The sequence below is a fragment of the Amborella trichopoda genome, chromosome 7 (assembly GCF_054954075.1).
Source record: "Amborella trichopoda isolate Santa Cruz 75 chromosome 7, AtrichopodaSantaCruz75HAP2 v2.0, whole genome shotgun sequence".
In the NCBI taxonomy this organism is placed as follows: Eukaryota; Viridiplantae; Streptophyta; class Magnoliopsida; order Amborellales; family Amborellaceae; genus Amborella; species Amborella trichopoda.
In genome coordinates, this window is record NC_142342.1 from 11,145,065 (window position 1) to 11,217,153 (window position 72,089).

Below are 72,089 nucleotides of genomic sequence, written 5' to 3' on the forward strand. Positions count from 1 at the left end.
CTTTGGGGAATGTAGCAACACACTACATGGTCCTGTTGATTTGTTGTCCCTAAAATATCCATATATAATCCATCGGAAAAGGTAGTTTTAATGTTGGAAAACCCTCTGATTGATCATCTCGACATTGAGATGTATGACTATGAAAAGTAAAAAGATTTTAAGCCTCAGAAATAGTGCATTTTACAACATATTATCTACACCGTCCATTTTCAAGATATTCGTATGTTTATAGATCTACTTGATTTTAACCATTTTTGAAATTTAAAATTTTATAATTAGATATAAAAAAATATTTTGAGATACTTAAGAACATTTTACATCAAAATTATATACCATGATAAAATTTGAAAGTGCACCTTACCTCTACACCTACGGATGCATCCGTATGCAAACTGCACCCTTCTTCAATAGCCAATAAAATGTGATTCTGTTTTCCACTTTATGCAATCTGCTTCCATCACTACTCTGCCTCTCCTTCACCAACTCCCCAGTATGAATGAGAATTTTAATAGTGGGGGTAAGGGTCAAAAGGAATGAACTTTAAAAATGCAACGTGCAACTTAAGTGTGCAACAAGGATAATTATGAGAGGAACAAAGGACAGAAATAAGAAGTCAGCCTAAACAATGTTCAATTAGCTTGCGTTGTCAGTAATATAAGACATTTAAGTCGCACCTCATTCTTTCCACGTCCTCTGTGGAATACTCCAGTATGCTCCAGAGGCATTCTATAAGGTTTTGTCCTCAGGGGTGGCCACATTTTTCATACAAGAATCATGGAGCAATCGTGAGAGACCAAAATATGGATTTGAAATGCCAAAGCAATATGACCAACTTGTGGAGCAAGCGACAGGATGTTGCATCTCTATTTATATAGGGACTCAAATACCATTCTTTTATCGAAGGCAAACTTTCTACAAGAATGTAGAAATGATTGTTAAGTTCAAGTTGAGATGCGTTCATCGGTTCTCATGGAAGGAGAAATTTTCTCATTGCTATCCCAATCCTTCACATTCTTCCAAACCATGGAACCAATTCAACAAGCTTCATCCCTGCTTGAAGCAATTAGATGCCATTTATATACACACACTCAAACAAGATGACTTTGTACTGTCACCTTCGCAACCCTCATTGGACTAAGGTTAGAAACCAGAGTACCATGCACAAACAAAAGACACAGGAAGGAGTTTTACAACAGTAGAAGTAGTTGTTGGCACCAATCATATGAAAGCCACTAGGACTAAAATAACAGGCATGGGACGTACTTGGAGTATGCAGTGGGTAGAGACTATTAGCAACAAAATACAAGGAAGTCAGAATAGAAAAATCAATCATAGAGTTCTGCATTGTGATGAGTTCATTAACAAGTGACCTCAACAGGTCAATGTAATTCTCGCCAAAAGGAATTTCCGCCAGACTTATTATCCACTTTCCTGTAGCCTGTAGTGAATCTAGTTTGGATACTGTATGCAGCATGATTCCAAAAAGTTCCATAAGCAAATGCCACAAGTAACAAAACCACTTACTACTAAAGAAATTAAGTATAAGCTTAACTGTCACAATTTTCACAAAAACATGGAAAAAAGGTCTCTTAGTAATCACACTGCTCATGCATCAGCCCTGGTTGTCAAGGGTTTTAGGACCCGAAACACATCCTAAATCACTGCAAATCCATTTCCATCTCAGATCCATGAATTTGGAGCTCCAAAAATAGTGCACGTCTAATCATATTTGAAGAATGGTCCAAACAAAAGGAATACAAGATGGACCATTTTTTAGGTTCAAAAATTCATTTTTTCGAGCTTCACGATCCGGTGAAGCCTTTGAATCTTCAATACATCTCCAAAATGGATTCTGGAAAGTGGAGAGATTCAACTAAAACCTACACTTCCAGCAATCCATAGATATTCAAAAATCAAAATAGACTCAATACACATAAAAATACAAACTGCAGACTTATTGCAACCTTTTTGCATGTATATTTTAGCAAAATAGCTTTATGCAATATATTAGAGCATTTGTGCTAATAGCACCTTACCAAGCACAAACCTTTTTAGAACATTTATCCTTAAATATAGCATTAAAAAAAACACTGTTGTCCTTGAACATATAAGTTTCCCTTTGATACAATATGAAAAAATAAACAAAAATCAGATTGCATACAATGAAGAAGCATTCAATTTCTTTTTCTTCGTAAGGATAAATTAGGGTTTGCTTTATCAACACAAGATATTAACATGTGAAATTATCATTGAATGAAATTGAGACACATTTCTACAACTCAAACTGTAAGTTGGATCAGATGTCATCTAGTCCTTGGGTACTGGATATAAGGTTTAAAATAAAATAAAAGTAAATGAAGAGCAATATGTGGTACACTTTAGCTTCTGAGCTCATTACAAATCCAACTTGAACACCTTCAACAACAATCTGGTCACCACCAATATCTTTCTGTTCAACTTATCATTGGCCAATTTGCTATTTTAAGGCATCAATCACATCGCTCCAAAGAGCCCTATTTTCCATCATGCAAAGGACTACAAATATCCAGTGAAAAATTCTCAAATCATCATGTCAAATCACAGCTCCTTTTGTGAGCACCAAGAAGGACAGCCACTAATTATCCACAAAAGTTTGTGATTTCTTTGTATTCATGTTGGGTGCACAGATATGTCTAGACTCATAGTAATCCCTGAGTCAGTGAATGCATATGCATGATACCAAAAACAATGCAAAACTGAATAGGGCACAGATGTCTATAGTAAAATAGACAGGATAATTATCCAAGCACCAGTGATAAAAAAACCATGCATTACCCCAGGCTAGGAACCAGAACCAAGAAAGAAACATTGCTCCAACAGAGAGTCTCAAACTTATGCTCTCAACTTCAAAGGAGTTCCCAGAAAGTCCTACCAAATTCGAGTTTCAACATCCATTTCAAAAAGACTATCTACAATTCCAAAAAGCTCACCACCTTATTTTAAACATTATGCTACAATAGTGCCGTTCATCCACCTACCACCCCATAATCAATAGTCAATTCTCTCATAGGCGGGATGTTTTCTATTGCGAAAATCATTAGATGAGGGTAACAAGCATTCTGATGATCATATAACACACATTGCACCATTACATTGGGGCTACAACTTTGATTCAAATAGCAAGCAACATTTCTCACTCTAGAAACATCAATGGCGAAACTCAACTCTGGACGAAGTTGGTGAGTTGGGTCAAACAATTCAGGAAAAAACTGAGATATATTGCCCCACTCTACCCAGCTATCTTCAAATTGCTTTGCATAAATGAGACTTGCCCCATTCATGGAGGCAACAGTGGCCTGCTGCCTAGTAAGTATCTGACCACTAATCTCACAGATAAAAGCACCAGCAGGGATCAAGTCCAATGATCTAACCCCCCAACCATTTTCCCTATTCCTAAACACCTCCAAATGAAATTTCACGCCCTTTTGGGTAACCCTATTTCTACAAGAAGGAGGGCAACGGCAATTCATTCCACATTCATAGATCAAAGGCCTGCCTTTCATTAAAATCCCATTATGATCATAAGGAAACCGATTTCCATTTACCGATATACAAGAACAATCCACAACACAACCACCAAGACAGTTACACCCACCTCTCCTATCCCCCTGCTGAAACACAAACATAGGGTATATAGGACTAGGAAAATATTCGAAGCCCAATGGCCCACTATCCATATCAACATCATTAAATAGGATCACAGGAACCTTCTCTTTCCCCATCGAAAGTTGTGCATGAAAGTAACAGGGTCTAACAAAAGAATTTGATTTCAGACTATCCACAAACTTAATAACCGAGCTACCCATTTCCGGTTGATTGGGAATTCTTACTAACCTGTACTTATACACTGAAAAACCAGACTTTCCAATTTCTGACCAAGAATTCTGAATGCTATAAAGCCCATCATAAACATACACCCTACCAGTTGGAGCGTCATTGCGCTTAAAGCCTCTGATAACCCTGACATTAATCCCATAATGCCTGCTTTTTTCAAGTGCAAGGTTCCCCCTTTCAAGTTTTTGATGAAGTGAATGCTTTGAAACCCCATAGTCCCTACCTCCATGGCCTGTATATACCAAAACCTCACCATGATCATCATCATCTTCATACCCCCCTGATGCAATTATGCTTGTTGCAATGGGTTCTCCAGTATTAGTTCGACTTGCGGGAATGTAATCGATACCAGCCTGAATTTGCCTGTGTACTCCTAAGACAGCCATTTCCACCCTGTAAAAGAAGAGATCGCCCACTGAAATACCAGGAATGGAACCTACAACCCGGTCCCGATTTAGAAAGATCCCTCTGTTGTGCATGGTGGTGGCTGCTTTCAAATCAAACCTGGGTCTTAAACCAGCCCTCGGTCTCATGGCTTCAGCAAGAGTACAGTTGTCACTAGGTTCTTCTTCTTTTTGCATGAAAAAGAACCTTAGGGCTTCATAGGTCATCCTTGTAGTTCTTACTTGTGACCTGTAAACACTTTCAGGAAGGTCGATGGCATTAGAAACACCAACCTTGACGAGCTCGAATGACTGTGAACCATTACTGTAAAGATTTTGATCCTCTGAAACCCTAACAATCTCCCAAGAGCATGTTTTCTTGCGAGGAATCTTAGGTCGGCTTTCTGAAAATCTAACGAGCTCTAACGACTGTGAATTGGTCCTCAAAGTGTTGGCTTGATCATCAAAAACCCTAACTGACGATTGTGAATTTCTCCTTAGAATATTGGGTTGAGGGTGCAGGGTTAGGTCCTCAGAGAACCTAACAAGCTCTAGAGCTTGTGAATTATTCCTTGGAAGCTCATTCAAAATTCCATTTTCAGAAAAAGTAACCAAAGAGAGCTCAGGAAAATGTGGCTCATACCTTGCAGGCCGAGGATCCAAACCTCCATATTCAGGAACTCTACTGCTAGAAAAATGGGGATTATTCATCCATACCTTGTTTAGGTGATCAAAGTTCTGTTCTTTTTTGAGAACTGGCTTGAGATCAGGGCCAAGGACCTCCATATCAGAATACTGCCGCATCCTGTCTGCAAATGCAACCCTAACTATAGAACAAAGCCTCTCGTATTCCTGCTCCGAAACCAAAACCCTAGGAAAACAGGCTGATTGGTTTTCCGGCAAGCTTGAGTGGTTCTCTGGCATTATTGAGTGTCTCTCCGGCAAGCTTAAGGGGTTCTCTGGCAAGTTTGAGTCATTATCCGGTAACAAAGATTGGCTTTCCAGCAAGATGCGTTGGCTTCCAGGCAAGATTGAGTCATTTTCAGGCGAGACAATTTGGCTTTCCCGAAAGATAGGGTGGTTTTCAGGTAGCTCACATTTGATCGGCAATGGGAGAAATGGGTTGTTTAGGGTTAGGTTACAAAGGATGGAATGGTTTTCCGGCAAGGTGAAGAGGTTATCCGGTGAGTTGAAGAGATTTTCATGAGGTTCCTCTTTGATATGGACTGGGGTTGGGGTGGAGTTGAGGTCCGGTAAGGAGGAGGGTAGGGTTGAAGAAGGGAGATAGGGGTGGTACACGAGAGCATCCATGGAGACTGGCACACACACACTCTCTCTCTCTCTCTCTCTCTCTCTCTCTCTCTCTATTTTCTTTTTTTCTCTCAGGGGCTATGGTTTCTAGAGCGAGAGAGAGCCGTTTGCCTTAAACTCGCAGTCAGGTTTTGGGGGCGAGCTAGAGAGAGAAGTAAAGAGAGGGAAGAGAGAGAGGGAGTAAAGAGAGGGAAGAGAGAGAGGGAGGTGAGAGACAGGGGCTTTAAGCACAAGGAAATGGTTTAGTGAGAGAAAGCCGAATGGGTTGATTCCCTCTGAGTCTCAGTTGTGGTGTGTAGAGAGAGAAAGAGTAGAGAGTGAAACCCATAGATAAAGATAGAAGAAATATAATACTGTAAGAGAGAGATCAATGTCCACAGCTGAAAAGAGAGATTTAGGTTAGAGAGAGAAAGGCGGGAGGAAGAGATTAAGCACAGTGAACGCGCGCAACAAAAAAGGGCAATTGAGAGTTTGAGAGAGAAAGGGTAGATTGAGACTTAGAGAGAGAGAGTAGATTGAGACTTTTAGAGAGAGAGAGAGTAGATTGAGACTTTTAGAGAGAGAGAGAGCAGCAAGTGTGCATGTTGCATCACTCTTTCTCTGTCAAGTATATAGTCGGACACCTGGCTTACTCTTATATCTTATTATTAGTGCTCAGGGTCACGCATTTCATGCTCCCGCGGAGGCCCACTGTGTATTTACTCAGCCTTAAAGTTTGGGATTGGGCTCATAAATACGATACGTACACGCTCGTGCGAAGATACATTCCCGTGGTTGATTTCATGTTCCGGCATGAGCAAACTGTCCATTTACTCCCTCGGGTTAGGGTCCCAAATTTTGGGGATTTTTCCTCCATAACCTACTGACCGATCCCAAAAAAATAATTTAAATGTAAATTTTGTTAACCTAAAGAAAAATAACATTTGCTTCATGTGGGCTGAACCGCATTTCTATATTATGCTGTCTAGATGTATAAAGTCTAAATGTATGAATGCAAATAGGTGATCCATCTAAAAGTAATTATAAATAAAAACTTAAAAATTTTCTTAATATAATTATTATTTTTATTTTTATTTTTTTTTTCATATTCAAGAGCTTCATGTTAAAGATTATATATTCTCTAAAAAAAAATATCAAATTATATTGAAAAATATATTTATTTCTAAGCCCACATTCCTACAGGTTGGTCACATACTAACTGCGTCAAAGAAAAATGGTGTGGTTTGCATAATGATATACTCTTAAACAATCGAACTAATGTGTACCTCCAAACATTGTCATGATATACAAATTTGGTAACAAAAAAATTTTAGGATGGTATGAGAATCGATTTTTATCTCTTATTATAAAATTTCAGGCGTCATAAACAATTCTCATCAAGCACATCTATGAATGCATGAAAATCTTAAAAATGGACGGCCTAGATAATGTGTTATGAGATGTCCTATTTTTAAGACCTAGAATTTATTTTTTCCCTCCTTTCTATACATATCGAAGTTTAATTGATCAATTAGATGCTTTTCCAAAATAAAAACCATGCTTTAACGGCCCCAAATTTTGGAGATTTATCCTCTATCATCTAGAGATGGATTCCCAAAAAATAATTGAAACACAAACTCTATCAACCTAAAAACTTAATAACATGTATGTTGTCCAATTTTAAGAGAGCAAGCTCTGAGCTTAAAATTTTAATTTTTTTTATAAATAATTATTTAATTAAATTTGAAATGTTATGTTAAAATAATCATGCATATAAATATTTACTTAATGTACTCAACATTTTTTAACGCCCAATACTTTTACTCTATTATAATAACCTTCTTGCATAGGGGTAATTTATATAATTAAACAAGGGTAAAATTGATATTCTTGATATATCATCAGGGAGCAATAATGGATTCTTGAAGGTTAATAAATATCACTATATTTTTATAAAAATATCTATCATACCCTTTTTAATTACAAAAGCACCTTTATTAAAAAAACATTTTTAATAAAAAACAAAAATATACCGATATCCAAAAAAGTTGAGTATATCAAAAGAGGATTCACATATATAATCAAATTTTAAATAAATCTCATACTTCCATATCAAAAAAATAATTTCTTTGCATGTACATTTTCTATTTGAGGGAGCAAAGAGACAGCTTGCTCCCGCAAGAGCATAGCATACGTACTTACACAAATCTTAATGTTTGTGGTTGTCTTTGCACTTTATTTTAGAACGGCAGTACAAATTTGTCATTTAGTTGGAAAGGGAAGTTCCAATTTTAAGACCTTAGGTTTTGCACTTTAAAATTCAAACTTCATATGCATTCTTAATTTTTCTCAAAATGGAGTTTAAACTTTAAACATAGGACTATGGGCATTTATGACAAAAAAAAAATTGAGAATCAAAATTGCGCGTGACAATCAATTAATCAATAATCCACCCATCCAACAATTTTTAGTAGTACGACCCATGGCAAATAGACAATGGTTGCAAAAAGTTTGTATAAGGTTGCAACCTTATAGTATTGAGGAAACGTGCATCTCAAAAATGATATAGTGGAGAATGTTCCCACATAGCATAGAAGAAACCTCTAACCGATCATCTCGACCTTGAGATGAATAGACATAAAGAAAAATAATAATTTCAAGTTAAAAAAATAGTACATATTGTAAAAAGTTATCTAGACCGTCGGTTTTTAAGATTTTCAAGTGTTTATTGTTCCGCTTGTACCCATTTTTAAATTTTAAATTTTCTAAATAAAGATAAAAGAGATTTTGAAACCATTATAAGATTTTCGATACTGAAAGGATAACTCTAAATAAATTTTATAGGTACACCTGACTCCTACAGTATAAGGAGGCAAACTTGTACAAACCTCACCCTTAAGATATTGATAAAGAAAAAAATCTACTGCTTGAAATTAGATTAAAAAAATTGAGTGTGATCCTAACTTCAACTCTTAAAATGTGATATAGATAAATTTCTTTATTAATGGGGTGTTAGGCAGCTGGAGCGCTAAGGAAATCTCAATTTTATTGAGATTCAATTTCATTTTCCATTTCCCTAGGTTTGAAAGATTCTCTTTTATTTTAGAAAAGATAAAGATTATATGGTCTCAAGGAAGCGTGCCATCTAATCGCCTATCCCAAAATCCTAGGGATGTAAAATTTTCTCAACTTAAATAGGGTACGGGATTCTATGAGTTCATTTATTTTTGGTAAAACGATGTCACAATTGTTTATGGGATCGTATAGAACAAGACTATTTACCTTTACTACACAGATGTCACAATTACTTATAACCATCTGATGTGAAATCTGATAGTTTAGATGTGTTATAAAGGTTGAAAAAATTCTTTTGAGCTTTGAGCTTGATCAATGCAATAAATGTAGCCACCCAATTTCACATCCAATGGTCAAGATTAATTATTATCACCTTGTACTAAAGATAAATGGTCTCATTTTATACTTTTTCATTATAATGAGACTTTTACGTTTAGTACAAGCTGGTCACAATTAATAATGATCATTGGAAGTGAAATTAGGTGGCTGCATTCATTTCATCAACCAAGCTCAAAGTTCAAAAAAAAAAAAAAATATTTCCATATCCTCTATTTTTAGATTTTTATTTCTCAAGGTTTCTAAAAATATCTTCCAACCACCTTCTACTTTAAACCTATTTTTTAACCTAAATAATTGTGAGAAAGACATGCTCTTTCTTAACACAATCCCGTCTCTCTCTTCATTCATATACCTCAAACTTATCTCTTTCTCTCTCTTACTGCCTGTTTTACTTTCTCTCTCCTCTTGTATTTAATCAAACACCATTCTCTCTCTTCCCGTGCTTATCCAAACACATCTCTCCCTAACCTCTCACCACTAAGCATCTCACTCTTCCATATTTATCCAAACGCATCTCTCTTCTTGTGTTTATCCAAACATATCTTTCTCTCCTCGCGATAACCTGTCATCACCAAACACCTTTTTCTTTCCTTGTGCTTATCCAAACACCTCTCTTTCGCTCTATATACCTACTGTATATTTGAGAAGAGAGAGAGTGAGGGGAGAGAGAGTGAGGGGAGAGAGAGAGTAGGAGGAGAAAGAGTGACGGAATAATAGAGATGGGAAAGATGGGGAAAGAGAGAAAAGGGGTGTGAGGAGAGAGAAAGATAGAGAACTTTGGGATAATGTGCTTAAAAAGAAAAATATTCATTGAGCAAACATCGTCAATTTTTAAAAGCTTCAATCTAAATATTTAAGAACTCAAAATTTAATTTTTCTTTTTGGCAAATAGTTGTATGGTGATCCTAAAGCGGATCTCAAAATTTCAGAGTCAGAAATTTTCTCCCAAGTAGGAAATTTTCTCCCGTGTAACTTTTACTCGAGGAAGTAGATATACAATGTGCTTTCAAAGAAATTCATTATCCACTATAAAAAAAACCCTATACGCATGTCGGGTTGTGCTTCTTTTAATGGCCATTGGCATCGTGTAATGATAGAAATAAATTATAAAAAGTATAAAATGATACCATATCTTTTGTCAGAAGCGGTCACAATTAATCTTGACCATTGGATGTGAAATTTTATGGCTGTATTTATTTCATTGACCAAGCTTAAACTTTAAAAAAAACTTTATCAACCTTTGTGATTCACCCAAGCTATCTGATTTCACATTGGATGGTTATAAGTAAATGTGACCTCCATGTGTCAAAAGTAAATGATCTCATTGAGATAATCCCAAGAAATTATTAGTTTAATAATACTGCCAATGAGCAACACACTATCACTCTCCCTCAAGTTTTTCCCGTGGCAAAATTTCCTCTCTTGGAGTTATGTCGGCTACTTGTGAAATGTATTTTTGAAAAAAGATGTTATATCTTTATGGGTGTGGTTTCTATAAGGTTGAAACCTTAAACAATCCAATTAAGGCGCACCTCCAAATTCTATGATAATAATGTAATTTTGGCATAAAAAAATATTAGGATTATCTGAAAATCTATTTTCATATCTAACTATCAAATTTTAAACTCCAAAAATGCTTAAAATCAAGTAGATCTATGAACATATTAAAATCTTAAAAATAGTTGGTCTAAATAATGTGTTGTAAGATGCACTATTTTCTAGGACTCAAAATATATATATGTAGTTTCTCATATTCATACATCTGAATGTCGAGATGATCAATTAGAGGATTTTTCAACATTAAAACAACATTTTCCAATGGATTTTTTATGTGCATTTTTAATTGTACATTTTAAGGTTGCAACCTTATATAAATTTTTTCTATCTTTATATGTACGAAATAGATTTTTTGTAAAGAAAAAATTTACAAGGGCGAGCCCCTAAACAATCAAATTAAGGTGCACCTCAAAAATTCAATAGGAGATGTCCTTTTGATGCTCAAAATCCTCAAATCGATCATCTCAACTTCAAGACGTATAGACATGAGAAAAAATGAATTTCAAGTCTTGGAAATACTGCAGTTTGTAATGTATTTTTTGGATCGTCAATTTTCCAGATTTTCAATTGATAAAAAATATGCTCGATCTACATTATTTCTTCTGCTTTAAATTTTATAATTAGAGATGAAGACAAATTTTTTGGCCGTCACAAAAGACATTCAGTACTGAAACATCTTTCGATACTTTTTGAAGGTGAGCCTTACTTTGATTGTTTAGAACCTAGGCTCCATACAAACTGCACCCTTTCACAAAATGTTTATTTATATAGCCGCATTTTGATGGGTTCATTTCTCAAAAAATTGGGCAGAGCCACCTTCTTATTCAACAAACATGGGAAAGTGGGTAATTTCTAGAAAATTTCCTTCCTGAGAAGGGGAAAAGTTTATATAGAGCCGATGCTCTAAACAATCAAATTTGAACCTATCTAAAAAATTTCACCATAAGAGGTTGTTTTGATGTTCAAATATCTTCAAATTAATCATCTCAACATCAAGAAGCATGGACATGAGAAAAAACTAGATTTCAAGTTTTGGAAATAGTGTATTTTGTAATACATTTTTGGCCCATCAATTTTCAAAGTTTTCACGTTTTCATAGATCTGTCGATCTACAATATTTTTGAAGCTTTAAATTTTATAAATAAATATAAAAAAATATTTTAAAGCTATCACAAAGATTTCTAATATTGAAACCACATTCATTGATACCATTTGAAGGTAGGGTCTATACAAACTGCACCCCTTGAGGAGAAAGAGGTTTTTTTGCTAAACAAATTTGCCTTTAGAAAAATGGGGAGAACGAAGCCCCACTTTCTCTCCCACTATTCTTTTGATACGGATACCACCTAAAGCTCTTTAAAGAGAAATTTAGTAAATGTCTACCTAAATTACTCTTATTTAATAAAAAAAATTTTAAAATATTTATTTTATGTTCATATCTTTTTTTTTTTCTCAAATTTTAGACCTTCAAGGTCTTAACTTTTTTTTCTCCCCCCTTGTTTCAACCATGATAGTCTAAAGTTTTTCTAATAACAACTTCGAATCTTCAATATCTGAAGTTGATTTGAGAAGATTTGAGACCTTAAGTGAGATCTGGAATCTTTTGGATGCCCATTGTATACCTTACAGTGATGCACATGATTTAAGTGGGCCCATATGTACCCTGCAATGGTGGATATTATGTGAGTGGGACAGGCACATTATGTACTCTATCAACATCTTTTTTTTTGTTTTTTTACAAGATATACCCTAGCAACTTTAGATCTTGAAGATTCGAAATTGACAAAAAAAAACTAAGACAAAAACTCATTTCAAATGGAACAACTTTAGACCTAAGGCCTGAAGTAGAGACGATTTGGTAAAAATATTATAAAATAAATATAAATGTAAAAACAAAAACTGTAAATATTTTTTTAAATATAAAAGAACTCTAAAGGATATGCGTATAAATTACCCTTTTAAATTCCTCGTCACCTTATAACCCTAACCAATCCCTCCAAAAAAAACCGCATCTTAAAAACTAACGGGGTGTCAAGAGACCATTGACCGAATAGATAAATAAAGTTACTGAATTCATCCTAAAACAAAAGGAATTGTAAACTATGAGACCACTTACCATTGTTACAAGGACGTCACAATCATTCCTAACCATTAGATATCAAATTTGATGGTTTGAGACGTACCACAAAGTTAGAAAATTGTTTTTTTGAACTTTGAGTCTAATCAATGATATACTTACAACCACTCGATTTAAAATCTAATGGATAAGAGTGATTGTGATCTCTTTGTACTAAAGTAAATGGTCTCTTTATACACTTTTTCAAACAAAAAACCTTTTATTATTTTGGAAAATTGTCATAAATATACCTTAATTTTTGGCTTATTAAAAAAAAAACTCATATTTTCCTAAAACTCATCCATACTTTTTTCTTTTTTTTACTTTTCGTATTTTTTTATTTATCAAAATAACCTTCACTGTAAACGTATTACTGTGAAGCATCACAATACTTAGAATACCATAATGACCATAAGGTATCACATTACTTAACATATCATAATAAGGACATAGTGTATCACGGTATTTTAACTACAGTGATGCTCTCAAGCCATCATGGTATTTTAACTACCGTGATAGTCTCAAATCAGTGCATTTTATCATGGTATCTTAAAGTCTATCATCTCTCTAACCATGGCCTTGACCTTCTCAACCTTGTAAATTAAAGGCCTCTCTCTCCCCTCCAATCTTTCTATCTCTTCCCACTTCTCTCTCAATTCCAACCTCTCCCTCCCCTCCAAACCATAGTTAGCAAGTCGGGGAATAATAAAATATCTGCAGCTTGAGAGATCAGAAATAAATTGGTTTTTTTTTAAAAGGTCAGAGAAAAACGTCCGATAAAAAATACGGATCGTCATAAAATAAGGTAAGTTATCTAATCATGAATATTTTGGATTTGGTTCAAAAAAACATAGTGAAAAAATCCAATATGTAAATCTAACACAATATATGATTATGATTTACAACTATTGTGTAGATATATTAAAGCCATTAAACAATAATTTTATAGGCTTACTAGTGTCATTAGAGTAATACTTGACAATTTTTTGTTGAAACTTCAATAACTCCAAGAACATTACTTACTATATTGCCACAACATAAAACATATTGTAGATTTATTAGGAGCATAAAATGACACAACAACGATACGAAACACAAAATTGTGAACCAAGGTATATGATTATTTTTCAAAGAAAAAAACAAAAATGCCCCTAATATAGGATTGTAATTAATTAAAAGAAAATGCAAAGACCCAAATATGTAAAATAGTGGTCTATCCAAAATGCTATGTTGTATAACCAATGAAATAAAAGATAAAAAGTAGGATATGAAATTAATCAAACTTCTCTATGCATAAAAAAATAAAATGTTTAAGCAAATTTGAATGTAACTCCTAGCTACCTAAATCTCATTGAATCTCTCTCTTACCCGTCATAAAAAAGATGCAATGGGTTTAAAGAAAAAACTTTATTTTTCATTCTATCTATTATTTTGAGATATACGATGGTTTTGATTATTTTTTCGTGGGATAGATTGTTTGTTTTTTTGTACACCTTTTTTAAGGGAACTCATTAATGAAATTTTTTGTAGAATTTTTTTTTTAAAACAAAATTTTAAATTTATTCCCAGTATTAATGAACTTATCTTCAAACTAAAATTCAATAAGGGAAAAAGTTTTTTTGAAAAGTTTTTTTTTAGAAAAAAGGTAAAATACGGTTTTAAATTGGTTTTATTAAAAAAAGCGCTTTTGTTAAGATTTTTTAAAAACTCGGAGTCTAACGAACTCCAAAAAAATCAGATATTTTTTTTAAAAAATATTGTTTTCCACACTTTTTCAATCCTCATTTCTCTCGCCTGTCAATAAAAGAAAAGAAGATCGAGAACGATGTTAGGAAGCAGTGTCAATGGAAATACAAATTCAGCCTCTTTGCTCGGAGAGAGAAGAACCCAAAAGGAATGAGCAGAGACCACGACGCCATCTTCTTTTTTGTAATCATCTAGGGTCTTGGCCAAAACCTCTGGTTTCTCAGCAATGGAAAGGAGCTCACAGGCCTTCTTGGAAACGGAGGGTGGGTGCCTGTAACCCTTTTGCTGGCCTACCCATACAAAGAACCTCGACCCTAGAGCTCTTAGCTCTTCCATGGCTCTATGGTAACGAAGAAGGGTAACATTTTTTGAGGACACCTACAACACAAGAGGGAGCGAGTTTTGCCCTAATTTTGCAGAGGGATCTCTCGAAGTTGGGCTTGGAGCAATGGTTCTTCACCCTCTAACCAGTTCTCTGCATCTTCAACTGAGCCGCTCTCCACGGTGAAAATGGTGGTAAATGTCGGTGATGAGTGTGAAAAAGGAACCCATGGTTGCCTGTGCAGGGACCACCATCAACTGATGATCATGTTGCCATTCTTCTTTGGTTTGCAGAGACTCTATAGAGAAAAAAAGAGACAAATTGTGTGTCCGAGGAAATGATTTGCACGAGATAAGAGGGAGATTGATTCTCGATTTATGAAGGTTCAGAAGGGCAGCCTTTTCATTGAATTAAACTATTTGAAAAAACAGGTAGAGGCTATCTTCCCCCACTGAATTACCTAAAAAAAAAACCTTTTAATGGAATACAATGGACTGATTCTTTGAGATGATTTGGAAGTACAGCCTTTTAGATTTAGGAAAACACTCCTGCAATTTTTCAAGAAGTAATTATGTAGGAGGCTCCTCTATCTACTAAAAATGGATAAAATTTTCATCTTGAACCAATGGTGGGGCTCAAAAGTTTCCTTAACTCTAAAATAATCTCCTTCCCAGACAATCCCATATCAGATCATAACCACATACAACTCCAAAGTGAACAGCTAATGCTTGGGATCCAAAACCTTTCAAATTTTTCTATATGTGGTTTGAACACAAAGACTATAATGAAACCATCAAGACTAATGGGCTGAACATATAAAGGGTTGGGCCATATCTAGGATACAATAAAAAAATAAAGGGTGAAGTTTACCTTCAAATGGTGTCGAGAAATGTGGGTTTCAATATTCCAAATATTTGTGATAGCCTTAAAATATATTCTTATATTTATTTATGAAGTTTAAAGCTTAAAAAATAGTGTAGATCGACAAATCTATGAAAGCTTGAAAGTCTTGAAAATTGATAGTCTTAAAATGCGTTACAAAATACATTATTTCCAAAACTTGAATTTCATTTTTTTTCTCATGTCCATGCATCTTGATGTCGAGATGATCAATTTGAGGAAATTTGAGCATCAAAACAGCCTCTTTTAGTGAAACTTTTGAGGTAGGCTCTAATTTAATTGTTTAGAGCTTCGGCTCTATATAAACTTTTCCCAAAAATAAAATATCAAAATGTCCCAAAATAAATGAAACCTTATGACGTTCCACATGATTCACCTTGATTACTATGCAATTAGCGTACCGAAGATTTTGCACAATAACAACTTGCAACATACCCAATGAACCTCACAATTTAGGATGAAGAAAGGAAACTCAGAGGCAAAATTTCCGAATTCTCACGAATGAGGAGTCCTTTTGACATCAAAAGTCTAGGCAGAATCGGAATACTCAAGTAGATTCTTGTATCAAATTCTATTTTTCCAAGACCACGACAAGGAGGTGCCATTCCACTGTCTTTAAGCTTAAGAGACATGGGTCTGTCACCGATAACCAAGAGCACATCATCTAGGAAGCCACTAGTTTCTTCAACGACTGTCTTTAAGCTTAAGGGACATGGGTCTGTCACCAATAACCAAGAGGACATCATCTAGGAAGCCACTAGTTTCTTCAACGCCTTCCTGGGCGATGTGCAACCCGTTCCTATGATATCTAATATCCATTTTGAATTCCAAATCTCGGAAAAAGAAGACCATTTTATTAAAAGTGAAGTCATCTTTAACGAGATCAAAACCCTCATGAGTCACAACCTAATAAGTTCCCACATCCTGATGCCTTCCTCCCTTAACTCCCCCAAGCATGTTTGCTCATTATTGGCCTTGAATTCATTCAAATCACAAAAGGGACCTTTAGGAAACAATCCATCACGCAGTCTCTGAACTCCACTTTCATTGCACTTAACCCTAAAAAGAGAAAGGTCTCTCATCGGTCGATTTTAAAACCAATTAATGTCAATCACAAGGTCATCAGTCCCAATCAAGGTGCTTTCCTGCAAAACCATAATATCTTCAAGCAAAAGTATATAGCACTTTCTACCTTAAAATAGACCTACACAAGGCTTTTGATAAGGTTCATTGGCAATTCCTTTTGAATGAATCCCAAAGACATGGTTTTGGGGAACTTCTCATCAATTGGCTCAAAATATTCATAATCACCTCTAAATAATCCATAGTCCTCACTGACATTCCTTTTGGGTACATTAAGGGATAAAATGGGCTCACATAGGGAGAACTTTCCCTCCCCTTATGTATTCCTTCAATCGCTTCAAACTATCCTCTCCTTATCTTGGTTTGCCGATTTTCAAAGGAAAATTCGCCGATCAACTATGCCAACCCTTAGTACAGAAACTAAGCCTTCTAGCACACAAGTCCGAAAAGAAATTTACATACTACACTAGTTCGAAAAGAAATTTACATACAATTATCTTGAAGAGATGTAACTCCCTACTCACCATCACGGGATAGATGCATGAAAGAGATTGGAGGGCAAGAAAGTAGAGCAATGAATGCATTTTACTTGGAAGATCAGAAATAACATCACCATGTATACATTGATTCTTCCTCCAATTAATGAAGGTGGGAGCATGATTTATAGTTGGGTGTAACTTTCACATTCAGTTTATGCAGTGAGGATCTTACTTATGGGGCCTTGTCAGAACTTATTCTGGGTTTTCCATTCTAAGCATTCTCTTGGACTTTTTTCACACATTAATACAACAACGGGCAGGACACATGCTCAAATCCTAGGGCATTTGCTGGAAAAAGATGTCCCACCAAAAAATTAATCTCTCTCTCAATAATCAATAATGTACTGAACTTTATCAACAAGAACCCATGATCTTAGATTATTAGTAAAAGTAACAGAAAATTTTTTCATGGAGTAGAAGATGTTTTTGAGTCTTTTAAATTTCTTTAGGGCCCATTTGGTTTTTTGGATTCAGATTAGGGCCCATTTGCTTCTTTGGATTCAGATTTCTAAGAGTCACTTTGTGTGAAAAAGGCCACGGCAATTGTGTTTGGTTCGCTTAGAATTGACATTTCTATTGTAATTGAGATTTTCTATTGTAATTGAGATTTCTGTAGGAGAATGCTCTTTTTAAGTCTAAATTTTGGAAATCTCAATTCCACCAAAATAGTTGGAATTAGTATTTCATAAAAACCGCCCATTTTCTCACTTACCCATCGCAGTAAGTTAGATTGATAAATTTTTTGAGGTCCATAGGCCTTTCCAACCCTAGTGACTGAGGACACTTCATATGTTAATAAAAACGAAACCCTTGTGATTGAGGACATTACATATGTTAATGAAAACGAAACCCTAGTGGCATTGAGAACCTCTGCCATTTGCTGCTGAAGAACAAAAAAATATTAAAAAATTCGAGAGGAAAACCATATCAAATTTTAGAGAGAGAAAACATATTGAAATTTTAAAGGAAAATACTCTCTCTCTAAAACATAAAATTTGAGATAGTTTCTCTCTTAAAAAATTTCAAATAGTTTCTCTATCTAAAATTCGATAATGGAACTCTTAAGCACGGGACCGCTTGTAACGGATCTTTTGTGCTAAAGCCACTACCGTTGGAGCTGTATCCGGGTGCAATAGCATGCGTGGTATTTCGTTAATGAGAATCCTCAACTTGACGGGCCTTTGCTCGTGGAAGAACAGGGCCCTAATAGCGAAGCGAACTCTTGACATAACATACAGTGAGTCAACTTGCTCCATGATATGGTTTCTATCTCTAAAATTTTAATATATCCCTCTGAACTTAAAATTTGAGATAGTTTCTCTATCTAAAAGTTTTGAGATATTTCTCTCAAAAAATTCTTAAGTGGTTCATGTCTCTAAAATTTAATATAGTTTCTCTATTTAAAATTGTAAGATACTTTATCTCTCTAAAACTTAAGATTTGAGATAGTTTCTACCTCAATTTTTTTTTTTATGTATTTTCTCGCTGTAAAAAATCTCTTGTACTTCATTTTTCTAAAAAATTTCATGCACTTTCTCTCTCTTAAACTTGATACAGTTTAAAACTTTAAAAAGAGAGAGTCAAATTTTAGATATAAAAAGTACCTGAAATTTTTAGAAACAGAAACCATTTAATTAGATAGAGAAACTATCTCACATTTTAAGTTTTAGAGAGAGAAAGTATATTAAAATTTAAAAAAAATAAACTACTTGAAAATTTTAGAGAGAGAAACTATCTCAAAATTTAAACTCTAGAGAGAGAAAGCATCTTAAAATTTTAAAGAGATTAACTATATCAAATTCTAGAGTCAGAAAATACAAAAAAATTTAGGGAGAAAAACGATCTCAAAATTTTTAGAAAGAAACTATTTCAAATTTTAAGTTTTAGATAGAGAAAATACCTTAAAATTTTTTAGAGAGAAACTATATCATATTTTAGATAAAGAAACTACATGAAATTTTAGATAGAGACACTATCTCAAAAAATTTATAGAGAGAAACTACCTCAAATTTTAAGTTTTAGAGATAAATTATCTCAAAATTTTAGAGAGAGAAACTATATCTAATTTTAGAGAAAGAAAAATATCTACATTTTTAAAGAGAAACTATCTCAAAATTTTTAGAGAGAGAAACTATGTCAAATTTTAGGTTTTTTTAAAGAGAAAGTGTTAAAATTTTAGAGAAAAAACATATCAAATTTTAGAGAGATAAACTATCTTAAAATTTAGATAGAGAGAGGCTATCTCAAATTTTGAGTTTTAGAGAGAGAAAGTATATCAAATTTTGTTACCAAACAATGGACATGTAAATGATTGTAAATAATCAATGAATTTTTCATTGTATATCCAAACAAGAGATTTGAAGAATCCATGACATGAATCCTTGATATTTGGAAATCCATAGATTCTCTTGGATTTCAAATATCCAAAATCCCTGATTTCCTCCTATCCAAACTGGCCCTAACAATTTTCTCTCTCTCTTTGCTAAAGGGAAATATATTGTAACGACTTGAAATTGTGTTTTCTTGTTCCTGCACTATTTTCTCTCTCTAAAACTCTCCTTTCTAGTGGGAAACTTGTCTTGCATCACTTGTTTCCATTTTTTTCTTTGGATGGGTACTTGTTTCTCTCTTGCTTGAGTGGAGATTTCTCGCAGAAGGGATGTGTTTCAAGAGTTGATAGTCATTTGCAAATTTTTTTGGATGCTATGCTAGTTGGAGAGAGAGAGAGAAAAGTTTGGCGTTTGAAAAGGGAAGAAGACCCATTTTTTAATGTTACAAGGAGGAAACAATAGAGAGAGAAAGAGAAAAGAGAGAGAGAAAATAGAGAGAGAAGAACGAGATTGTATTTGTATTTCCAAAAAAAAGATATTTCAAGCAATCCAAACAGTAAATTTGCATTTTTCCGATTTTTACCCGATGAAATCTAAATAGCATACACCATATTCCAAGAAATACTAATTCCAATAAATACTAATTCTATGATACACTTTTCCACATACTGAAAAATTCAAAGAATCAAACGGGCCCTTAAATAAAAGTATACAAAGAGACCATTTATTTTAGCACAAAGAGAGCTTGTTCGTCAAATTTTAAATTAGATGGTTTTAAGCATGTCATTAACTAGAATCGAGGTTCAAAAAAAAAAAAAATTCTCGTACTTAATGAGACAACCCAGTACATCCAAATTTACATCCAAGTGGTAGAAGTGATTGTGACCTCCTTTTCCTAACTATTTCAACACACTCACAAAGGGTGAGCAAGAACCAGTAAGGAGCGCCTTGTTTTGTTCGTGTACATGTTAAAAAAGCAACCTACGTTAATAACCAATGTTTAATGACCCATAAAGAATTTTCCTAAAGGTTGCTAATTAAAAACAAGCTACGAGCAATTTCTTTACATTATCACAAAAGGTGCCCATTTAGCATTTCTTTTTTCTTTATGAAATTTTTTTTTTTTTGGTAGTCCAAAGGTAGGAATCAGATATAGTATTGCTTGACGCCGACTACTAACCACTCAAACCGAAGCCCGATTTCTACTGCATTGTTTTAGGGATCAGGCTTTGGCTTGACTGTTTGTTCACCAGTAAGTTCAATTCCTACCTTTCAATTTCCGAGAAAGAAAATGCAGTTTATAAGAGCGTCGACAGATCTGAACTGTCCATTCCAATGGATTGCCCAATCAAGTAATGTGGGGTTGGGAACTACATTTAATTAGTGGGTAGGAATCACATTACGCGATTGGATGTCTAACAACTTAGACGCTTCGAAAATGCCATAATTATTTTTGAGAACCCCATCGTATTCACTCTAAGGCACATTTGGGACTTTTTGTTTGATTCCAGTTCCAAAGAAAAGTTTCTTTTATTAAGGAAGAAGTTTATATAGAGCCTAGGCTCTAAACAATCAAATTAGAGCCCATCTCAAAAATTTCTCTAAAAGAGATTGTTTTGATGCTTAAATATCTTCAAAATTGATCATCTCGAACATCAACATGCATGGACATGAAAAAAAATAGATTTCAAGTTTTGGAATAGTGCATTTTGTAATGCACTCTTAGACCGTCAATTTTCAAGATTTTTATAGATGTGTTCGATTTACACTATTTTTAAGTTTTAAATTTTAAAATTAAAGTTGAAAATATATTTTAAGGCTATCACAAAGATTTTCAGTATTGAAACCATATTTCTAAATACTATTTGAAGGTATGCTTTACTTTGATTGTTTAGAGCCTCAGCTCTATACAAACTGCAACATTTTATTAAAAACTTAGGCGCCCTTTGGATGCTTCTTTGGATGCTTCGAAATTTATTACATGACAATTTATTGAGAGGAAATATGATATTTCGACCGTTTTGGTATATTTTATAATAAAGAAATAAAAAGAGGTTACCTGAGATTTCCCAATAATCATGAAACACATTACGGTGAAAAATCTATTATCCGGGTAATCTTTATAAATCTTTTACGTACGTCTCTCCTATCTTACCTTAATAAAATGCCAATCCGCTTATTTTTGCACCCTCCCTCCCTACGTTCCCTCTCTCTTGAACCTTAACAACTGGTTTTACAAGTCCTTATCTCTTTAAGCCTCTCTCAACCCGTTCCGTCACTTTTGAACCATAATAAACCCTCTCAACCCATCCCCTCACTCTTGGACCTAATAATGGGTTTGTATAAGGTGGTCCTCTTTCTTTAAGCTCATTCTTCTCATCTGTACTTTTTCTTTCTTTTTTTTAAATCTCATTTATCTTTAAGCCTCTTATTCTCATAAGTACTTTTTTTTTTTTTATTTTAAGCCTCTATCTCAGCCCCTTATTCTTATTTGTACTTTTTCTTTTTTTAAGCCACTTACTCTTTGATATGGACTTTTTCTATTCTCCCTCTCTCCTTAGCATATCCATTCTTTTAGCATATCTAATGAATGAGAAATTATTTTTGAACCCCTTGTGAGAAATTATTTTTAAGCCCCCTTACTCTCTCTCCTTAGTATATCCATTCTCCTTAGCATATCTAATCAATGAGAAATTACACGACATAATTATAAAAAAAACACCTTCTCTCTTTAGTATATCCATTCTATTTAACATATCTAATCAATGAGAAATTACACAATACAATTATAAAAAAAATACGCAGCACAATTATAATAAAAAATTTCACCCAACATAAGAAATTACAAAACATAATTATAATAAAAAATTTCACCCAGCATAATCTTCATAAGATATCAGTAAAAGCTCAATTGAAATAAGATACCTCTTTCATTTCCTCTAATACCTCAAAAGTTTCAACTGCAATTACCAAACCTTCTATTTATTAATCAAACTTCTTCCCATTTATTAACTTGTACCATACAGATTTTTTAATTTGGTATCATAAATTTATTACTTATTTAAAATTATATAGGTAGACATTTGAAAGACTTCTATAATAAATCAATAAAAATAAAGTTTATCACAATAAAATCATATTATTCCAATCATATTATTCCAATGAATATCATGTTAAAATACATGTGATTTCATGTAAGTGTCAAAGCATGCAAAATAAGTGAAAAATTGTGTGTTGATGACCTTAGAATGATACATGTTATTATTAGAAAATCTTTTTGAAATGGTGATGATATTACTATTAGAAAATCTTTATGGAATGATGTGATGATGAATTTAATTTCGCATGTCAGTAGAATTTTGTGACAATAAAAAGAAAGAAATGATAATTTATAAACAAGTGCTGGTAAAATATTGAAAATACATTTCTCATATTTCTTGGGATATAGGCAAACAGTAGCCATGTATTTCCCAAATTACATCTAAATACAACCCAAACAGTAACAATCCATTTGCAAGTAATATATTACACCATTAATATATTTAACATACTATATTTCCAGGTATCCTGGCCCCTTAGACCTAACCATCCAAAAGACTATATTTCCCGATATCCTGGCCCTATAGACCTAACCATCCAAAACAAAGACCGTGCGTTTATCTTGATGATATGATCCTTTTAGGCAGTTTTCGAGTGTGTATTAAACTTTTTGGGGTTCGAGACCAAGATGAGTAGATCCCCACACTTCGAATTCCTAAAAATACTCCTAGGTAGGTTTTTGACTAGTAAATACCTTCTGTTCTCACAAGCAAATATTTTATCATTATCAAAGCATACCATTTCAAATTTATGGACTTTGAGCATATGAATGACAATCCTCAACAGTCCACTGCTGACATCAAACGATGGAGCTGATACATCATGTTTGAAACTAAACAAGTAGTTTACCATGCTGACCGATTGTTATTAACCTATTAACCATCACTTTGAGGTGCGAATTAAAAGTTAAAACAAAGCAAAAAACATAAGCCCAAAAGAACATGATTGAAAATAGTACGAAAAGAAACTTATGGCCTCACAGAGGATGACCATTAATAGAGCAAAATAACAAACCAGGTAATAATAGCTTGGGGCATTGGCGGTAATATTACCAAACCCCATAATAACACTCCATTCTCACTAAAGAGTAGGGGCTCAAATCCCCACTGACTTACCACTTTGATAATGCCTTGAAGCTTTTACAATAGTATTGCCAAGCCCCATGGTGAGATCTTCGACTCCATTCTCACTAAAGGGCCTTCCATTCTCACTAAAGAATAGGGACTCAAATCCCCACTGACTTACCACTTTGAGAATGCCTTGAAGCTTTTACGATAGTATTGCCAAGCCCCATGGTGAGATCTCCGACTCCATTCTCACTAAAAGGCAAGGGCTCAACTCTCTACTGATTTTACCACATTTTAGGAAAGAACCCGGTCTTAATTGGCTAACGCTTGACGATTCACAATACTATGTCCTAGGCTCAATTCCTAACAAGGGTAGGGCCCCTCTCCCCACTATCTCACCCAAAACAAAAATTAACGAACCAATATTAATATAGCTGACCCCAATTAGTCGGGAATAGGCTTTGATGATGATGATGATCTTGCAGTCGAAAAGCAAGATAAGAGAAAACTCAAACAATAAAACCCAAGTGGACTAACCATCCAAAACATCTATTTGCCTGGTCATGACAGCCTCAATCAAAGGCTAGCCCATGCTTTTTGAGCCCTAAAGTTAAGCTCGGTTCATTTGTCATGTCCATTGTGTGGCCCAATTCAGAACATGGTAGCTTGGTCCTACTCAGCTCGTCAGGCTGGCCACGCCCCACTTGCAGCCTTAATTTATGTATCCAAATACCAATGTACCTCAGCCAAAAAGCTTAACTGTGAGTTACACCAGTAACTGATGCTTCATGCAAGAAAGATAAAGCTTCATACTGTTCACTACTTATAGAAATATCAAGGATCACCAGGAAAAACACATATAAGATTCTACTGATTGTTTTAACACTTCGAGGCATGTCCATGACAATTTGATTGAAGAGAAATAAAACTTCAAAACTTTTTATCCTTTTACAAGAATATAAAATCCACTACATTCACTAGGAAAAAGGCATACAAGAATCTCTCAACTGTTCACAATTCAGTATATGATCACAATTTGATTGGTAGAATTGAACAACTTAACTTCGTAGCATCATGGCCAGTATCAATCCCTGCTAAGACCAAAACAAATCTTAAGGTCAGCAAGTCCAATAGATACTGTACATCTTAATGCATAAAGCAGATAAACCTTCGAAGGAATTGCAAAGAAGATAAATAGGATGCATGTGTGCCTTGGATATAAGACCATCCATTTTAATATGGTTGACTGCCTGGTGCACTTGGGACTGTCACTCATGAGACCACATACCATGGCAGGTTTACCAGAAACAATGCCACGATATCCAACCAATATCAAATTATTCAGTAATTTTGTGCAAATATACAAATACCATTGCTTAGCAGTATAATTTGCTTAGTGATACATGCATGGAATATTCGAGGTAGTAGTAAAAAGGTATCAAATAAAGGCTCCCGGTATAAATCACCAACCATCTCAAAGAGAGAAAATAGTGAATTGAAACAAAACTAAAATATGCAGAATCTAGTTTAAGTTGTTGCAAAACCTTATTATTTTATAAGGGCAACCAAGTCTTTTGAGAATTTACTGGTTTATTGTGGAAAAAAATCAGTACAAGGGTTAATACAATGCAATCAATATTTATCCCAATCCACACATTTCCTTAATCAGAAATGTCTTTGAAAGATGTTGACTGGGGCACACCCGGTGGGTAAGTCAGTTCATATCACCTGTCTAATTGTCTCCCATGTGGACCCTATAGTATGTAATATTGTCGCCCAATCAATGTTAGAAATAACCGACGCCTCTTAAATCTGCTTGGCTTGATTCTGCAGCATCAGTTTCTTTGCCCAGAAAAACTAACCGACCTGCACAATGGATATTAAAAATATCAAATTCAGTGCTGAATAAGGAAAAAATTTCAATATGCCGCACTATGGACATTCCATGATTTACCAATTCCACTAACATGCATGCTACACCAAAATTATGCTTCTTTCTTTTCGCCTTCCTCAATGTGATAAAAACCCTTACCAATTGAAAAAATAAAATAAATAAAATCAAAACATAATGGTGAAACAATGTTTTTATGGAATAAACTCAAAACCTTGTAGGAATGTTATATCAAAGGTGGCTGGTGCTGGAAATATGTCAAGGAAGGTCAAAGTTGGAATATTATGGCAAGTCAAAGGTCAGGTGTTCATTAACATCTTAGGGCTTGAGGGCTGATATCCCTCCTTGGGGTTCTTCACCCTGACTTTTGGATGTACATTTTTTGTTCTCTTTTATCTCTAAGCTTGCAGCATGTAAGCATCCAGATTTTGTATCTTCGTACAGTTTACCTCTATACATAATACTAAACTTCAACTTCTCAGAAAAAGGTCAGGTCAATATTTGAATGTGAAAATTTAGGTTAGGGAGATCCAAAGTAGATTGATGAGTAGAAGTGAAACACATTTAGCTGGAACTGTTGAAGGTGTTAGTCAGTGAACAGGAAAAGGTTTCCATACTAATCCTTAGTTGGTGATATGATCCTTGAGGGAGCACCATTGAAGCAGCCTAAATGTGTAAAACTTGTTCTAAGATGTTTAGAGGCAGCATTTGTAAGAGAGCTAATCTTGAGAAAATCAAGTAGTATTGAAACTAGGCAAATGATGTGAGTTGCAGGAGCTTGCGAGCAATCCACTCAAGTCTATGGATGATGTACCTATATGGGTTGCCTTCATGTGTTCAGCTCTAGGAAGCATTTAAAAGTCCATTCTGAAGAGCACAAACCAGTGTTACATGGACACTGACATGAGTATCTGTATCTAGTACATGTCAAAGCGTCAGTACAAGTGGCTAAAATTCCAGTACTTTAAGACACATACATGCAACTAATATCTTAAGTATGTAAATTATATAAATTTTGTCAAGTTTATGTCTAAAATACAATGGCATAGTGGTAGTGGTGAAGACCTTTTGTGAACAACCCCACTTAGGATGTCCTGTGTTCGAGCCCCAACGGATGAGTTTTTTAATCTCCGCTTCATTTAAGTAGCATTTCTATTTCAAAACACGCCAATCTTGTGCAAGAGCAGCTGAGAAGTCATTGCGGTAGCACTGCTTCGCACCTAGAAGGTCATGGGTTCAAGACCTGCTTTTGGTCAGTTCTAGGGTAAGGATTTCCCAATGACAAAAGCTTTGTTTTAATTTAAAGAAAAAACATATTAATAAGATAAGGTGCACTGGCAGGAATCGAACCACTCTCCTCCCCATGTGTGTTTGACGTCAACTATACCACTTGGACCCTTGTGCATATATGTTGGAATATATCTTGACACCTCAATTTAATGTGTCAGTATGTACTGAAAAAACTGCTGAAATCATCAAACACATATGGACAAGTATCAATGGCGTGTCTTTGCATGTCAACATGTGTCACAGTGTCGGCACACTATACCAAGGAGAATATAAAGTGTACCAGGTAACACTGGCGCAAACTGTATATACATGAGGATGGAATGACTTCCTTTTTTTGGGAGAATCACTATGATTGAGACCATGTTATCTCCTTTCTGGGGTCATGTTTGAGACGATTTGACTGTCAGATTTGTATTAATAAAGTTTGCTTGAATATAGGACTCAGTGGCTCAGTCAGGATGGGTAAGTCTACCACTGCAAACTTGCAACACAATTAGGGCATGTTTGATTACTCGAAGCCACAGCGCAGCATCCAAGACAGTGTAAAAACACATTGAAATTTTGAAGGTACAGCTACCCCATGGAAGCTGCGGCTTCCAAAGTTGGCGGAAGAGGCGGCTCATCCACCTATCCATGCAACTTGAAGGGCCATTACCAGGGCTTCCATTGTCCCTCAGTATGCTTTTTTTTTATAGTCATATTTTACTCCTCAGTTTCTCCAAACATTCAAGAAACACAACAGCAAAGGGCTCAGTTTCAAACTCTGGTTATCTTTTTATTTGGATATTCAAACCCATCCTGATAATCAACAAAATATAGAGCATTTCAGTCCCTGAGACATGAACTTTCCACTAATGTGATCATAAGAATGAGATCATCCACGATACTTCAGGAGGTGAATACATGTTTTCTTGCTGGGTGTTATTGTTTGTTGTTATCAATTTTCCAATTGCTATGCATTTTCATTATTGGATGGCACCCTACCCACCAACTCTCTCATATCTTCGTGAACCTCTAATGAATTTAATTAAGATTTAATCTAGATTTTCTTTTTGATTTGATATTAAAGAAAAACAATAAAATAAATGTGGGTTTTTCCAATGAAAACATTTTTTTTTTTTTGGGGGGGGGGGGTTGTTCAGTGGTAGGAATGGAACTTGAGATGTAGCGCTGCGAAACATCAGCTAGTAACCACTTAAGCCCAAGCCCAAGTAGCGCTGCGAAACATCAGCTAGTAACCACTTAAGCCCAAGCCCAATTCCTTCTCCTATGGAAGCTTTGTGTACAATTTTTATGAATGTCTGATGCCTTTGAATTTTGAGATGAAGTCCTAAGAATGATCAATCAAAAAGTCCTATGAATTATTGGGTTTCAAACCCTAACATTTGTGCTGAAGTTCAATTATTGGACTACATAATCCAAAATTATTTGTTTAATGATTTAAAATTATTTCTTTTGCATCTAAATTTTTCAATGCTGATTTTTGGCAAAAGACATGAATGCTAAATCTTTTGTTTTGTATTGCACGAATTTCAGGAAAGTTTTGTTGGAACTTATTTAGGTGGTCATGCTAGCATTATTCCTACGAATGAAGCATGCCCAACTTTACAAGGGACAACACTTATCCACTCAGATTAGTTCACATACCAAATATTTCTCTAATGCAATCAATTCACAGATTAATTCACATACCAAATATCATTGAATAAATTATAAGTGTGTCCTTTCTAGAAATGTTCATATGCATTCTTTAAAAAAAAAAATTTTAAAGGTATATGCATAGTTCATTTCTGGAGGTTAGTTATTGCTCCATACATATGATCACACATTAATGCATGTATCAGTGTGAGACACTAGGATGGGAACAATAGAGTCACAGATGTAACAGTGATGATACCATTGGAAAAATGTGTTGAAGGTGATATAAGAGGTTGGGCAGGGAGAGAAGAGAGGGCTCCTGATCAAGAAACATTCCACAAAAATCACATGACAATATAACTCCCAGAGATACTAGCAACGCATGAAAATGCAACTCTGTAACACGTGAGTTACTAGAATAAGACACCTGAGTATGAGATAATCATCGAGGATGACAGCTGCATAAAAGGCAATCGACGACTTGGGGGGATACGAAAGCTCGATCCGATGCTCCAAGACATTGGATCTCAATTCCAGACGTTTTTTTAATGTAGGGATCTTGATTTGTAAAATTGAGGATCGTGATCCCAAGTTAATGGGATCCAGATCCCTATTTCTAAAATCATGGTTCCATGAGTAATGGGAAACGAGATTTCAGATTGTGTGGGCTAATGAACAGAGTAAAAATGTCAATGAAATGGGAAACCCCAATTATAGTATCATATACAACCTGCATCTGGTGCGTGCATGTGAGTATCACTAACCCAGAATTGACCGTCCATCCTCAAGGATGTTCGAATAATAGCTGAGTTCCAAGGACCTACATTCATCCAAGAACATGATTCATCTCAAATGTCTAACTTTATAACATCCAATTGATGACTACAGGTGTGTACTACACCTCACACAATATGCATATTCTATGAATTTGATAGCTTAAAAAAGGTTCCTTCATTGCATTGAAAGGGCATGATGTCTTTGTGAAATGCTTCCTCTTTATTCCTGCTTCTTGGCATTTCACCGGTTTCAGATCACCTCTAGTAGGGGAGATAAGAAAGTTTTTTTTTTTAATTTTTAAACTAGGGGAGATAAGAAAGTTTATTCTTGTCACAATGTTCCCCATCAAGGAATTTAAAGGACACTAGGATTCTTCTGTACCTGAGGACCTGAGATTGCATCCTCATATTGGATTTTTAGTTCCATTTCTCGCGTATGAAAAATACTCCAATGACTAGAAAAAGTCAAAGAGAATTTTAAAGACAAGATTCTTGTATTTAATGATAATTTGGTTTTGTAATTCAGGAAAATTAATCATATTGTTCAATGGAATTCATTCCCAAAGTAGAGTATTGAAGTTATGTGAACTCTAGGATCCTAAGCTTGAGGGAGGCTTGATCATGAGTTTGATGGATCATGCTCTCATATTGTTTAGCATTCGCTCCTGGGCCAATTCAGATCACACTCTAACTCAATCCCTTTACCTCATGATGTAAGGATCTCGATCCCTTGTCTATGGATCTTCGAGCCTCCCTCTATCTCACAGTCCTGCTTCTGATCAGGGAGCTACCCTCGCTCCCGGTCCCAGTAATTTATGGGATGCATACTATACTGGTTCACTTAGTGCGGTGAGGTGATATGTTGGGTTTTGTGGCCCTTAAAGCCTTAGAGAGCTTATAAAAATTATAACTTTATAGTGGAATATGCACTGAGGTGATATATTGGGTTTTGTGGTTTTTAAAGGCCTAGAGAGCTTATAAAAATGATAACTTTATAGTGGAATATGCATTCATTGGGAGTGTGCGTGTTGACTGACCATTTGTTTCCATTGTAGTTCGAGGATCATTGAGTAGGAACTGAACTTTTCAAGGTGTTGTACCCAAAAAGACAATTGCCTTTATGGGATCCTTTAGAGAGTTGGTATGGCTTTCGTTTTAAAAAATGTGCATGTTTTTTCCTAAACAGATAGTACAAATGAAGGCTTGTTTGATTGATGCCTGTGTGACCAAAGTCCAGTCAAACAATTTCTCACAAGAGGACCATATATGTGAAGGCAATTTTGCAATAGATGATATAATGGTAGATGTTCCTTTATACTTGGCACATTGAACACCTATTGGGGGAGTGGGATTCCTCTCCTCTAAATATGATCAATGCTTTGTTGGAGATGACCATTCAGTTGAAATCCTCCACCTTGGGAGGTGCAAGAGTAAACCAAGCCCTTGATGCAATGATGAGGCTTTAATCAGAGTGGTTGAGGGCCTTGTAGAAAGAAGAAACAGCACTAATATCTGTGGCGCAGGGACCTTAAATCATTTGTCACTGCCAATCTGAAATAGAAAATGGTTTATCAGTTGTTCCAGAGCAATGCCACTTCTGAGGCTTATGTGTCATCAAGGTTGTGCACAGACCATGGTGACCAAACACCTTGACCCCCTCGTAAATCATTGTAGGACAAGACAATGGCTCCTCAGCATGAATGAGGTATAGGTTCAGGAAGGCTAGTTCCAGGGGTTGTCAACTTACAAAAATCTGATTTGGTTTCTAGTTTTGGCTGCGATAACCCCTGCTTAAAAAGGTACTTGTGATACCTTTACAGGCTGCCGAAGCTCGAGGGCTTGCAATCCCTCCATGGAGCCAAACAGAGATTGATTACCCATATATATGTTTGATCACTTGATCATATGTTTCCAGAGGTGATCTTCTGGGTAAACGTACCACTGCCAACACTTACTTAGGTGGGTCATGTTGCAATCTATTGGGTTCACAAATACGTCTGGGTTCATGAAAACTATCGTTGGACGCCTTCAGTACCACTCTATAAGTACTCCATCAGCCTCTCTAGCTTGTTTACAATAGATCTGAGCAATCCAAAGGAAGACATTTGGAACACTGAGATGTTGGAAAGCATGATCACGATCAAAGTTATGCAACCACCGAAAGACAGGAATCTACACATCCGAGCTACCAACCTTTTTCAGAATTATCTACTAATCCATCCCATAGAGCTTCCCTAGGTGCCCAACCACGACATGAGGCTTAGGTGTCTGTTGGGTAGTGTGTTCGTGCTAAACACAATCTTTTGGCCTAAGTGTGAAGAGTGGCTTGAGGTACACAGAAGTTTGATATTTGCCAAATTGACTTTGAGGCCCGTAGCGGCCTGAAAAACCTAACGAACAGCTATGGCTATGGGTCATCCACTTGCTGGGTTAATGTCACAGGAGACAAGGGTGTTGTCACTGTACTGGAGGTGGGAATAGTGACCCCCTCCATGAGCTGGGGAAACCTTTGAGCAAGTTCTTGTTGTAAAGATTGGTGATGGACCCACTGATGATTTCATCTAATATAGCAAAAAGGAAGGGGGATAGAGGGACCTAGCACGGGCCTCTTGATTGAAGAGTAGTAAGGGCTTCCATTAATGAGACATAAGAAGTCCGAGAAGATATGACCTGAAATCCAGGATCGGAATCGGATCAAGGATCTTCCATCAACATGACCATACTTTTTCTCCATGTAGATGTTATGGGTTAGGTCAAGTAGGCTGGATTGGTGTCTAGTGTGAATGCCTTTGTGAGTAACTAGAGCTCCATCAAGGATTTGTCCTCTAGTTTGGAATGAATGTAGAATTCATGCCCCCATGGTTGATACCCCTTTGATGGATTTCTGCGAACATTGCCCTGATAACTGGGGCATTCGAGTCCCAGAAGTCGTAGTAGAGGACAAATGGAAAACCGTTAGGCCTAGCAACTTTGTCATACCCTAGTTCCACAATGGCCTTATGTACTTCGGTCTTAGACAAAGGTTTTCAAACCACAACACTTTTCTTCTAAAGGTGTTTTGAAGTTGAGGTCATTTAAACTTAGCCTCACCGAGTTTTCAACTGTGAATAGTCTCTTGAAGAAATTGGCAATGGTTCTCTTTATTTCCGTTAGTTCGTCAAAAAGACAATTTGGTTATCTAATTTGGAGTATAGTATTGCCTCTTCTTTGACAATTCACCATTTTTTGGAAGAAAGGGATGCTCTAATAACCCTCTTTGGGCCACTTGATCCTTGAACACTCAAACTAAAAGAACTCTTCAGGCTCCTAGATTTTATAGAATTTAGTTTGGCGATTGGTCTCCTTGTTCTTTCATCTTGTGACAAGTCATTGTTTCCTCGATCAAATCAAGGTTGTTTAACTCTGAAAGGCTTCATCTTCCCCTACAGGTTACTAAACTAAACCTAATTCCATTCCTTGAGTTTGTCCTTGAGGAGTTCCAATTTTTTGCAAGAGCCTAAAGCTGGCCCGACCTCGATGCTCAAAAATAAAGCACTACAAATGTGGAGGTATTCATCCTTGAACCTAATTACAAAACGAAATGGTATGGGACCATTAACAGCTGCTTCTATGTCGAGGACAATAGGAAACTGGTCCGAAATACGTTTGGGCAAGGCTAAGGAGTGGACACCCAGGAACTTGTCATCCCAGTCTACTGATATTAGAAATATCTAGCTTAGAGTGGATAAGACTCTTCGAGTGGGTTGGATAAGTGAGGAGGTATCACTCAAGGGGATATCAATGAGGTTATGCTTGAAAACCAAATTTGAGAGGCTGGTCATGCTTGCTATGATTCTACCTCCCATGTTCTTCTCAAAGGTCCACCTAGTAATGCTGAAGTCACCCCCTATGCACCAAGGAAGGGGCTAAGGGGATTGGGCATAGTCCAGCTTTGCTCAAAATTGTTATGGTCTATTTGGCCCGTAAACAAACAGTGAACCTCCGATCAAAGACATTTGACAGATGGGAAAAGGTAATTGAGATCAAGAATTGACCGATGCAGGATGAAAGAATAGCAAAATTTGTAGGGTCGCAGATGATCCACGTTCCACCCGAGGCACCAAGGATGGATTTCCCATGAGCAGGGTTATCTGCTCCAGATGGACTGGATTTGTAATAAGTTCGAGGAATCTAGTTATGTTTCAAACTTTCAATTATGACCAGATGTCAAGGAGGCACTTCTAGGTGCCATTATGGATGGATTTCTTCCTTATAGATTCAACCAAGGCTCGTCCATTCCAAGCCAATTTTTCATATATGGAGGGTTTAAGGAGGTTTGTTGATGCCAGGAGGAGTGTCTTCGTGACTGGGCACCGAGGGTAGCGCTTGGATGAGTGAAATTTGGGATCATTGGGTTTTCTAATTTCTCAGAACTGATTTGGCAGGTCAAACTTTTTAGTTCCATCATTCCATGCAATACCTTCCACTCGCTTTGGTTCATTTAGTTGCCTTCTACCTTAACTTCATGCTGATATCTTCAATTTGTCCATTTAAGCAAGAGCCCATAAACTTTAGGCAACTGCTCTACATTGCATATTGCTCTATCAGTTATTTTGATTTCCTTCCACATAGCAAAAAGACATGGTATCAGAGGATGAGGAATTACATTCCTTGGTGATACTTTCTATATTGGGTTCCTCGCATGGTGGAGAGATGAAGGGTCAAGGGTTGCAATCAGGAAAGAGAGAGGCAGAGGGTGAAGAGGCGAAAGGGAACGGTCTGCAAAGGAAGGGACCTTCAAGGACTTTCAAGCTGGGCATTGGGAATGCAGAGGGGTGAGGACAGCTGCTAGGTGTCTGCGGATGGTAGATAGAGGGTTCATAAAAAACCTTTCGGGCCAAAGGAATAATTGATTGTTTCAGAGGGTTGAGATGGACTTGAGACCCGGTTAGTAGCGGATGTCTGACCAGAAGGATAGATGAGGAGTAGGTGTCACTGGGGGAGGCCTTGATGGTTGTAGTTTCGGGATGGGGTAGAATGAAAAAGATGAGTGAAGTTGGAAGGTTTCCAAATCTGTAGAACTAAGAGCTAGAGGCATGATTAACTCTGATTGCTGCTAAAGTGCTTCTTTTTTGTCCGAAGAGGGATGGATCTGAATATTTCCTGTAAACTATTGGGCGTATGGGGTTCATACTTGCGAAGGGGGTCATGGTGGCAAGATAATCCACGATAACGAGTTGCGGAAGAAGGACAGCGGGGACAAGGGAGAGTAAGATTATCTTAGGGAGAGAGAAAGGGTGTTGATGTGGGTAGGTGAATAGGAAGACAATTGATTGACAATGGGTTAAGTGGGGTTCGATAATCTAGGCCATGATTGGGAGTCATTTGGACAGCCAAGATACCTCTGCACATACAGGAAGCAGCATTGGGTGACATGGCAGCAACACCGACAGTCTATGGAATACGTGGTGCATGGATTGGCAACCGTCCAACTATGGAACTCCTGGTAGGCCATCAGGAGATGTGAACAGTCTAAAAACACCATGGGCAGACCATTCACGTTGGTAGTTACATGTGTGGCAGGGATGACTTCAAGTGACTAGGAAAAAAGGTCAAGTGGTATCAGGGACAATAGACCGGGATCAGCTTAAGGGAACAGTGAGAATTTGAAGGGACGAAGCTTTGTGGAACCAACAATTTTGGATTACGATTTGAATCCGAATTTGGATAAGAGTTTGAATTTGAATTTGGTAGATGGAGAATAGGACCCTGAGGAATGGATGATGAAGATTTAAGGGGGTGGAAGCCCACGGTTAGAAATTGAACTCAAATTCAATTTCAATTTCCAGTAAAGGGGTGGGTAGAAATTGAATCTGCATTGGTTTTTTTGCCCCAGCAGCACAGGTCCTTCAGGTAGAGAATTTTGGAGCTGACTTGTGCTTGGGGTTCCACATGTCACCAATCCATTGTGTTTGCTTATTCAACCATGTTCCATCTCTACACCAAGTCATCGATCCTCCATCCACCCCTTGGGACCCCTGAAGTTTCTATTGACCCCTCACCTATTAGCAATTTTTTCTGCAAACTACAATTTGCCAGCCTTCTAATTCATGATTGACTTTTCGTTGTGTTTCAAAGCAAGAGCGCCAAGGGATGGTCGTACTTGGTTGTGGCATCTTCCATTGCTAGTATGAAAATCTCATTCCTTGTCGGTTTTGACTGAAACCTTGATTGAGAAGAGTACGATGTTTCAACCAGGATTTGTACTGAGCCTAGAGGTAGCACACCAAAAGTGTTCCAATTCACCTTAATGAAGCCAAAACAGATGTTACTAATTTCTCTAAGGCTTGTGTGGTGCCAAACATGCAGATAGATTCCATGGGCCTTGATGCAAAGCTTCAGCGTTCTTTGAGCTCCAAGAGAGGATGACCAGGGTTTGTGACTAAGAGAAGCATCTTGGAAGCTCCATCCTATTGTTGTGAAGGCTCATGATGCATCATTTTGTGATGATAGGGAAAATAAGATGCTTCCACAACCCATAAATCCGCAAATAACCCAGATTTTTTGGCTCATTCTAGTGATTCCTTTGATATCGTGTCTCAGCAGGTTGAAAGCTCCCACAAGCAAGGCCCTCATGAGTGAGATTCTCTCAAAGCATATATCTTCTCCCACCAAGATGGTAATAGTATAGTACCATTCAGCACCAAGGTGTGTGTTGATGAATAAGATTTTGATTGATGGCAGGTAGAGGGAGAACCAAGCTAATCAGCATAAAGTTTCTTTTTTCATGAAAGAAATCAGCATGAAGTTCAAATCCCACTCAATATAGATCTTGAGACCAAAACAAGTTATTCTGCATCATGGTTATTGAAATACAAAGAAGATAAGGTAAATAATAACAAAACTAACCATAATACAGAATACCTAATAAATAACCTCATATACAAAGGAGAAAAATTAGACACCCAGACCAAGGAGAACTCTGCATCGTAACTTAATTAACAATGTACAACTACTTGAAGAAATGAATACATGTTTGATGACAAGGATTTAATAACATTTCTCATTCTTCAGTACCATTACATCAAATGCAAACCTTGACACAATCTTCTCTTGCTATAACATAATTAACAATGCACAATGTTCAATATATCGTTACCATATAGGTCCATAAGGCTGTGGTTAAATTTTCCATTATTTATGTGTTTTAATAGCGGCAGAATCCTGTACCAAGAAGAATGTCCAAACCCAAACTACACAACTTCACAATGCGTGAACCAGTGAATAATACACAAGACTTATGACATGGCATTCATAGTTAAAGCAACAAGGTTTAGTCAATGTGCCTTCAACAAAGACATGGAGATTTTGAATGCTTCATAGAATCAAGGTTCTCAAAGCTCTAAAATAAAGGTTTGAATATAAGCATAAAAGCTCTAACAATCAAAAGAAAAGAATGCCATTAAGAGGAATATATTGCTACCTACCATTTCGTCTGATAGCAATTTCTCTTATGCGCTTCACAAGACCAGTAATAGGATCACTAAAAATTTTTGTCTCCAAGTTCCCTTCCAAATACAGAAGCGACCTGTCAGCAATAACATGTCTATATTTATGTATAACTTGAGAAGGCAATCAATCAAAGAACAACCAACCCTCAATAGTGACATGTAAATACCTTATACAAACACAAACATATTTAAAGAGCTCAAGAATGAAGTACCATGTCAACAGGAAGCTAGTCCATGGCATAATCTCAAAATTTGGGTAGAGACAAAAGCAAGAGCAGGAAAATGTTGGCAATAAAAGCGATGTGTCGATGAGCTTATGCAATCAGATGGTCTTTTGAGCAGTTAGACATTATAAGGAATGGGGATGAGAAATATCAACAAGTTGAGTACCAGCAAAATTCTTTAGAAGACACACTTAATCCAAATGTACCAATGGAAAGCCAATCTAGATCATATCGTACGTTTACTTTCAAGTATGATTTTGGGCATTTGAGGGTCACAATGGTCATTGGGCTTAGACGGATAGAGGGGAAGGAGTAAGATCATACAAGAATGGTTAGCAGATCATAGAAGTATAAGCAAATTAATATTTTGATAAATAACAAAAAAATAAAAAGAGCACAAGCCGGAGGAATAAGAATCAACTTCTAACAATTTATTTTTTTTTAAGTGTTAACAGAGGAATGGAGCCTAGGACCTTATGTTGAGGCACCTGGCCCCATAACCCCCCACGGCCCTGACCCCATTCCCAATAAGAATCACCATTCTCCAAAAATAGACCACAAAAATGATGAGCTAAACCAATATCTTGTAGAGATGAGGACAACATTGAAGTTAAGAAGACAACAAAAAATAAAAATTTAAATTTGTTGTCTTTAGACTGAGTAATTTGAAAAGACAAAATAACAGAAGGCAGCATGTTGTGCCATCATTCAAATTTACACCGCAACAAAACGTAAAAAAATGAATCAAAACAAAAACACACCCGGAGGGAGATAAGAAGCAGCCATCATGTCACGTTCTCTATATTTTTGACAAATTTTCAGGAGATTTATTAGCAACATATTACTACACTCACAGTACATGCCAGCACAACAAAATCCAAAAACAAGAACAATTAAACCAGATAACACACACACACAGTGCATTTGCATGTGTGAGGAGGAAAGCTGAGAGAGAGAGAGCAAAACATACCCAGGCTTCACATTCTGCATTGCAAGTGAACCCAATCTCTCTGGATACACAGCAACACGATGCCATTGAACTGCACACCTATTTGCATACTCCATAGGATCTTCATCATCAAGAGGCCTCCGGTTATTACGGATACCACCTGTTCCCAACGAGAACAGAGTTACAACTCGCCCACTCCTCAGCCTCTTCTGAACAGGAACCTGCCCGACTTGCCCAACTAGTATAGCCTGCAAAAAAACATCCATGAATTTGGTAGACATGAAAACTTTCACTGATAAATAGTTCAATGACCATTAACAACTTCATGACATCAATATCCATAGAAACTCTCTCTGATAAATAGTTCTATGATGTTGAGGATTAAGGGCATCCATCAGTAAAAGAAAGTCTAGAAAAGCCAAAAAGAAAATCTACCTTGTATATATGCCTGCAAAAACTTCTTCAATAACATGAAATATTTTATTAAAGAAAGCCTAGAAAGAACAGAAAAACAAAAATACCCACCATGTGAGTTACGGCAAAAACTCCACAAATAAGCATGAAATTCTCTGATAAACAATTGACGGACCATGAGAACTGAAAGTAACTACCAGTCAAAGAAACTGTAGAAAAACCCAAGAAAATAAAATATACCTTGTATATTCCGACATCAAGGCCATTTTCCAAGGGTCTCTGAAAAATAGGTCTTGAGTTGTTGGTGCTTTGAGGGCCATTGGATTGCTCAGAGGTTGACAAATCGTTGCCTCCTACGTCTTCTGAGTCGTGGGTATTGGTGCAGAAGCCCCTTAGGCTTGAACTTGCAGAGAAAGAAGCTTGGAGAGCAAAAAAGAAGAGAGGAATCAAGTGGGGTTTTGATGAGAGAGAAAATATAGTGAGAGATAGAGAAAGAGGGGTGGAAATACAGATGGGTTCGTTGGTACCTGATGAGATGCGAGAGAGTGATGGAGCGAGCCTGGAGATGCGTGAGAAGGAGGCCATGCCAGTTAAGGACATAGCCCGCTAGCTTAAATCATTCTGAAACCCTTCATTAAACTCCACAGAGTCACAGAGGAGGGAGAAGGGCTCAGACAAGGTCAGGTTAAACCCCCCCAAAACCCCTAGAGTAGAGAGAGCAAGAAAGAAGTAGAAAAAGAGCAAATGACAAGGCAATGTTTGTTTCCTACAAATGGGTAAGCAGCGAAAAAAGGAAATAGTTTATATATCGCTGACGCCCTAAACAATCAAATTAAGGCCTCCCCAAAAATTCACTATAAGAAGTTGTTTTGATGTCCAAAAAATATCAACCAATCATCACAACCTTGAGATGTATATATATAAAAAAAAATTTATATTTGAAAGATAGTGCATCTTGTAATGCATTATTTGGACCAATAATTTTTAATATTTCCAAATACTTATAAATCTACTTGATTTACATTATTTTTTAAGCAGTTAGTTTCATAATTAGATATGAAAATATATTTTTAGCCCATCACAAAGATTTTTGCTTTTGAAAAATTATCTTTCAAGATTATTTAGAGGTGCCTCAACGTTATAGAATTAGTATCTCGTAAAAGACCTAAAAGATACCTATCAGCCATTGGGATTGCTTGGAAGATGGTTTTTTTGAAAATTATATACTATACTATAATATAATGTTGTAATATTATATAATATATAATAGAGCAATGATCCAATACAACGGTTGGATCATAGTATAATGTAACGCCATTTCTAAAAAACCATATTTGTGATATTTGTATGACCCCAAATTTTGCACACCCACTCTCCTCATCTCAATAATTATGCCCAAAAAAGAAAAAAAGGTTCAATTTGAACCCTAGATATCGTCAAAATGAGTCCCCTCCAAAAATGAATCAAGACCATTTATTTTGTGAATTTCAATATCTTAGCCTTTATAAACTCAAAATCATTTTTCCCTTTTTTAACATTGTTCATCTAATGATAATAAAGCTATCCAAAAACATTGAAAATGAAAAAAATCCTTTTAAGGTCTAGATCTAAGCATCTCACCAAAATGAACGGTTTATGTTAATTGAGTTAAAAAAATACTTTCTAGGTTGTGTTTTCAATTTTTTCTTTTTTTTGTGATTGTTCATTAGAATGAAAAGAGTGTATATTTCAAAATTTGGATCAAACAAATGGCCATAAGATGGTTTTTTAAAGTTATTGCATCATATTACTATACAACGGTTGCATGAAATCATTGCTCTATATAATAATACATTATATATAATAATACATTATATTCTTTACTTATCAAAAAATATATATAATAATACATTTTTTTTGTAGAAAATACATATTAATTACATAATATTATAGTATATAGCTTTGTACGAATTACTTGTGTATAGTAATATATAATTAATTATAATTATAATATTTATAAGTACTATAACTATATATAATTATTATGGAAAATTGTTTCAAGTGGGTTGGACCGCATTTCTACATATGCGGTCTAGAAAGTGTAAAGCATCCATCCTAAAGATTGATGCAAGTAGGTGTTCCATCTAAAGACAATAGAAACTCACCGTCCAAATGTTTTCTTATTAGAATTCTTATTTTTAGTTTTAAAATTTATTTATTTTTTTATATTCATGATCTCCATGTTAGAGACCACATGTCCTTAAACATTGTCTTAAAATCCATCTCAAAAATAGATTTATTGAGAAGCCCGCATTTCTACATATGCAGGCTTGGCCTTATAGAAACTAGGTCCAAATATTATATACATAACAATACAAAATTATATGGGTGTGGTATGTATAGAGCCGAGGCTCTAAACAATCAAATTAGAGCCCACCTTCATATAGTATCAAAAAATATAGTTTCAATGCTGGAAAGTTTTGTGATAGCCTTAAATTATATTTTCATTTTTAGTTATAAAATTTAAAGCATAAAAAATAATGTAAATCAAGCAGATCTATGAAAACTTAAAAACTGACGGTCGAAAAATGCGTCGCAAGATGCACTATTTCCAAAACTTGAAATCCATTTTTTTTCTATTGTACATATATCTTGATGTCGAGATGATCAGTTTGAGGATATTTGAGCATCAAGACAACCTCTTCTAGTGAAAGTTTTGGGGTAGGCTCTAATTTGATTGTTTAGAGCCTAGGCTCTAGATAAACTTTCACAAATTATATATATAATGATATTATATATATTATTATCTATGTTATAATCCATATTAGTTTCGTATTATATGTATTATTATATATTATAATATAATGTATATTATATTATAATATTATATTGTATATGTTATAATATTAATTAATATTGTAATAGTGACTATATAATATAATATAATTCTATTATAATATATAAATTAATTATGTAATATAATATTTTTATTATAATATATAAATTAATTATATATATAATTATTGATAATTATTATTCCAATTTGATTTTATGCGAGGAAGGTCAACGCCAGCAACTATTTTCCTACTTAGACAACTGATTGAGAAGTTTAGGGCGAAGGAAAAATACCTCCACGTGGTTTTTATTGATCTAGAGAAAGTTTATGATAGAGTACTTCGATATTTGATTTAGCAGGTAATGAAAAAGAAATGCACAATATATCAACTTGGTGAGACATATATACACTGGAGCAATAACTAGTGTACAAACAACTAGTGGAGAGACGAGTGAGTTTTCAGTGACAATAGGTCTACATCAATGGCTGGCATTGAGTCTGTACCTTTTTGTATCAGTAATGGACAACTTAACTTGGCACACACAAGATGAGATACTGTGGTACATGTTGTTCGCAGATAACATAGTTTTGATTGATGAGATCTGAAACGCTGTCAAAACAAAGCTAGAACTTTAGAGGGATACTATAGAATCTAAAAGTTTTAAAATTAGTCAAACTAAGACAGAGTATATGAAATGCAAGTTTAATAATAATAGGAGTATAGACGGAGAAGTTGTTAAGATTGATGGTTAGGAAGTACAAAAAAGACAACACTTTCGATATCGTAAGTCCATAATCCATAAAAATGTAGAGATCGAGGATGATATCATACACAAAATTAGAGTTGGGTGGGCGAAGTAGAGATGTGCAACAAGAATTTTATGTAATCACCGCATACCAATAAGGCTAAGGGCAAGTTCTGGACAGTAATGAGACCAGTTTTGCTCTATAGGGCGGAATGTTGAGCAGACAAAAATAATAAACCATAAAATGAGTGTAGCAGAGATGATGATGTTGAGATAGATGAGTGGAAAGACAATAAGGGATAGAATTCAAAATAAATATATTAGAGAGAATTTAGGCGTGGTACCAATAGGCGATAAAATAAGAGAGAATAGACTTAAGCAGGCTGACTATGTGTGGCGCCAACCAAGCACAATACCTATTCGGAGGTGCGAGTTAGTTCAAGTGGAATGATTGAAAAGGTCAAGGGGGAGACCCAAAAAGACGTGATTAGAAGTAATCCGTAAATATATAAGGACTTATGGTTTCATTAAGGATATGGTCTTTAATAAATCAGAATGGAAAACCAAGATTCATGTATATGATCCTACTTAATTGGAAAAAGCTAAAATGATCATGATGATGAATTAAAATGGTAATTACATTTTATATCACAACTTTAGGATTTGAGGTCAAAATATTTGGGGCAAACGTCAATTCACTCTATAGAATATAACTTACCACAAGTTTTTAAATGCCAAAACTCTCTTTCAATCTCTCGAAAATGCAAATTCCACCTATTTTTTAGGAATTAACATTTCTACAAAAAATCCTAAAAAATTGAACTCCCGCTCTAGGAGGGCATCCAAATAGCATCTATGGGCCATTTCCATGGACCCAAACGTGCCCTCATTGTAGAGATTTGGAGGAAAGAAATGTGGGCAATCGGTAAAACCAATGGTTTAAAAAACGGATCGGTGACCCGGATCGGGCACCTAATAAACCGATTCGGATCGGCGAAGCGACGATCCGGATCGGGAATCAGCTGAATCGGTCGGATTAAAGCTTCAAAAAAATCCGAAAAAATTATTAAAATTCATTATAAATGTTGGTTTTTAGGAATCCAATAAAAAATAAGGGTACTACATTATTAACTTTCATTTTTTTTATCAATTTGTGAATATTGAGATGTTGTTTCTCTGTTTAAATTTATTTTAACTATTAAATTTGCATCACATAAAAAAAAAATCATAGAATTATCATGGATAAAATATATAATTATATAAGGACTATTATAAAGAGTAGACTAATCAATGAAAGCATGGCCATTAAAATCTCGTTTTGGCAAAAAACCCTAACCCGCTAAAAAAACCCAAACTATTACAACCTAACTAACTATAATCCAAAATTATTACAACTTCACTAATTATAATATTATATATTGAAATTATAATTATTAGTTTATATTTTATAATTATTTTATTAGACAAATAATAATAAATTAAAAATATTTTATAATATTATCTAATTTAAAATGTATTATTGACAACTGTAAGAAAAATAGTACATTACATGATTTATAATGTAAAAATTCATAATTAAAATAAAAGATTTGGTTATCAATGTAATAATTAATAAAATGCGTACAAATTTTGGAAATAACACTTCAATTTTTCAAAAATTTATTTTTTTAGGTTTCTATAATAAATTTAGTAAAAGAGATTGTTAGTAGAAAGATGGAGATTTCAAATAGAATAAACTTTTTATTTTTATTTTTTTTATACCTTTCATATTAGTTACAAAAATAATTATACCACTATATACATCAAAAAATAATGGTTATATAAAAAATAAATTTTTTTGTTTTTTATTTTTTTTATGCCTTTTATATTATTTACAAAAATATTTATATTTATACCAACCACTATATACACAACAAAAATTTTTATATTTATACCAACCACTATATATACAACAAAAATGCAACACATGCCCAAGGGGATTCAAAAACAAAAAAAAATATTTATACTAACCACTATATACACAACAAAAATACAACACATGCCCAAGGGGGTGCCCAAGGAGATTCGACCTTGGGACCTCAAGTAAAAAACTAAAAATCATAACCATCAAGCCATCTAACTACATGTAATTATAAATTGCTGATTAATAGGCTATATTTACATTTCTTTTTCATTTAATGATGTTTGGGAATTATCCCATATTGAAAGGTGGGTATTCAAATTTGGTATATAAATACCTATGCAATATGAATTATAAAACGTGTATAAAAATATTAGGGCAACCTTGCATGTGCGTTTGGACACACGTGTGTGCGTATGAGTGTACGTGGGGCACTCTTGCACATGCGCTCGGACACACGTGTGGACGTGTGAGTGTGCGTGGGGCAAGCTCGCATGTGCGCTCGGATATACATGTGCGCGCGTGAGTGTGCATGGGGCACGCTCGTACATGCGCTTGGACACATGTGTGCGCGTGTGAGTGTGTGTGGGTACGCTCGTACATGCGTGTCATGGTTCCACTCTAGAACCGGGTTGAACCGGATAAGAACCGACGGTTCGCTCTAGAACCGGGTTGAATCGGGTGGGAACCAGCGGTTCCACTCTAGAACCGGGCTGAACCGGATAAGAGCCGGCGGTTCCACTCTAGAACCAGGCGGTTCTCGGTTTTCGATTGGAGCCAGCACGGGCACGCGTGTTTTCGAGTCGAACCGGGTAAAACCATATGAGAGAGACAGACAGAGCAAATGATAAAATAAAACTATAGGAGAGCCAGTGACATAAAACTATCCTTATAGAGATTTGAATTGGAGATCGAATAATAGATTATAGAAAGATGTATGCCAATGTTAAGGAAACCATTTAAAAGCTTGAATTTCATGTTGATGGCTATTTTTTTTTCAAAGTTTCATTTTTTCTTAAATCGTTCACATTGTGGATTAAATGGTTTAAAGCTTAATTTTCTTCTACTCATAAACCTACTTCAGATTTTAAATGTGGAAAGTTATTGCAAACATCAACTTCGGACACACGATGTCTGATTTTAGTTATTGTTGATTTTTATTCACAAACATCGTCCAAAATTGATTTCAGAGTTTAGGTCTCTTACTCGAGAGGAACACATCATATGCACTCTGTGTGTTTTCCAAATAGTTCCTTCTCGTTAAACCTATATTAAGTAATTATACTCTATTATCTAATGCAATTGATACAGTCTTTTGGTAGTTCTTGTAAGGGAAAAGTTATTTATAGTGCAAAGTTTTTCTAAATCATATGCCTAAGGCATTTTGCCCATGGCTTTTTGTTGGAACAAAAACAAACAAAATGTCAAGCATCAGCTTCACCTTTAACATCTGAAGTTGATATATATGAACAAATATTGACATCAAACCTTTAACATCTGAAGTTGATATATATGAACAAATATATACATCAAACTATGGAGGTCCGATTTATGAGAAAAAAAACAGATTAAACTCCGGACCTTTAATTTCCAAAATTTATGTCATTCGAGAAAAAAAAAATCCAAAAAAAATGAAGATGAATGCAAAATGAACTTTTTGAGAGAATTTCTTAGAAAATAGAGACATTAGCACAATTATTTATGAAACTTAACTATCCCCATAGATATTTGAATGGAGAGAGAGAGAGAGATAGCATCCGACAAGAGAAAACTATGCATTAAAATAAATTACACAAAAATCACAGATTTGGAGGTAGAAGCAGATGACTCAATAAGGGAGAGAAGATACAAACACCTCAATTTAGATGACCTACAACCAAATTATTGTTTTTGGGTTGTGCTAGGCTAGTGGAGGTGCAGGAATCATTAGTTTTGTTAGTTTATAGTTCAATTATGAGGAGCAAAGGTCATAGTGTGATGTCTAATTCTTTATTTGTATTTTTGAGTGTTCAGGATAGTAGGGTGTCACAACGTGAAGTCTTGAGTTCCATTTATATCAGATTGACAGAATTAATTTTAAGAGATTCTACTATTATATCTTGTCTGAATTTCTTGTTCCTATAATAGGTGTTTGAGGCCCAGCCCACTTGGGCCTTGAAATGGGCTTCACATAGGAGAATGTCTACGAGATGAACTTCAACTAAACTAGTAGCCGTAGAATCTCTTAAACTAAAGAACATGCCAGGATATTCAGATCATTTGACCAATCCTAAGTAACATTTAATTGAGGAGGTAAAGAAGGATTTTGCACTTTATTAGTAAGTTGAAATATTTTAAAACTCAACAATGCAGATCGGGAGTCATCGATACGAATCGGGAATCCGTCAGCACCAAAATGACTTTCTTTCAAGATGAATCAAAGAGAAACTCATAGAATCTGACCAGTATTGGGCAGTTAATTATTTTCCTATAAAATTCTGGTGACATTTTTTAATTGCAAAATTCATCTCCTCTTCTGATTTTAGCAAGAATAGCATATAACTAATAAAATAAAATAAAATTACACAGATAGATGTCCTACCTTTTGAGCCCATTCATGTATACACCATTGCGATTTAATGGTGGAGAAAAGGAAACAGGAACACTGATTGCAAAACTCCATCTCGGTCCTTACATACCTCATCATTGAACATCAACATGGCATGGTGGTTTGCCTTTTTAACATTCAATTGACATATCCTGAGTTCCAAACCCACTGATTTTTGAAGAAAGGTCCGTGCTATATAAAAGAAAAGGATGGAGTATCTACGAGTCAGTCGACTCATGCTATACGTATGCAGACCCCTCTTAAACCATCTTACAAATGGATTTTTAATTTATAATTTTAGGAATTCATGATCTAGGTTAAGATGATCATGAAAGTGAAAATAAAATAAAAATTTTGATATTTTAAATGTCATTTTTTAAAAAAAATTCTATACCATCTAAACCTTGTGAGTTTTTTACAGCGTCACGTTGGTGAGTCAACAGGCTCTTGCACTCGCTGGACTTTTCCAAAAGAAAAAAGGGATACAATATTTGTAGAAATCAAAGTGTATAGATACAACATCAACATAAGAGATTTCCGAACACATCAATGATGATGTATGTGCCGATACAAAGTGTTGGCACAATAGATTTCCAAAATGTGTTTGAGCATTTCAACACATGTCGACCCACAATACATAAGGAAAGTTGAGGTGTTTGTGTAAGACTGTATTTCACTCATTTTTTTGGCTAAATTTCAAAAAGCCTTTCAGTAAATCTTAATGGGTTAGAAATTAATGAAGATTTGATTTCTCATTTCGGCCCTCCAACAAAGACGAAGTACTATTTTGGAAACCATCGCATAGGGCGTTGGTATTCTCAAATACTGTATCTCACTCTAAATACCTTAGATATTGGTATCTTCTTAACGACAATATATTGCTAAGTAAATGACCATATAGATATTGGTATCTTCGACTACTAATCTCGCTGTCACATTGTAAGATATTGGTAATTTTTGTATACCAATATCACACAGGTTCTAAATTATTGCAAGATATTGGCATTTCCAGACAACATCTTACTAATTTAATCCTTCTAAGAAATTTTTGTGCTTTCTAAACACGTATATCTCACCAAGATACTCCAATAAGAATCTCACTAGGTGTATAGAGTGAATATTGGTATTTAAAAATATTAACATCACAAATACCATTCTCTAAGAACCACTTTGACTTTGATAGAGGGTAAAACTAAAAATTGCCCCTCCACCAATTTTTTACCCTCTAATGTGTAGATGAGCTTTTTGAAAGTAAAACAAAGGGTTTGGGCAAAATCAGAGAATCTCTTGGGTGTGGTTTAATAAATTTCCCCATCAGAGAATCTCTACAAGCATTTGCGTCTTTTCAATCATTTTTTTCTGGTTTTGCTTTGAGATAATAAAAAATAAACCCTAGATCTAATGACAGCAGGATCTATTTGAACTCCTTTTTTTCTTCTTTTTTTTTTCTATTTTATTTCCTGGTTAATGCTAAACCAAATCTAAATGCAATATTCTTAGGTTTTGGGATCTTTCCATTTGATGTTGATTTTTTTCCCCTTTGGTTATGCAATCTGATGGATTTTTCATTTGCAGCAGCCCCTCTTGCTCTCTCTTCCCTAGCAAAAAGGGTCCTTCTTAGTCCTCTTCCAAAACCCTAGCAAGGAATCATTTCTCTCTCTTTCTCTCGGGCACACCCCAAAACCCTAGCCACAGGCTTTCTTTGGGTCTTAGTAAAGGCTCCTCTTCTACTCCAAATCTTTTAACAGACACAGGGCAGCCTCAAATCACAACATAGTAAGTATTGTTCTTCTCTTGTTCCTAATGTTAATTAGCATAGCTTTTAGTGTTGTTATTTTGTTTGTCAATTAGCTTTTAGCTTTCATAGGGAAGGGCATAGTACATGGCTTTCTTGTAATGAAATTTACTGCTAAATTTCAAAGACCAAATATGATAAGCATGATGAATAAAGAGGACTAAAATTCAATAATGTGTTGCTGAGGAATTTGTGCACTTAAATGATCAAATCATCTCCATCTAAGATCAAATTGATTTCCTAGCCATTGGTCATTTTTCTCATGAATTAGGCACAAGAATTTGATTAACAAAAAGAGGTTTGATGAATAAAAAATGTTACTGATTTTTTTTAAACGAAAAAATACAGCACAATTTCATGATGATCAATAAATTAGTGATCTAGTTGCTATAGTGCTATCCTATTGTCATCAATTAAATGCAGCTTTTGCTATGCATACTGTTAGATATTTAAATTAGACAGAAGTGGTTTTAATTAGCCCACCATGACAATCATACCAATCAACATTTCAAGAACTTGCACTCTAACTGATTTACAGAAATGGCTTACTGATTTACAGAGTTAACTTATTGTTAGTGAACTAATGATAATTACCTTTTAGCTTTCGTATTTTATCCCTCTCATGGATTGAATCACCTTTAGCATGTGAAATGAATCACCATATGCATGTGAATTGAGGGAACCAACTGAGATAGGAGCTATATGAGAGTGGTACCCACTGAGATAGAAGCATTTTTTGTTGCATTTTTTGTCTTCTTGCTTTCCAATTACTATGAATGGCAAGTTCTTGCTGTATATATTTGACTCTCTATGTTTCTTCTTGCTTTTCAATTACCACGATGACCCCTTTTCCTTTTTCCTTTCAATATGCTGTGATTATCTAGAGGATTATTTGCCTCATTTCGATCATTCTGCATGTTCAATGAGCATTACAACATATGAGAACAAATTGCAAACTAAACGTTCAATTTATCTTAGTGTTCACAATATTGTAGTTTCCTTTTCCTGTTGAGACTGGTTGATTGATCTAATAATCGAGTGAACATGTGTAGTGACATTAAGTAATTTGATAACACTTTCGTATTGGGTTGTATGGATTATTGTTGTTTCGGTATCTTTTCTCATTGACACAAAATGATTGATATATGCTAATGGATTTAGATGTGGTTTTCACTTCTATTTTTTCTTCTGAAAGTAATCGAAGGATCCATAATTCATTTGAAAGTTTTTGAATTCATAATTCATTTGAATGGATGTTTCATACAAATATCCCTAATTGTATATGGAATTGTACTAAGTTAGCTTGTTCTCCATATATGGTCTCGAGTTGAAACGGTATTTTGTCATGCTTTATGGTAGTTAAAATGCCATGTGCTTCCACAACTAAAGAAGGATATCCGCTTTGTACCTGTCCTCGTTGTTATTTACCACCTATATTTTGCACTACATTAGATTAAGGAGAGCACAAAGCTCTATTGAAATATCTTTTCAACATCAAATTCTTAGACAAGTAAGAACAGATATCGAGATGCCTGCAAAAGAGGAAGAAGAAGATGGAAGTGAAGAGGATAGGAAGAACTTGAGCAGCTGATTTCTCTAAGTAGAGCTGGCCATAATTTTGAGGTACACATAATTACAACACAAATGTGGACTGCATACCGAAGATGTCGCAATCAATAGTGTATTCATAAAAGTGGGTGTGCTATAAGTTTGTCTTCACTCTCTCCTCCTCTCTCTCTCATTCATTTGTATTTCATAATCAATAGTGTATTCATAAAAGTGGGTGTGCTATAAGTTTATCTTCACTCTCTCCTCCTCTCTCTCTCATTCATTTGTATTTCATAAGACCTTTGTAATGAACTTCTGACATGTGGTGCACTCGTGGTTCAAATTTGATTTTTATTGAGAATATTTCTCTAATTACATGGGTATTAGATTAAATTTCAGTATTAACCATTGTAAGAAATGCATTAGATAGGTAGCAACAAGAAAATCTTATTAAAAAATGGAAAAAGTTTATATTGAGCCAAGGCTCTAAACAATCAAATTAAAGCCTACCTCATGCCCAAATATCTTAAATTGATCATCTCAATACCAAGATGTATGGACAAAAGATAGATTTCAAGTTTTGAAAATAATATATTTTGTAAAGCATTTTTGGACAGTCAATTTTCAGGACTTTCAAGTTTCTATAGATTTGTAGATCTACACTATTTTTGAAGCTTTAAACTTTATAAATAAAGCTGAAAATACGTTTTAAGGTTGTCACAAAGATTTTTAGTATTGAAACCACATTTATTGACACTATTTGAAGGTAGACCCTAAATTGATTATTTAGGGCCTAAGCTCTATACAAACCACACCCTTAAAAATATACATACATTATGCGCATCAAACTAAGGATTTCATAATGAACTGTTAAAATAGGTTGTTTCGTGCTTTCCCAGCATTAAATAGGCTTTCCCAATATTATATGGGTAAAAATTGTAGCACCACCATTTATCAAACAAGGTTCCCAGCTTTCAAGCTACTGATTTTCACTTTCCTCCCAAATTTCAGTCGTCAAATGCACCCTTAGCGACAAACTACCCATTTGTGAGTAAAGATGCATTAATAAAGAAACCCAATTAGTCTTTTGCAATTCGGCTCTTGTTAAAGTACCAGACATATATTTCGAAGTGGCAGACAAAAAAGTATGAACCATTTTCAAAGGTAGATGCATCAATAGGAAAACACAAATAATTGAATTGAGAGAAACTTGATATCCAGATACCATACAAAATTGGACAACTTCAATTGCCATTTTCTTACATAAAGTGATTGCCAGAAAGCCGGTGTTAACCAAAGAGAACTAACATCTCTCGCTATAAGTTCTAACGTGCAGGCTCTTGGGTGTTTTCTATTGATCTCATGCAAACAAATATGATCGCCTTCGGCCTCGGTCAGAAAACACCAAGCAGTGTGGCTATTGCAAACAAAAGAAATAATCCTCCTCCCAAGTAGCCAACCTAGTTAAAAGTGATCGCATAAAGCAATAAGTTCAGAATCATATTCGCCATTTGGTTTTTCCAAAGATTTCAGAAAGTTGTCGTTTGAGAGATTCAGTTTAGAGGGTTTTAGGCCTCATATTATATATATATATATATATATATATATATATATATATATATAGAGAGAGAGAGAGAGAGAGAGAGAGAGAGGACTGACCAATTTTTCTGAAATATAGTTAGTGAGAAACGCTCCCCCAACAATTGCAAGTGATGTAGCAACTAGATGACCGGCAATGGCTCCACTAGCGACACCCCAGGGCGACTGCAAGGATGCCACATTCAAGGGAAAGCTCCAAAATATCTTTTTTTTTTTCTTTTTTTTGAAGCAGTGAAAGTTGACTAAGAATAGAAATAATAATTTGATTCCCACACTGAAAAGCCTACCTGTGCTGCACCTAGAGCAATAGTGGCTAGCATAGATCGATCACCCCACTCCTGCAAATGTTTGATGAGCATATCAATTTCTCCTTTTCTTTTAGGAATAAAGTCCAATATAAAAGTCATCAATTTTTGCATGCATATCCCGTCCATGTTCACACTCAATGTACCAATCTCCCTTAATTGTTTTGGATTTGAGAGGAGAGAAGCTCCAAATAGAGTGAAACCAAGTCACTGGTTAGGAAATGAAATAGGGCCCATGCACGCATCTGAAATAAATTCAGTAACAGATTCCATCTCACAGCAAAAAATACAAGACTGAAAGACTTCCAGATGATTTCAATTGGTGTTGTTGCCAGCTTCTTTGCTACCTAAAATACAATAAAAACCAGGTAAGAAAATTTAGTACTTAATATATACTTTAAACAAAACTAACTTCTGATCCATCAATGGTTTCCTAGCATGATTAACTGATGAAAAATACATTATTCCCCAAGAGAAAGTAAATGTCACAACTGTGGAAAATAAACAAATAGGCCCCTACAGATTTGTGGAAAAACCATAAATCCAATAAAGCAGCACCTTCCATTGAAATGATGGATGGTAATGGAAGCTGGTCAGACCCACCACCGTGGTCATGTTGCAGGTCCCATTCTCTCTCCATCACTGCTTATCATTTCACCGGACAGTGCTAACTCAATACTAGGATTATGCCATATTCCATAGGATTATAATGTAGGATTATAGTGAACCTTCTAGGTTATGTGCTGTGAATGGGAGAAAAAAACGATCTGAAAATTACGAAGTTTGCAATATTAGAGAAGCAACTTTACTAGTCAAACGAGATCCGAATCTAGTAAAGACTTGCCTAGAAAATGAATCTATTATCTTTTGGAATGTCTCTAGTTTTGCATGATTCTAATGTTGTTTGCATTATAATATATTTATATGCCAAAACTGCTCTTAAGTGGACTGCAACAGCCTCAAGAAATCTACAGAACCCCTTGACAATATTAATGTCTTGAGAATTATTTCCTCCAACTGAGATCAATTGTGAGGGAAAAAAGAAATCCCTTATGAGGCATGTGTTTCACTATTGAAAGACAAATTTCTTGTCAGCAAACACTCATCTTTTCTATGGTTTATGGCACTACTACCATGTTAAAAGGCCAAGAACAATGATTTGGGAGAGAGGACGAGAAGGTAGATAGAATAGCACACACTGAGTGAAACTGTGACTAATGCATTAGGATCTCAATGACCTCTCATCTAAGTAATATGCTATGCACAATGGCCACATTTCCCTTGGGAATAGGGAGAAATTCCGATAATACCTTGTACAAATGGGAAAATTGCATAGTAGGTACACATCAAAACTGCTACAAATGATACAATCATAATATACATAAAATAACAAAATGCTCATGCTATCGTCATTTACACTCTTCAGGTGCCTGGCCAAGTCCATGTGGAAACCTAGTAGTAAAGTTACTCTGTTTCTTATCAAGATGGTTCAACTCAAGTCAGTGCAATTCAAATCAGTTAGTCATCAAACTATGCATTCTAGGAATGTATATTTACAAATCAGATAGACTCCATGAAGCCTTAAAATGACCTCGTCATCCCTTTTTGGACCGAACTTATACATGTAAAATGATGATTCAATGAGTTGAAGATGCGCAATTCAGGGACGAGATACGGTTAGAAACAATGTCAGGCACGCTCACACAATGTGAGTATATATGGCTGCAAGTGTGAATGTATGTGTATGGATAGACTTCATGAGTGCACGCAAAAAATCGGAATTTGGTTGATCAAGTGAATAAGGGAAATATATGTAGGAGAGATCACTGCTTTTAAGCAAGAGAGACTTCAGTAATGAAAGCAACCATCCTAGGGCAGGTCCAGATCAAGCCCACCCACTGCTTGAAGAAGGCTCATGTACCATTGTTTGATATGGACCAGCCATGTGAATGGACGCTTGATTTCAATTCGCATCAGAAAAAAAGCACAAAGATTTATGATTAACCTGATGAACTGACTTGAAATTAAAAGAAGACTAACAAACCTTGCTTCAATGGCTCTGCAAAATTAATAAGAATGCAAAGAAATAATGTTTCTAAAGAATAACTCATATCTATAACAATACCCAGCTTAACCCCTATCTATAGGTTTTATTGAGACCTCTTATCCTAATTCCAATCTAATTAGAAAATTAAAATTAAACATGAATGGCACTTTCCCTCTTGCTGAACTAAATTAAGACGAACTCATCTTAAAAAATGACCCTGGAAAAGATGCCCCGAGTTCACGTAGGCATAACTTTTTGCTCCGATATCAAGGTCACTATTATGACCCCATTTTGGAAATGGCAGTATAGGCTCTATCAGGGGCAAAATTTGCCATGTGGATTTTGCCCAGCAAACTAGGCTGAAAAATGTTTCTAAATGCCTGAATCCGACACTGAAGTTTGAATGCTACTGGACTGCATCGATGGTCTGGATGAACCTAGCATATGGTATCATCCATTTGCCTGACTCTTTATCATCACTGCCCCAAGAAAATAAAGCGCCAATCCCCATCACTGATTACCCATGCCATTTCGTGGGGATATGATAATAATTCACTAGAAAGATGAGTATATCTCAAGGATATATATGGTTGAATGGAACATTAGATCCATGGGTAAATTTTATAATAATTCCTCTTCAAATATGATGAACAATGAAAGTTTTAGGATGGGGAATCCGACCTTTTCCTTCACCAACTCCTCGGCCTCGACATATTCGCCAAGTTCAGGGCCATCCTTACCACTCTTCGCCACTTCTGACGGAATGTCCCAAGCATTCTTTATTGACTTGAATCCAAAGAACAGAAGAAGAGCTACAGCAGCATATTCACCTATTGGCAGGGCTGCAATAGTAGGACACATGTCAGGACAAAAATTTATTACATGTAGATCAATAAAAGACACATGCTAAACATATGATGCCTCAGCCACAAACATAAAACAAAGAACTTCGAACTAAAACCATAATCTAGAACTTTGTATTAGTATCTTTCTCGACCATTTGGCTTAAATCAGGTACAGTATATGTTTTTATCGGTCACATTTACAATGCAGAAGAGAACTTCCAAAGGAACATACATTGACTCTTATATATCAATTTTCTTAGTGGATTGAATCATGAGAGATCGGCGCCATTATCCTAGGAATGTTGATCAATGGGAGTTTCGCTACTCTCTTCGGATCTGATCTAGTGGAAGACATCAGGTTTGCATGAAGGAGGCCGGGGGATCAAACCTTAAGTCTGTCGCAATAGCTAATGATACAAACCTGCCCTTTTTTGGTTCATGAATAATGGTATACAAGGAAATAGAGAAATAATATCATGAATACAATGACTTGGGGAATAATTTATACGTTTAGGAGTCTTGGTTTTCTATTTTCAATAACTTACTGCCAGACTAGGAATCAGGCTTGGCTTGACTATGTGCTGAAGTTAGCAATACTATGTCCCAAGTTCAAATCCAACCAACTAAACTACCCACAAATAAAAGAGAGAGAACATAATAATTTCATCACAAACGACAGACCTATTCTACGTTTTTCATTTTTAGTGAAAAACTTCAAATTAAATTTTTTGAACTTGTTCATGGATACTATCACCCATAATCCAATTTCTTTTCCTTTTTTGGAGTAAAGTTCGCTGTATTTCATAACCCAAAAAGAAAATACAAGCGTGGAGCCCCCGCAGGGTCTCACAGTACAAGCCCACGCAAGGTCCAATTGATGCACAAAAAATTACAATGAATACGGTAAAAGGCAGGGATGGGAAAAAAAATTAACTGGAAGCCCCTTCCATGGCCAACTCATCAGCGTCAAAATTGGCTTCTCTATACACATATTGCCAAGTGACTTAAGGTCTCTAGTGATAAATAAAATTTCTTCGAAGATGTCATCAAGGCCCCATGGCCAAGCTGAGCGATTAGATGTCCAGGAAATAATGTTTTTGGCGTCACCTTCAACTATGAGGTCGGGACCTAAGGAGGAATCATACTTCCGAAGGCCCTCCAAGAGGGCAGAGGCCTCGGCAAGAGTCGAATCGGCTATTACAATAGCCCTAGAGAAGCTCATCAAGATGCGTCCACCTCCATCACATAGGAATCCCCCATGCCCGAGGGTCTCGGGTTGCCAAGAGAGGAACCGTCAAAATTAAGTTTAAGGGCTCCCCTTTCCGGAGGTCTCCACAGGGAGGACCCCATAACTCTAGGTGGGTCGAAGCACTAACGGTTCGACCAGTTATTGTGGAAGTCAAGGAAGGACGAGGTCTTAAACAAGTCATGGTTTTATCTAGATCTCCAGAACGTGGTGAGGGAAGAGAGAGAGATGAGGAAAACCTCACTTTTGCCACTTTCAATCATTAAAATGTTCACATAGGCCACTAGAATCTAAGGTTTTTCAACAATGCCAACCCAAGTTTCTTAAGCTTTGCTTTTATCCCCCCCATTTTCGATATTTTTAAATTTTCTTCCAAAAATACCCGTCACCTTGTTCCTCCCTCTGTTTTCTGTGCGAACCCAAAAACTTTAGGCTTTTCGATATTTTTAAATTTTCTTCCAAAAATACCCTTCACTTTGTTCCCCCCTTTGTTTTATGTGCGAACCCAAAACTTTAGGCATATATATATATATATATATATATATATATATATATATATATATATATATATATAGGAAAAAGCTGGGATTAGCCCACTAGCTCAAATGAACATATGAGCCCAACCGCCCAGATTGAATCTAGGCCGATCTGACGGTCACAAATATCCGGTAGTGTTTGAATTTTAATTTTTTTTCTACAAATCCAAATCAGTTGAAATTTTAGGAGTGTGTTCATCAAAAATAGTTGAATCTTCAAAAAATATCAAAAAAATATTTTGCATGAAATAAATTGACCAAAATACCCCCGAAAAGTTTCGAAAGTATTTTGATCATTTGTTTTTTGCAAATAATTTTTTTTATATTTTTATTAGGTGTGCCTTGATGAGAAGAACACACGTCTAAAATTTCAAGTGATTTGGATTCGTAGAAAAAAAATTAAAATTCAAACACGAAATGAGGTCGTAACCATCAGATCAGCCTAAATTGTTGGGCTCATATGTTCATATGAGCTAGTGGGCTAATCCCAGCTTTATATATATATATATATATATATATATATATATATATATATAGGAAAATTCTTCCCAACGCCTAACGCTTATAGGAAAAAATGAACAGTGATTTCGCCTACCCTCATCACTATCCAAACTTCATCGTACGATCACAGTTGGCCGGTAGTGTTTCAATTTTCATTTTTTTTCTACAAATCCAAATTACTTGAATTTGGATCGTGTGTACATCTTAGTGAGGTGCATCTAATAAAAATATAAAAAAAATAGTTCGCAAAATATAAATTGACCAAAATACTTCTGAAAATTGACAGGGGCATGTTGGTCAATTTATATTTTTCTAATTATTTTTTTATATTTTTATTAAGTGCACCTCACTAAAATGACCACACGTTCCAAATTTCCGATCATTCTGATTAGTAAAAAAAAAAAAAAATTGAAACACTAATGAACAACTGTGACCGTGCAATGAAATTTGGATGATGATGACGGTAGGCGAAATTACTGTCCATTTTCGCCTGTAAGCGTTTTGTAGTATATTCCATATATATATATATATATATATATATATATAGGACCCACTACGCAACGCCTATGGGCGACAATGAACAGTATTTTCGCCCATAGGCTCGGCACCTTCCGATGTTTTCGGGCGGCATGGATTAAAAGACCGAAACGGACACACGGAAACCACCACGGACCACAAGCGTCTCTGTGAAACACTGATGAAAATCGCCTATAAGCTTTTTTTAAAGTTTTTCATATATATATATATATATATATATGGGAGAATCTGAGGTTAGCCCACTAACTAATAGCTACAGTATTAGCCCAATGGCCCAGATTAAATCTGGGTCGATCTAACGATCACGACCTCATTTCATAATATAATTTTAATATTTTTCATACAAATACCAATTACATGAAATTTTAGGCATTCATTCTTCTCATCAAGACACACCTAATAAAAATATTTAAAAAATAATTCGTAAAAAATAAATGGAGCAAAATACCCTATATTTTGGTCAATTTATTTTTTACGAATTATTTTTTTAATATTTTTATTAGATTCCCCTATTTTTAAAGAATACACGTTCAAAATTTCAAATGATTTGGATTTGTAGAAAAAAAAAGTAAAATTCAAATACGAAATACAATTGTGACCATTGGATCAGCCCAGATTCAATATGAGCTATTGAGCTAATACTGTAGTTTTTACTTACTGGGCTAACAGGATCATTTCCCCTCTATATATATATATAAACCATCTAGATCCTATCCTGTGGCTATCCCTATTTATCAAAACCCTAGAAACCTAGTCTCGCTCTTTCTGAACCAAAAGATAAGAGGTTGACTTTTCTCTCACTCGATCATATTTGAAATGCCCATGTACTGTCTCTCCATACTATAAAAGCAAAAAACCCTTCTACCCTCTCTCTCTCTCTCTCTCTCTCTCTCTCTCTCTCTCTCTCTCTCTCTTTGGTAGCCCTTGTATGCTTCTTGAGTTCATGGTGCAAATCCCAGGCTCCTAAATTCGGCGATTGAGAAAGAGTGAGAGAAACATCCAGAGTTTTGACAGAAAGACAGAAGCTAGGTGCTCATATCTAGTCAAAGAGAAATGAGAATGGGGACCTTGGAAGGAGAAGGGGGTGCGGGGGGGGGGGGGAGGGGGGAGAGAGAGAGAGAGAGAGAGAGAGATGGATTGCCATTTACATATAGAGGGAATGCTAGAGGAAGAAATAGATAGAGATGTTTTAGATTCATAAAGGAAACACATAGAGGTACAGGGGTACTTTTGGATGAAAATGGAAAGAAATATAGAAAAAGGGCATACATGAATTGTTTGAGAAATTTGGGGCATTTTGAAAAACTAAGGTGACATTGAACAATCTAGAAACTATTGTGGCAAAATTGAGGTCTACCGAAGAATGTTGACGCAAGGGATGACTTTAAGAACACTTAAATGAATCCAGTGGGAGATCTAAACGAACTCAAGTGAAGCCATTCAAGCATATCAGAGACTCAAACTAACTCAAGGGAAGTCATTCTGGCAAAATTGAAGACTCAATCTAACTCCAAGGAAATCAATCTAACTAGCACTCTCGTAAAAACGAAACTCAAATTTAAGTTGCAAGTAAAAAAAACAAATTATACATTCTCAAGATAACGTACAACCACAAGAAATATCATAATGTACTAGCTCACTGTGATGGACAGCCTAAACATACTTGTTTGAAATTGCGCCGGTACAGAATGGAATATTCTCCCTATTACAACAGAAAGGATCGTCATAAGTGAAAGAGCACCCATTGATCCCAGTAGAACCTGCCAATTGAAACAAAGGTCAGAGACAAAATGACGATGAATTGTGAATTGTGTTACAAACAAAAAAAAATCATTCATGCAAAGTTCACTCTAAATTTTGATGTGTAAGGAGCTCTAAGACTCGTTACATGCCATCACAAAATTGCATGTCAATGATAGGATTTCCAGGCAATAAACCAGAAACTTCGCAAAATAATATATCATGTTATGAACACACTAAATATATCAAAATCACATACACTTTCAATATCTTAATGATATAACAAGATATTGAAATTAATAGAAAAAAAGTGATCAATGAGAAAAGGGAAATGTTAAATATAATATTGTCAAGTTTTCCTTTTCTTCTGCATGTTTTTTCCTAGGCCATGCTGTTTCTTCTCTTCTCTCTTTGTTAGTAAACTTGCACGTCTTTCTAGAGACAACCAGAGTTTTCTGGCGACAGATCAGGAATTACATTTGACATCGAGATTGATCTTCAAGTAAAACAAAATTCTGTATTAATGGACCTTTCCTTGTCTTGCAATCCCACAATGCATACATTATAACCCAATACATGGAATAAGCTAACCTTATATTATAAGAAGTATAATTGATATCAGGTAAAACAAGCTACATAAAATTCAAATATAAAGTAATGCAATATAATGAGTTTACAAATTAAACCATTAATCACAACTACCATCAACCTAAATTAAGCTTCCACATCAATTCAACCAAAAAATTATTTTACTCAAGCAAACTACAACAGCTTCCCCACACTAAAATTAGTTGTCTTGTACAAATATGATTGTAAGACTACCTCTAAGCTTGAATATTCTCTCCAATAACTTAACATTTTGTTGAAGTCATATGTTAAACTAGCTATTTCAAGGCAGCAGGCTGCAAATCATGGAATGACTCACTCAAACCAAATTCCATGCCCATCATCTTCTCTGAAGACACTCCACAGGCATTCAACTTAATCATAATAAACATTGAAATCAATGTCTTCATAAAAGTTACAAACTTGAATATAAAAGAGAAACTAAAACATTTATTTCTTCTTTTCATAAAGCATCACTGCTCTTTCAAATTGTTCATTATGATGTTTCAGGACCTTCTTTAACTGTCTCATTTGATTTTCTTTGACTGTCTCATTTCAATTTCCAGTATCATGTAGTGGGATCATTTCAATGTTCAGGTTCACATACTCTTCAACAAAGCGGCCCAGCTGAACATGTATCCTCACACATGGTTGTAACTATGACCACTTCTATTTCATCCACTAGAGTTCCATATGTTTTCTTAGCTACAACAGCTCGTACTATTGCTCATCTAATTTAACATGTTCCACAACTGGTAAGCAACAACAAGACTCTTACAGGAAATTTTTGAAGCACAAAATTGGCATGTATAATTTTGAAAGAAAACAATCAAGCCATTCTCATGTAGAACAATCATGAAATATAAACTATTAAATGTACTATGTGCGTCAAGGGACACAATTCTACATTTGCATCCCCTGACGCAGCACACATTCATCCTAAGGATGAATGTGAAAAAGTGGTATTGATTGTCAAAAAATTTTATTCAAATAAAGGCATTTTTAAATTTATTTATTTTTATATAATAATGCTCCCCATGTTAGAGATTAAACAAAAAATTAAGTTATTCGTCTAAAAAATGGATTATGGAGAGAGGGCACATATCTGCAAATGAGTTAATTGGCTCATATTAAAAGTTTCTTGTTTGTGTATAATATATAGAGCATATCAAATTATCTATAGTTGCGATAAGGCTCTAATGATGATGATGATGAAGATGCAAAATTATCAATCATCCTATTTTACTTTGATAAAATGATAACAAATAGATACCATAAAATGTAGACAGACAGAGGGGTACTGAAAGAATAAAAAGCAAGAGTGCTAGTGCCATACCGGTCCTTTGCCATATTGCATGGCCAACAAGGCAGCAATGAAGAACGTCTGCAAACAAACATGGAAACTTTTTAAGATTTGAAGCTATGATTAATAACAACAAAAAGAATATGGGATCTATATCATCATACTTCAGAAGAAATCAATGGCCTATTACTTTAGTTCCACAATGTCCCTCAATTCCTAGATCCTCAATTTCTCAAATAGAGAACATTCACATGCATTAATTGTAGGAATCAAACCACTAAGCCACCAAATGTTTAGGTCAGAGCCATGGATGACAACAATTATGTAATTTTTTAATACTTTCTTATTCTCTCCCCTTCTCAGAATGCCAGGGAACAGCCTTGAGTCATGACCCCAGGTCATTGGCTAAGGCTCCCAGGTTCCAAATGACAATTCAGTAGCATCCAGTTTGCAGAATTCCATGCCCCCTGAGCTGATCTTTTTACACGCAACTAGATTGTAATTGTGGTACACACATTTATTCATATGTACATGTGGGTTTATTTTATTTGTGTAATGCATCAAGTAAGCATCACCATTTCATCCAAATGCAAGATGATATATCATTTATTTGGTAGAAAACACATCCCTGAAGTAACAGACCGCTGACACGATAATGCTATTCTATAATATGTTCAACAATAAATTTATGTAGAAAACCATAACGTTTTTAATCATCACACTTCACTTTGGATGCCATTTTTCAAGATCAAAGGGTATTTTAGCATGGAAAAGGTAGCTAATGATGATAACTTGCAATGATACTCATGCAATTTGAGATTGATCAAAGTCGTATTTGAATTGTCGGAGTCATGTTTTGCATATTAGGGCAACTGTGCAAGTGAGTACCCTTTGAGGTAGGGAACAAGAAAACTAACCAATCTACATAAAATTTTTGTAAAGGTATATCCTGTATATTAATCTCTTGTAGTATGCATGCTACATTCTCCCAAGGGGTATTAGGAAAGTGGAGAATAAAGCTTGGTGTTATGTCATTGCCTCCTAGCCAGCTTACATATATGACACCTCTTTACAAACCAAGCATCCCACTTCAACCTTGCCCAGTTATATTTAGATTTCACCGGTCTATGCTTGTATTGCCCAAAATGTCCAACAAGACCTCCTCCATGAAGCTCTACTATAAGAGTCTCTCTAAGGGAACTTGAGGTATGCTTAGACAATTTTCTTTGAAGAGAAATCTGTTTTGAATAAGAAAATCCCCACCAACCCCACCACTGCACATATCTCCTTGAAATCAACCTCATCTGCATAAAGATCCTTCATGAACTTGAACCTTGAAATAGTGATTATGATGGTAGTCAATAAAATCGACCTTTTGCTCGGAGCATCTGCTACTCTATTCTGACTGCTTACCTTATGCCAAATGACAAAAGTAAACTCCTGCAAATAGGCTACGCACCTAGCATGTTATTAATTGATCTTGTGTTTGCCATACACAACACAAGCCACTCAATGCGCACTAAACATGCGCAAAGTGTAGCGATGTTGCCCGCACTTATGACAAGCGTTGCGCACTTATGCACCATAGGATTTGTATCACGTTCCCCAAAACACGCACGCACGAAGTACTACATAAGTGAATGTAGTATGCAGTCTTGTGTTCTTGCGCACCGTACGCAACACAAGCCACTTAATGCGCACTAGTCATGCGCAAAGTGTAGCAATGCTGCCCGCACTTATGGCCCATTAATGTGTTTTAGCGCTTCATGATCTAAGAACTAAAAAACTCCCTCTAAATCAAGTATTGACGTCAATGCCTCAAAGCCTAAATGATAGCATAAAGCTCCATAAGGAGGTAGCCTTGTCGGTCTTCATTCAGATTTTTACTAAAAAGGCAATAGGATGTCCTTTTTGGCTCAACACTGCACCAATGCTGACATGCGATGCATCACAATCCACCTCGAAGACTTATTAAAGTCGAGAAGAGCCAACACAAAAGCCTCGGTCATTTTCTGCTTTACTAGCTGGAAACTTTTCTCATCCTCATCTGTCCATACAATTGGCCCCTTCTTTAGGCAATCTTTGATATAGACGAATCAAACTGGAGCCTCTAATGAATCTCATATAAAAAGCAGCCAGCCCATGGAAATTGCAAACATCATGACTTGTAGTGGGAGTTGGCCAATCTCTAATCGCTATTACCTTCTTCTGATCAAACCTTGATAACCCCAGCTGAAACGGCATAACCAAGAAAAATCAGGATGTCCGTCCTAAAGTCACACTTCTTCAGGTTCACGTACAAATCGAACACTAGTAGCAAGTGTTCCATATGTTTTTCACTAGTTCTATACACTTGTACGTCATCACCACTACGAACTTTCCAATAAAAGACTTAAATACATGATTCATCACCATCATAAAGGTACTAGAAGCATTAGAAAGGCCAAATGGCATCATCGACCAGTCATAATGACCCTCTCACCTTTTAACCGCAAGGTTCCATTCATCCCTTGGCCGAATACAGATCTAATGGTACCCACTCCTCATATATATCTTGGAAAAAACATATCCAGCATATCAACTACGTGTGGGATTGAGAAGCGATATTTGCTCATAATCTTATTAATGGCCATGTTGTCCACACACATATGCCAAGTCCCATCCTTCTTAGGTCTCAAGAAAACTGGGACACCGCATTGACTCATGCTCTCTTGAATGAACCCCTTCTGTAAAAGCTCTGTAACCTGAGTTTGTACTTTTCATGTCCTTTTGGACTCATCCTATGTGGTGCCTTGTTCAGTAAGCTAGACCCAGGACAAGGTCTATGTGATGTTGGATGTACTGCATAGATGGTAATCGCTCAAAAACCTCATCCGGGATGACATCATGACAGTCCCCTATTAATGGCTCTAATTGTGGTGGAACCGAACTAGTAGACTGCTCTTCCATGGGAATCACTACATATAACATACGGGTCTCCTCCAACCCCTCCATAAACTCCACTAAAGAAAGATGGTTAGTACTCTCCTCATACGACTTGGTTATACTTTCTCTCTTCGATGGACCCGCAAGCACCTTCACCCCATACTTGACAAAGGAGTAGGTATCTTTATACCCATCATGTATAGTGCGCCTGCCATACAGCCACGCTCTACTTAGTAACAGGTGGCACCCAAACCATAGGCACTTTACATCCCCCTACTCTCCTCATATGACCTGGTTGTACTTTCTTTCTTGGATGTGCCTAAAAGCACCTCCACCCCATACTTGACAAAGGAGTAGGTATTTTGATACCCATCATGTATAGTGCGCCAGCCATACAGCCACGCTCTACTTAGTAGCAGGCGGCACACAACCACAGGCACTACATCACCCTAAACTTCATCCTTACAGTGTTTTCTAATTGAAAAAGAAACCAAGCAGCTTTTAGAAACTGTTAACCTATTGCCCTTCTTGAACTAGTCTATCTTGGATGGCTTTCGATGGCTTCCTATCTTTAATTATGACGTTATCTACCATCTCTTGAAATAATATTTTCGCAACTGCCTCAATCAAGTATGAGATTACAAATTTGCATATGCAGTACATGTGTGGAAGATGTTTGTGTACAACCAATCCTGTTCTTCTACCACCAAGGTGTGAGCATGCTGTGACGGATCACCAAAGATTCCCCACGTCCAGTTAAAGCACTAAATTGCACTATTGGTTGGTTGATGGCAATTAGAACCAGCATCGTCACCCATCTTTCCTTGCTATTTGTACGAACCAGCAGCTCGAGAACCCTGACCAGCCACTGTATTGTCATCTTTTCCTCTAAAATTTCAACTAAAGTTGTCCATACCACCCTGGGCTGCATTGCACCTTGATGAGGGTCACTTCTATTCAGCATACATCTTACAGCATACATCTTACAGGCAAGGTTATACACTTCATCCAACATCCAATTGTTGGGTAGGTGTGGCCATTAAAGGCCTTATGAGTGCTTGTAAAATGAAATGATATAGTGGAAAATGACTTCAATGGGAAGTGTGGTCCCTCGTGGACCATATTAAGCAAACGATGTTTGCTGATACCGGACTGAGCTTAACAAGCTAGGCCAATCGATTAGGAAAAACCTATGTTACCTGGGCATAGAAAACTATCTGATAAGAGTTCTAATAGGTCATCCCTTGATGAGGTCAGAGTATGCCCGAATGGGTGAGCCGAGGGACTATGTGACCCTTGTGTGTGATGGTGGCCTTCAGAGACGGGGGTCAAAGCCTCATCCACGAGCCATCACACGGCATGCATAATGATAGCCGTTTCGGGAAAACGAACCCCCTTTTAGGCTGAAGCTTATGCATGCGCAAAAGATACCCCTATGCGTCATAGGAGTTAGGGTCGCATTACATCTAGGTGACCTTGGTATGTCTCTAGGGCAGAACCTAAAATCCACAAACTGGAATTACGACCCTTTGGCTTATTGGCCAGACTTTGGTGACCCACTAATGAACTCCTGCATGGATTGTGGGTCATGAGAAATACTGGGTTGGTTTGATAAAGCAAGTGTGGACCGCAGTCCATAATTGAAGGTGGAGTGCCTCAGCGTTTATTTATTTAATTCCTAGACCATATGGATCATTTTCCCATCTAATGAATTTAATTATGTTTGTTTTAATGATATATGATTTTTAGAATTATTATTGGAATTTTTCTAGATCTCTGAATGTTTTATTTATCAAATTTGGATTTATAAAAACAAAGATATTGATTTTAGATTGATTTAAATAATCAAATTTGATTTCATGGATTTCTAAAAACCATATAATTAATATTAATAATTTTCATATTGTATGGAAGGCCCAATATGTTAATAGGCCCACCATTGCATGTGGGTGGAGCCAATGAAGTACCACCTAGGGTCCTAGTGGCACACCCCACCCTAATGAAACTTTCCTTGTGTTAATTCAAGCTTTGGCTAAAAGAGAAACCTTTGAAGTGTTTTGGAAAGATTTTGCCTTGAGGAAGCTTTCAAAGGATTTTTGGAAAGCATGAGAAGGCTTGTGCATAATTTTGGTAAGCACTATATTATGAATGGAATTATTTTATTTAATTTCTATTGATGGAAAAACGATTAAGGAATTGGGGATAAAGGTTCTAGCACCGTCCAAAATGTTGATGACTCATCTATAGAATGGAGGGCCCAAATCTCTCATCTCACAAGTCACCCAAGATCAATGGTTCATATTCAATCTCATAAGAAGAGGCAAACCAAGGAAAACCCTAAGAAACCCTAATCTTGTTCAAAGCCTATAAAAATGGATTGTCTCTACCCAAAATTTTTACACCTCATCTTTCTATCTCACTCTCTCTCTTAAGAAAAGTTTCTCTCTCTCTCATGAAAGCCCAAAGGGGGCACGCTCCAATCTCTCATCTTTGAGATCTCTCTCTCCCACACTATGAAAGAACCTAAGAGGTTTAGGCTATTGAGAGTTATCATCTCTCTCATGGTGTCTCTCATGATCTCTCATCTCTCATTGGTTTTTTTTTTTTTTGACTATAGGGTTGTGGTAGAATAAGTATTTCTCTCAAACTAGGTTGCTAAGGGGATTCACCTTAGGGTTTGAGATTGATAAAGAAGTTCACAGTTCCATTAGAGGGTTTGGCTTAACTTGCTTTCCCAATTGAGATTGAAGGTTGATCGTTGATCCCATGCCATCGGATGGTGGTGACTCGGTGTGGGGTGTAATAAGTCCGGTTGAGGTAATCTCTAGCACTCTCTTCTTGCCATATTTAATTATATTGTCTTTATATTCCCAAGCATAAGAATTGTGGATATATTCTTTGTTTAAAGAAAATTGGTTTAATGGCATCAATGTCTTTAAGATCTTGGATTTGTTAGTTTTATTTTCTTTGAAGCAAAAGTTATTGTAATAAGACTAATTGTAAGTGATCTTTTGCCGAAAGAAAAGAAAAAAAATAAAAAATATATCCCCCGGCAAGATCACGTATTAGTTTTTCTTTCACCAATAACGTTGTAACACCACCACGTCTTGTATGGATGTTTTCAGCCCTCCTACCTAACGGACTATGGACTGCTCCTCCCTTTCAACCACAACACTTTGGGCCAGAATCTAATGAAATCCATCCATGTGTTCATCCAAGTATTATCTCCTTGACGAAGGTCATTCATCCTTTAATAAAGGGATGTAAACAATTTTCAGGCAGATACATTTCGTTTAATTTTCTTTTTATCTTTTTCCCACGATTAACTTTTGGCTTTCTCATTTCTTCCCTTCAAGTCCTAAGCTATTCCCACCATTCGAAGGAACCTTTCTCCAATTTAATGGCAATAGTTTTCACCCTTTTTTTTGGGGAATTTTTTTGTAATAAAAGCCCTCTCTACAATATTTAACCAATCAATAAACTCTTTAGATTGAGGCTTAGTGTCAAAAATATTTGACCAATCAATAATCTCCAGGCTTAGCGTCAAAATCAGGAATGTCTACTTTCAAAGAAAACCCTAGAGTGATGCCCGCCTTCTATCACTTTCCTCTTCACTCGACACCTCATGTAGAGCACGACAACAAAAAACATTGTACTCAATATCTTCTAGGGCGGAAAGATCACCGTCTTGCCCATAACTGATGCGAGCGAGTTGTTGTGCAAGTTGTTGAACTTGCCTCCTTATATCTTCAATCTCTTCATCTCTGGCATCATGGATAGGTTTATGCAAGCTCCCCTACCATGTCCCCTTCTTGCTTTTATTCGCTCGCTGAAATCACAAACCCTATGAAGAAAATAAAAAACTCTAGGCTGAAATCATCAGGTTCTAAGCTGAAATCAATAAACCCTATGCCAAAATCAGCACAACCTGGCCTGAATTTAGCCAAACCCTAGACTTGACCGACGATGCATGCCCTTGCTGACCACGAATCCTTGGCTTTGATACCAATTGATGGAGATTGTTGGTGAAGAAAATAGAAAGTTTAAGCAACTTCAGGCAAAACACAAGCACCCATGTCAAGAAACCTAGGCTTTCTTCTCCTAAAACAAGGTTCCTGTTTTTTTCTTTTTTTCATTACAAATCATATGAATAGCCCCTAGACCTCTAGGAACCTCTTTTTATATCTTAAATGGAGCACAAAAGTCTATAATACCCTTCACTAAAATACGATTGACTAAATAGTCCTAACTTAAAATAAAATACCCCAACTTAAAGTAAAATACCAAGAATGTCCCTCAATTAACCAGAAAATAAAAGAAATTAAATTTGAAGCAAAATTTCAATTGAAATAAGATGAAATCTACTAAATGCATATCTCAATCGGTGCTTGTCCTTTTTGTTCTTCTTGGAAGCTCATTTGGGACTTGTATACTTCAAATAAACGAGTGCATTAGGAGGAATCAGCTGCTCCAATAGATGATAGTCCTTGCTAGTCATACTTTGCACGTTATCAATTTAGTTCAAAGATTTCTCAAAAAATCATTTCCAAATGATTTCAGAAAACTACGTAAATCTCTTTGAAAAGTCATTAAATGTATCATTCAAAATCATATACAATTGGTTGTTACGTTCTAGGATGAGTACATCCATGGCCAAACAACAACAGTGTTTCCAGGCATTCATTCCTCAAAAGACCTACATTACATGTTTGGGATTTGTTGTAGCCCTCTACTACTCATCAGTATAGGTCTCACTCTTATTTGTATTTGCTCAATTTTACATTAGAAGAGCTCTAAGGCAATTTGCTCCTATGAGCAACAGGAGTTTGAAGGACAACATTGGTGCTACCTATACCTCTTCCTCTCTTTTAGAACCATTGGCTACACAGGAGCATAAATTCCTGCTCAATCAAGGAACAAGCAAAATGTTGGAGCTTCATGTATTGAGTATACACACTTTAATTTTGTATGCCCCAAGGGAGTTGACTCGTCCTTGTACTTGAATAGCAGTATCTAAATAAGATGCCCCACAGTGCTCATTGAGATGATGGCTGTTGCATTTGTGCGGGCCAAGTTAGGTCCCATTTCATGTTTCTAGATAGTGGATATTCTTGGAAGACCAAATGTGAGATGAGCTTGATTCTATTTAAAAAGCAGAAAGTAGAAATTGATTCTCCAGATATACAAATATGTGAACTGTAAAGGGAAATGAAATCCTCAATTCATCATCTTTCTATCAATTGGGATATTGAATGCATAAATATGATAGCATTAAAAAAAAAAAGAAGAATATCCAAGAGATCAATCACTCACTTTGTCTCCAATTTCAGAAACAAATATTAATGAGAATGCAGCAGGGACACCCGATTTTGAAATGGCAGCCAACACTGAAGAAGGGCCTCCCTTGATAAAAGAGACAACCACTACAGCTAGAGTAGACAGAGCCAGCACACCAACCAGAGAAAGAGAAAATGGCAGTTTTCCTTGAGGCTTCCTGCTGCAAGTTAAGGTAGTCCATGAGAGCTCTAGGAAGTGACCTTAAACAGCACTAGTAACATGAATTTCACACTAAAACGAAATGATAACCATTATAGCCTAAAATGAAAGCACAGTACTAAATTGTCAGCAGAACCATCCAAATACTTCTAAAACAGTGACCTGGGTTAGTTCCTTAAAAGTGTAAGATAAGAATACCCTTGTCAATAGTATTGGTCGAGGTTCACCATAAAACTTTTGATTTGCTTTTGTCAATGACGGTGATACATAATTCAAGGGAAGAAAACCTCATGGCAGAGTTTAAACTTTAGAGAACTTCGATGTAACTAAAGGAGGCTTTGGTTCCTGGGAGTTTTAAAAATCTAGATGTTACTAAGAAAACTAGGGTAAGGGACTTCTGACATGAAGAAGCTGTCAATCCTTTCTACTTTGGTTTTGCTTCCACAGAGTTGTAGATAATGCAAAAAGAGAAAAGAAACCATTTTCGATCAAGATAACAAAGTAAATATACAGAAAAAAACAGTTACTGATACTCTTGGAGCAACTCTGTACGAAAAATGGCCCAAAAATCATTCAAATTTCTATCCAGTCTAAAGATTTTTGAGAAGATAGATGTTTGAAACAACCTGAACATTAAATAAGGATGGACCAACTACAATTTAAAATAAGCAAGATATTTGTTTATACTATCAGCAAAGATATTGCTGGGGTCAGAGAGTCGTGATCGAAGAGCAACCCCCTTAAAGGCCTCTCACAATAAAAGGACTCCACCCCATGTCTGCAAATCCCTACCGACAGAAGTAAAGTAACTTCGGATTAACTGTTAGCAAACAAGGCCAGCAGATACCATTCAACAGGATTGTAGGTTGTAAGGCCATGAATACATGTGTAAGAAACAATTTAGCAGTAGACTTCTTTTGAACTCACAGTCAACTTGATTGATCTGTGTCCTGTTATGACGTAAGCATAAAAACTTGGCATAAAGGTTAACAGAAAGGTATAGTAGAAGTTAGAAATACAATGGTCAGGATTTGCCAGACTAATTTGATCCCACTGTTCGGAAGCGTGGCACAATCTTCTATCAATAGAATAGGACGGTGTTTTCCATCAAGAAAAAGGAGATGCAATAGCCAGAGGAAGTTGTTAGAATGTCTAGTTGACTAGCTTAATATAAATGAAAATACGCCATAAATAAGAAGAAACAATGCATCCAGATTATCAGCACCCAAAAGCTCCCAAGCATTGCCTATGATAAATATACAAAACCTCCAAAAACACATAAAAAACCGTTGATTAACATTCCCATATTGTATCAATAAGTCAAACAACAACAGCAATTCAAAATATAAACCATGAGCATGGCAAGACAAATAAACCTCATAAAGCAGGCATGCTCATGCAGTCAAATAATTAATATATATTCAGATGCTCAAAATTGGCTATACATAGTTCACATTTTCTATGAAGCCCAGTATTGTGGACATACGATTCTGATAAATCACCAGAGAGAGAACCATCAAGATTAGTCTTTTGGATGCCATTTCCTTTGTCTCCTTCGTAGCTACCTGCTCCAATGTTCGTGTTCAATGCTCGAACTCTCAATGCTCCTCCAGCAGCACGCAGTCTCAGTATGTCTGTGTGACCCACTACAATGATATGCAAACGACAATAATTATCATTCATACACAACAATTACTTCAAACCAGTGAAAATTTGTATATGTCAAACATATAAATACTGGGGTTTTGCAACATTAGAGCAGTGTCATTAAGGTTTGTAAAAGTAGTCCAGGTAATGAGAAAATGTGAAACCGAGAGCAAGGAAAGAACATAATGGAAAAGAAAGCAAAACCAAACAAACAGCGAAGAAGGAAATGGAGATTTCGCATAGGATATTTCGAATTTCAGTATCTTGAGCAGCTTCTGATAAAATGTGGGGAAAATAAAAGACAGAAAAAAGGAAAAAAGGGAATACCATTATGATTCACTCTGCTTTCATGCTGAAAGAACACAAAATAAATAATAATAATACCAATTTTATAGACAGCAAGCTTAAGAGAGATAATTTCCTGAAAAGAGAGAAATAGTTTCTAGAGAGTGAAAAAAGAGAGTGGCTCTAAGGACAACATTTCTAGAGAGATGAAGAGACTTTTTAGAGAGAGAAACTTTCTAGAGAGAAAGTGGTGAGTGAAAATTGCAGGACTCACAACAAGAGTGGGAAGCTCTTCTATTGAGGAGTGGTCTCTGGGGAAGCAGCAGCAAGGTGCTACTGTGGCCGCTGCCGCCATGAAACTGCGGTGGATTTCTATCAGAGAAGAAGATGAAGGGACGACGATTTTTCCCAACAACAAAATTAGTGTGCAGGGAGCAGCAGGCCTCCATCATCATTCATTCATTCATGCCCCTCGTCTTCTCCTTCTCTCTCCTAAATTCTCCCTCTCTCTCTCTCTCTCTCTCTCTAAAATCTCTCGCCTAAATCCTCGCATCGAGCGAAGAGTTCACTGCTGCTCATCAGAAGGGTGCTTCAATGGCGTCCTCCCCTTCTTTCTCTCTTCTTCTCTTTCTCAAGGTTTTTAAGCACTTCCTATTCTGCCACGTGCGCTATCTGGGGGGAGATTCCGG

The 72,089-nt window shown here is 35.9% G+C and overlaps 3 protein-coding genes and 1 long non-coding RNA gene across 7 annotated transcripts; 1 reads left to right on the forward strand and 3 right to left on the reverse strand.

The window, feature by feature from the left end:
* Nucleotides 1-2,230: 2,230 nt before the first annotated feature.
* Nucleotides 2,231-6,171, reverse strand: LOC18444023 (histone-lysine N-methyltransferase family member SUVH9). Its single transcript, XM_006854202.4, has one exon. It carries the CDS (start codon nt 5,565-5,567, stop codon nt 3,006-3,008), a length of 2,562 nt encoding a protein of 853 aa, XP_006854264.2. The 5' UTR covers nt 5,568-6,171; the 3' UTR covers nt 2,231-3,005.
* Nucleotides 6,172-24,560: 18,389 nt separating this feature from the next.
* Nucleotides 24,561-39,133, reverse strand: LOC18444021 (Nucleic acid-binding, OB-fold-like protein). 2 transcript variants are annotated; one of them, XM_006854200.4, is made up of 6 exons: nt 38,919-39,133; nt 38,632-38,810; nt 37,999-38,225; nt 36,781-36,881; nt 25,448-25,585; nt 24,561-24,810 (listed from the first exon to the last, which is right to left on the reverse strand). In XM_006854200.4, exons 1-5 carry the CDS (start codon nt 38,989-38,991, stop codon nt 25,506-25,508), a joined length of 660 nt encoding a protein of 219 aa, XP_006854262.1. In that variant the 5' UTR covers nt 38,992-39,133; the 3' UTR covers nt 24,561-24,810; nt 25,448-25,505. The 2 variants fall into 2 exon arrangements, with proteins under 2 accessions (XP_006854262.1, XP_088727395.1); XM_088871269.1 differs by lacking the exons at nt 24,561-24,810; nt 36,781-36,881 and having other exon boundaries at nt 25,497-25,585.
* An 8,426-nt stretch (nt 39,134-47,559) lies between these two features.
* On the forward strand, nt 47,560-50,154 carry LOC148781254 (uncharacterized). Its single transcript, XR_016058935.1, has 2 exons — nt 47,560-48,215; nt 49,594-50,154. It is a non-coding gene; the product is annotated as an uncharacterized LOC148781254 (long non-coding RNA).
* An 805-nt stretch (nt 50,155-50,959) lies between these two features.
* LOC18444020 (protein PAM71-homolog, chloroplastic) lies at nt 50,960-71,984 on the reverse strand. Of its 3 annotated transcripts, none has more exons than XM_088871270.1 (10): nt 71,675-71,984; nt 70,955-71,114; nt 69,286-69,466; nt 61,081-61,128; nt 59,062-59,158; nt 54,415-54,575; nt 51,965-52,033; nt 51,669-51,719; nt 51,442-51,546; nt 50,960-51,242 (listed from the first exon to the last, which is right to left on the reverse strand). In XM_088871270.1, exons 1-10 carry the CDS (start codon nt 71,853-71,855, stop codon nt 51,177-51,179), a joined length of 1,119 nt encoding a protein of 372 aa, XP_088727396.1. In that variant the 5' UTR covers nt 71,856-71,984; the 3' UTR covers nt 50,960-51,176. The 3 variants fall into 3 exon arrangements, with proteins under 3 accessions (XP_088727396.1, XP_020529263.1, XP_088727397.1); XM_020673604.2 differs by having other exon boundaries at nt 69,286-69,469; XM_088871271.1 differs by lacking the exon at nt 69,286-69,466.
* Between the last annotated feature and the right edge of the window lie 105 nt (nt 71,985-72,089).

Excerpts from the sequence above, each read along its gene's own strand:
- LOC18444023 (XM_006854202.4), bottom strand. The coding sequence starts at position 5,567 with ATGGATGCTCTCGTGTACCACCCCTATCTCCCTTCTTCAACCCTACCC.
- LOC18444021 (XM_006854200.4), bottom strand. The coding sequence starts at position 38,991 with ATGTCCTTAACTGGCATGGCCTCCTTCTCACGCATCTCCAGGCTCGCT. Across the intron at positions 38,226-38,631 it reads TTGATGTCGGAATATACAAG|GCTATACTAGTTGGGCAAGT; the intron begins GTATATTTTATT and ends GTTTTTTTGCAG. Across the intron at positions 25,586-36,780 it reads AATTGCTATCAGACGAAATG|GTCGGTTAGTTTTTCTGGGC; the intron begins GTAGGTAGCAAT and ends TCCATTGTGCAG.
- LOC18444020 (XM_020673604.2), bottom strand. The coding sequence starts at position 71,855 with ATGATGATGGAGGCCTGCTGCTCCCTGCACACTAATTTTGTTGTTGGG. Across the intron at positions 59,159-61,080 it reads TGCAATATGGCAAAGGACCG|GTTCTACTGGGATCAATGGG; the intron begins GTATGGCACTAG and ends TTCAATTGGCAG. Across the intron at positions 52,034-54,414 it reads AGGAGTTGGTGAAGGAAAAG|GTAGCAAAGAAGCTGGCAAC; the intron begins GTCGGATTCCCC and ends ATTGTATTTTAG.